This window comes from Candoia aspera, chromosome 3, assembly GCF_035149785.1.
Source record: "Candoia aspera isolate rCanAsp1 chromosome 3, rCanAsp1.hap2, whole genome shotgun sequence".
NCBI lineage: Eukaryota > Metazoa > Chordata > Lepidosauria > Squamata > Boidae > Candoia > Candoia aspera.
The window spans coordinates 97,342,154-97,404,971 of record NC_086155.1 but is presented as its reverse complement, the minus strand read 5'-3'; the positions used below and the strand labels follow the sequence as shown (position 1 = coordinate 97,404,971).

Genomic DNA, 62,818 nt, shown 5'->3' with positions numbered 1-62,818 from the left:
CATTTTACCGACTTCAGAAGGCTGAGTCGACCTAAGCCGGCTACCCAAGAATCCAGCTTCCGCTGGGATCGAACTTGGGTCATGGGGAGAGTTTTGGTTGCAGTACTGTCTCCTACCACTCTGCGCCACATGAGGCTATACCTAATTAGGGAATATTAAAACTTTCAGGAGAAAAACCAAGTGACAATGTCCCCCCAAAATCCCCCCCTTCACATGGCCTGCCCTGGTTGCTTTTGTCCTTTCTAAAATGTGCATTAAAAACCTGCAATACAGACCACAATTGCTGGCTTTTTAGTATTCCCTGTCATCTAGAAGTCTAGCCCTAGTCTGCTCACTTGTTCTGTTGACAAGTGATGACTGGTCCTTTCATATGTTACTGTCATGTTCTTTAATATTCCCCAACCCCCAACAACAGAAAGGAAAATGTGAAAAAAAAATAGGCAAAGGTCTACAACTATTATTACTATAGTTATGACATTTTTATAATATTTTTTTTATTTATTGTTAGTCACCCAGAGTCATGTATTTGAGATGGGTGGCTATATAAATTGAATGAATTAATGAATTAATTAATGGATCAACTATATTAGCTAATTAGGATCTGCAATAAAAACAACATCAAGATAAAAGCAAAGGAAGAGCTCTGCTGGATTAGAGACAAAGAGCTCTGCTGGTTAGGGACTCTGCATTCTGCAGCTACAGTGGCCAACCAGATGAATTCTGGATATTAACATATGGACAGAGTAGTGTTTGTTGGCCTATCTTCTATTAACTTGTTACATTTAGGAATGTACACCTTTCTTATCAGATAGTAGGAATTTTTCCCATTTGCTGGTTTCAGAGTTCTTGCTTGTCTAGCTTAAAATCTCCTATGGTGCCCATTAATATCATACATTAATGCAATCAGTATTCTTACAGAGTGAAGTATCCTGTGTTCACAGCCTATCAGAGCACAGCAAAAACCATAGTCATCATCATGATCCTCCTCCTCCTCTAACAGTGATCAGCAATTCCTACATTGTATGAAGGAGGAAGAACAGATTACTAAACAGGGAGAAAGAGGCTGAGGGAAGGAAGTATGCCTTACCACAAAGATATGGTTAATACATAACTTGTGGTGTCATAGTCACATGGAAAGCCTAAAGCCTGAAATGGCATCCAGTTATAATATATAATGTAACAGAAGAGAAAACATTAAATACGTGGGGAACAATCATTTTAATCCCTATTAATTATAAGTTAACTGTAATTAAATGTATAAGTAGATGTTAAAGCATATTTAGGTTATATTCTGGCTTAACCCATTTTTTTTCATTTGGACCCCACCTAGTTTGAGGTCATCCACACTCCATTAATCCAGACTGTTCCACATCCCTCCTTTAAAGGCTATCTCTCACCAACATCCTGGCTTGTAATGGTTGATTCCCAGAGTGATAAAGATTCAGGAGACTGTGGTGGAAACAGCCAGCAGCAAACTTCTATGTTATCAGAGAAAAGTCCCACCAGTTCACAGGAAAGCAGTTAGAAAGAATATATAGAGTCTCTACTCTAATGTATTTTGGGAGATACTTGCTTTAGATGGGAGATATTTCAGTTACTGGAATTCTTAACCCCATCTCTTTCTTCTCAAAAACTGTTGCTAAAAGGGCTCTGTGAGAATCATGCTTGGAAAATAATTGCTTTCTGTTCAGGAAACTGCTATTAACATTGGATGCTGAACACATTGGCCTTGTGAGGGCTCTCCCGCAAAGGGAGTGAAAAACTTTCTATGGAAAGTTGGAAGACCAATGTTATTTGCTCCTCATTCAAATTATATTGTTAAGGTGTTTCTGTAGACACACACACACACACACACACAAACACATATATATATATATATATATGTAGTAGTGATATGTATGTATGTATGTATGTAATAGTGTTTCAGAGAGGTCAGTAAATCATTTGCCCACTCCCTTTGAAAATATTCTCTTTGTCATAGGAGAAATACCAGGCTTTTTAAACAGTCTGCTGATTTTATGGATGCAGTTTCCTCTGTTGTATTTAAGTTTGCCATTATACGTCAAAATTAACACAGCACACATATCTCTATTTAAGTAATGTATATATACTGATCTATAACTGTAGAGTATCCCTCTCTCCCTTACACACACACACACACACACAGAGTTCATTTGGCCCAAAGAAAAAAATGTTCCATGTTAGGAATGTGCACATCAAGTCGCCAGAATTGGAGTTGCAATGCCCGCCTCACCCCTTTATGGTGCAGCTTCAGTGCACATATAAAATGCTTAAGGTTTACATTGTGATGCTGCTTCTGCTGCCTTTTTGACCCCCGCTCCACATCCACAGATATTGCTCAAGATCTCATTTGAATCATCATTAATTCAAGAAGTTGAGTCAATTCAATGTGAACCATCAGTTCATGATTGTCGGTTCAATTAACTGAGTCAGATTGCCCATTCAGATTGGATATACTGTGTGTTTGTGTGTGTGTGTGTGTGTGTGGCAAACTGTTTCAAGCACTCCTGGTCTGAATAAAAGATTCAGTTCAAAAATTGGATTCAAAGACAAGTTGATTGAATCAGCTTCATATAATATTGTCAGACTGAATATTCAAACAACCCTGGGTTCAAAGAGATTGGAAAGGAAGGGTGACTAAACAGTAGAACTAGAGCTAAACAAAATTTAGTGAACTAAAGAAGAAAAAAAGAGAAAATCAGTAGGAGAAAGGGCCATATGAAAAAGGAAAGGCACTGAAGGTGAGGAAACACTATTAATAGCAATGCACAAAAGGGAACAAATTAAACCAATGAGTCAGCATATATTCATTTTGTTTATACTTAGTAAGTCCTGCAAACTGCAATAACAAATTGTAATAAAGAATAAAGTTAGACCAGATATTTTGGTATATTTGGTATATTTCAGTTGTTACACACCCCAATTGCCTTTTTTTTTTTTTGCTATAGTATAATCTTGCAACTTCAGTCCTAAATTCATTAAATTGAACTGAACAGAACTTCTTAAAAAAAAATAAAAAAACAGTTTCGAACTTCTTTTGCCATAGTGTAGGCTTACTGGATCTGAGCTGCAAAAATCCAAAGGAGTACTAGATGCAAAAAGTGAGATAGTGAAAACTTCCTCACAGCCATGAATAAATTCTGCTGCCCTGAAGCCCAAGCCCCTTCTTCCTCAATGACAACTTGTGCTGTCCTTACAGTTTTAACATGGGACAATTTAAGGGTGGCACATGTAGCTTCCCCAGGTATGTTTCGTCATCCAACATCTCCTTCTGGCAAGAAAAAAACACCAGTCCTTGTCCTTAATGTATGATGGAATGGGCTTGGGCAACTGTGGGCAAATGCCTGGCACAGCACATAGACTTTAGCTACCGCACAAATTGCAGTTTTTCTGTACCAGTGACTTATCATTGGGCTATTTATGAACAAGGTCTATTATTCTTCTGGAATAATGCTGAATCTGTGTCTGAAAACAGCCCAGTCAGCAGGTCAGCAGAGCAGAGGAGGACTGCAGGGTGAGGTAGGGTGAAGCATTGGAAGTTCTCCCTCTTGTTTCATCCGGTGCCCTTCCTCTATTCACTGACCAATAAGCTGGTTATTTTGGGACACTTGTTTGAAAGTCTTCTAGAGGAGTGTTTCTCATCCTTGGCAACTTTAAGATGTGTGGACTTCAAGTTCCAGAATTCCCCAGCCGGCAATTCTGGGAGTTGAAATCTACACATCTTGAAAGTTGCCAAGGTTGAGAAACACTGTTCCAGATAGACCTGTGCTCAGAAATAGTCCACATGACCTGTCACCATAAATAGTCTGAAAAAGGGTGTAGTAGTAGGCAAAATGGTGTTGCTTCCCCGCTCCCCCTTTCCCAATAAAGTAGAACATATAATAATTGTTTATAAAAGTATCAGAGCATTTGTAATGCACTCATCTGTGCTAATAGTTGAAAATATTCACCTTTTGGCCTTGCCTTCAATTGGACCTCCATTTGAGGTGCCTGCTTGTCCTTTGCTCCTGGGTGAGCTTGTTTCCTGGCATACACTGTTGGCACTGGCAAGGAAAATCTGTTTTCAATCTACTGGAAATGGCTATTCTGTACTCAGTGTACAGCAAATCTTTTTTATTATTATTGAACAAGGTACAGTTCTTTTAATTTAGTCATCACACTATGTAAGGACAAACATCTCATTCTGAAAATAAATGGTCTTGACTACTCAAAAGTTCCCTGGTCACTCATAAGGTTCACAAAGTTCTCCAAACATAAATGCCAGATGTTCTGCTTTCATGAATACCATCACACAGCACAAAAACCAGTTTACGAAAATGTGGCCTCCTAGGGCAGTTGCCTCTGATCCTGCTTCAGAAGGCAGAATCTTGAAGAACAGCTAGAACCGTGGTAAGATCTCCACTAAAAGCTTGAAAGCTTATTGTTAAAGTTTTATAGCAAATATCAAACCATCATATGGATCCTCTAAATGAGGGGGTCTAAAATAGCTCAAAAACAGCTCTGGATTTGTCTGATCTCATAACGTTAGCTAGTTTGGGGAGCTGACTCAACTTATTTCTGGCTGCCCACAGATTTTTAAAAAAAAACAAAAAAACAAAGCTAGTTTTTGCCTTTGCAATGCCACAACACTGTAAAACTTGAGTGTGCCATTTTCCTGCTCCTGGACTTCTGTCCTCTCTGCCCCACTTCTGTCCTCTCTGCCCCATAGAGCTTGAACATCTTGTTCCTGTAATTTACTGTAGGGCTTCTAAACAATGTCCTTCTCCCTTCCATTTCTTATGCTATAGCAACATAGTCATGATTAAAGATATTAAAGAAAGTGCTTGGTTGTAAAAACGCTGAAATGCTATTATTTTATCCTCACAATTTGCAAGGGGCTTTTAAATCCAATAGAACAATGGTGCCTTTGCAGCCCGGAAGTTTCCTCTTATAGCAATGACTCAGAATTCTTTTGCATATGCCCAAATGTACACAGAATATACAGAAAACGTACAGTAAAGGAAATGCTAACTAATTTATTATGCTTTTTGTTGCTCCAGGATCTGCAGTAGCTCAGGCAGTAGCATACTGGATTTTTTTTTTACATATTTCTATTGGTTAGGTGGAGATAGTATTGATTCACTTGTGGTATAACGTAATTATCTTAGATCCTGTTTCACTGATGCTTTATGGCTCACAGAATATAGAGACTGTTCAGTCTAAGTTTTTGCATGCTGTTTTTCAGGTTCAGTGTTGTGCCTCAAACACACTGATCTTTGCTAAATAGGAATGGTTTTTGAGAAAAGAGCTCATATTTATCACCTGTCTTAGCTGGCTAAAACCCTTCTTCATCAAACATTTGCTGGCCCCATTACTCATTTCTGATTACTTCCCTTCACGATGGAAGATAAAAATTTTGGCTACCACACATTTCTGTGGTCTCCCTCTCTCTATCTGTTGCTTAGGTCTAGAGAGAACCAGAGCAGAAATTAGCCAACAAGTTTTTGATATTGCACAGCAAATGGACCAGGGGGCTAATGGTAATTCTTACTAAGGGTTCTTGATCAGAACCTGCTTGTACCCACTATTTGTACTTATTTAATCTCTCCTCTGCTATGTACCACAAAGCTTTTTACCTGGCCCACCTCAACATCTTCCCTACAGCAATATTGGAGGGTAGGTACTGGAAACACTCTTTTGTACAGAGTTTGTCCTTATGATTTGAATCCCTTGCCCATATTTCTTCCACTGTCCCTTCTATGATAGCATATACTCTATCCTTTAAGCACCCTTCATCAATCGAGGTAGATGCTACATGCCTTTTTGCAGGATCATATTTTAATTGTTATGAATAGAGTGGCTAAGTGTTTATCGGCTGCCATCTCAGTCAGAAGGAAAATACGGGTTTTACCCTGATCCAGTTGATATTTGTTACTAGCTCTTTGTTACTTTCTAGTTTTATCCTTTGTGAGTTCTCCCCCTTTGGGAGCTTTTATTTTTATTTATATATTAGTATTTCAATTGTTTCTAATCTTTTCTCTTGCAGGTCATAGAGCATATTTACTACTAAATAAAAAATAAAATAGTTGTGAGAGCAGCAGAATTAAAACATCATGGGATGATCAAACCATTTTTTGAGAGATTGGGGAGTAGAGATGGTGTGATGTGGATATGCCCTGCCAATCAGAACCAATGAAGCTGCATACCTATATTCCTAGGCAGTGCACAATAATTAGGCACCTGCCTGAGATAACAGAGTCCAGAAGAAAAATAATGCCCATGATTCTTTTGATTCAAATATATGCCCAATTCAGTCATCTGCCTAAATTTGATGCTAATTCCTTCCTATAAAGCTGAAATGTCTGAGGTTCTTACTTCATTTTATTCTAATTATAGCTGGCTGCATGCTGCAAGCAGATTTTTGTGCTATCACTTGCCAAATAGATTGTCCCACTGGGGGTGTATGTGTGAATAAACATCAGGATAGCTTTTAATCTCAAAAGTAGCTCTTATTTCAAAAAGAGAAAGAAAAAAAAAAGAAAATGTATAAATGGAGAGGAAAGGAGAAAGAATATACTGACTGGCATAAAACAAGCATGCACTGTTTTGTATGTATAGATCCAAATATAAGAATAATTATGTTAATTAAAATAAAAATATAATGCATCTTGTAATATTGGGGAAGACAGTGTGAAATGATGCATATGACAGTTCAGTTTGCTGTTTCATTGTTGATGGGAATTCACTATTCATGGGCCAATTCAAGTTAGTTGTTCTCTCTCATTAGGATTCTATATAAACTGGATTTGGACTAGAAAGTCCTTCAAACAAAGTATCTTCTCTGTAAAATTGCATACATGGATACCCAGTAGATTTGTGGTATAGCTTAGCATCTAAATTCCCACAACAAGATTGCCAGGATTCCTCCCAGTTTGGGAGGAAGAAGAAAGTTGATGGGTCAGCTTGCCTACAACATCAGAGTTATGAGAAGTTCAAAGATAGGATTTTTTTAATAGAACAGTGACAAAGAATATCTTATATATAGTATGTAGTGTGTGTGTGCATACACACACACACACACATACTACATATCTTATATATGTATATTAATTCTCTGAGTGCTGCTCCTTATATAGATAACTAGACAACCTATGACCTATTGTGTCATCCTTCTTTCCACATAGAATATAGGCTGGCACCATTTTCTCTCCCCTCATGTCCCTCAGCAGAGCCCCCGTGAAGCCACTGCCGCCGCTGCCTCCTCAGCTGACATGCAGAACTGCCTTCCACTTTGCTGGGGGCAAGGGGAAAAAAGGGAGCTGTGTGCTGCGAAGAAAACTGCATCCCCACTACCCATCCCAGTGTGTCTGCAAGGGCCCCTTCATCCAGGGAGGAAGAGGGCTCATCCATCGACTGCCGGTGCCCCCAGCCAGCCCTACTTCACCAGCAGGTATCCAAGTTGCTCCCTCATCCTTCCTTCACCACCTACCACCATTAAGAGATTTCACAGCCTCGGTTCCAAAGCAGCCAGTCGCCGCTCACCCATCGGACCTTGCCGCCAGCCAACTGGGCCAGGGGCCAGAGGGAGGTGGGAAAGAGGAAATAGATATGCCCTTCCCATCTTCCCTTATGCCACACAACCTACAAGTTTTCTGGGAAGTGTAGTTGGAAGATGCAGTGGCACTGAAGTGGCCACAACTGTGCCAAATTTCAATCCCATGGGAGTCATGTGTTGTGGATTTTGGACGCATTCTTTAAGTTAGCACATTTGAAGTATCTTGGTTCAAACATTGTTGCCATATGATGCACCGTTTCACCGAACTGACAAACAGGCAATAGTTTTAGTAGTATATAGATATCACCTCCGAAGTATAATTAGCAGGCTTTTAGAATGCTTCTAACAGTGCAACAAAATTCAGGTAGGAAAATTGTATCCAAAAGAGCTCAAAGAGGGTTAAGGATATTCAAGATGTTGAATATTCTGAAAGAAGACATACTTGACTGGTTCCTAAACAGGAGTATTCCATCCTGCAACATGAAGGAGAATTTTCCACTTGTCACTTGTTAGCATCTACACATCAAACCCATGTTAGACACTAGCTTCAGTGACATGATGAAAAGTTGACAATTCTGTCCCTTCATATAAAAAGCATGTTTATATGCTTTTCATGACACCAGTGTTGTCTTTTCTCTTTGTAATACATGCAGTAGCTTAAATACCAACAAGTATTTAAGGAGCTACCATGTGTTTAAATTCCAAACAGGGAATCTGCCCACAAATTAGAGATGGCTGCAAAACTAATTTATTTTATATAATAATATAAAATGTGTGTTTGTGGAAGAGGGAAGCTTTCTGAATGATTTTTTTACAATGAACAGAAGTCTCTTGCAATGGCATTTAAACTGCTTGATACATTAGGAGAGGTTTAATATTTGTGATGATATCATTTAATTTAAATAACATGCTTTTGATGGAAAGAAAAATGTTTTGCTCTATTGCACCAATATTATCAGCACTGAAATAATATTGACTCCTGTAGTTTTCTTGTTTTCCCTTGAGGCATTTCTGATTACCTTATCTTAGGCCTTATGACTGTAAATTTGTTTAATACATGGTTCTAAATCTGAATCTTATGTAAATACATACTATCTAGGTTCCAGACTGCAAAGAAAAATGGGACAAACTCATTCTGTAAATTATGATTCTCTAAAGGTTCAAGTTGCTTTGAATAAATATTTGCACACAAGTTATGGACATGCAGAGAATAGAAATATGCTTGAGTTTCTAAAAGGTAGTTATAGTAGGATCATTCCTGATTTGTGGCAACTGTAGTATCTGTCTGTCTGAAGTCTCTCTCTCTCACTTGTAACATTTAACAGCAAACCACACAGATGCACACTGACAAAAATGTATGCAACTTTCCTTTATCTCCTTCCTCCCTCCCTCCCTCCCTCCTTCCCTCCCTTCCTTCCTTTTTTCTCATGAATTATTTATTTTAAAAAGTTGCATTCTTTCATTTTGACACATTCCCAAAGAGACAAAATATTCTCAAACTTCCCATAGAAAAATAGCAGAAACAAAGTCAGGATGACAATAAAAAGTCATTTGATTGAAAGCAGAAAGGATGCAACCACAACACATGAGGAAGATGCAAGGTCTTCCCTTCTCCATTAGGAGGCACTTGCAGGGTGGGAGCGCATGGGAAGAAAAACCAGAAAGCAGATTAGTCTTTTCTCAAGACTAATCGTTCCTCCCTTATAAGTGTCCTTCTTCTCAGCTCTGCTTAATAAATCCCTCTCAAACTGAAAACCCATCAGGAAAGGAATGAAACAGCAAGGGTGGTGGTGGTATGAGGAGAGATGGACACAGGGAAAATATAAAACTCCTTTTTATATTACTAGTTTACCTACTTGCTTAATAAATGAAAACATGTAGATGATTTTCCAAACCAGTTCAAGCACTTAGAGATTGTATTCTCTATCCATCCCTATCATACACTAATACAGCAGTCTATTCCATCCATTCACACAGGAGTTAATAAGGAAATTGTGGGTACAATCTAAGAACAGGGAAGGAAAGCCATACACTGAGTACACTGACCTTTGCCCATGATATCTCTCACCCATCCTTAATTAACTTTTACTGACCACAGGCATCAGCCATACTCTTTCTTCATTGCACAAGGGCCCAACAAATATCTTTTGGCTGTGTCAAGACAACACAAGAAGAGTTCCAAGAAATGCAAGCGTCTTATTCATAGAACAACTGTGCTCACAGCCAAGCAATTGTTTAAAATCTGACCAAACTGGTGTTCTGAGTATTTTTTGAGAAGGCCAGACAGAGTTTGGCTGTTTATCACATTCCATTTTAAATGAGGCTGAGCCACAAAAGCCTAGAACATGATCTTGCTAGTAACAAAGACAAGGAGAAAAGTGAAGTTTGAGGATAGAAAACAGAAATATCTGGCCTTCAGCAGTTTTCCTGAATTAAAGTTTCCAATACATAAATAAATAAATGAATAAATAAATAAATTTCAGAGTTGAACTGTTGAGTTCTTGGTGTTCTCTGAACTTGGTTGTTTTCCTGCAGATGTTTCATTACCAGGATAGATATCACCCAATCTCATACAACATCAAGATGAATTCAAGATGAACTCAGATAAACGATGAATTCAGGATGTTCTCAGATGAACACACAACATGAATTCAACTTCCTGTGGGGTGAGCCATCAGATATGTTGAATGCAGCCAAATGTACATTTCCTTATATTCCTCTCTTATTCGTTTTTTTTTTTTTTTAATTTATGACATTTTTTAGCTTTAAGCTAATCATTGTACCAAATTCATATGAACAATTGTCTGAGTATTGTCTGACACAACAAGCTTTTGGATGCAGCTTTAAATCATGCCGGGTAAATACTTTCTGTTCTGTATCATTTTTATATGCTTTTATATATAGTTCAGTTCCATTCCACTGTGTTTGCTTTAATCTGCTTATGTTTTTTAAAATGTTTCATAATAGGTAGTTAAATATTTTGATATATCTTTCACTGGGGGCAGTGGGGAGGTAAAAAAATGTCCAGGTATTTAAGTGCACATTTTGATTCATATAAGTTGTCAGGTATTTTCAAACAGGAACTAATAAATTCCTTTCTAAGGCTTAATCCTTCCATCTCCAAACAAGTCCGGGCAAAAATATTGTTGGTGATAGGAAGAAAAAAAATGGTTTAATGGATATTTTTATTCTATTGCTAATTTTAGGATTGGGGAATCTAAAGCCGCAGAGTCACACTTGAGGACACAGGAGATAAATTTATTTTCCCTACTTGTTCAGCCTTGTTAAAAATTCCCACCATGTCCCTACATTCTACAATTAAATATTTTAAAATCTTATTCCAGATTTCCCCCACACAGTCACAATTACTGGCCTACTGACTTCAGTGGACAAACAAGGGGAGGAAAAAGTAAATATGAAGTATGTGGGGTGAAATGTTCAAATTATCATTCTGCCCCTGGATCTCCCAGATTATTAAAAAGGCTCTGGAGTGAGGTTGACAAGAATTGTTAATGTTTTTTTCCCCCCTCCTAGAGTTTTATTGGGGAGGAAGGCTTTAAAAAAAAAAAGTTTTACATTGCATTTATGCTTCATTACTGGCTCAAAATGATGGGAAACCATGGCACTAATTTTTGGCAGCCAGGGCTGGAGAAGCTTGGGGCAGCCTTTCTCAACTTTTTGATTCTGGAGGAACCCTTGAAATATTTTTCAGGCCTCAGAGAACCCCTGTACATTCAGGCTCAAATATAAGCCAGAAGTTATAACATTATTATATTTGTTTCATGTGGAGGCCTGTATATATGCATTAACAGTGTTCTTAAACTAAAAATAAAGAATGAAACTTACCTCTTTAATGTGAAGTTGCCTGAATTTGAAATATTTTTTTAAAGAAATTGTGATCTCCCAGGGAACCCCTAGTGACCTCTCACGGAATCCTAGGGTTTCATGAAACCCTGGTTGAGAAACCCTGGCTTAGGGGATGGATGTAGACCTTCATGCTGCCAATGTCTGATTTAAATGATTATACCCTTTGTAAGGGTATAATTATACCCTTTGCAGGGACGTGGTGGCGCTGTGGGTTAAACCGCTGAGCTGTCAATCGGAAGGTCGGCGGTTCGAAACCACGCGGCGGGGTGAGCTCCCGTTGCTCGTCCCAGCTCCTGCTCACCTAGCAGTTCGAAAACATGCAAATGTGAGTAGATCAATAGGTACCGCTTCGGCGGGAAGGTAACGGCGTTCCGTGTCGTCATGCTGGCCACATGACCCGGAAGTGTCCTATGGACAACGCCGGCTCCAAGGCTTAGAAACGGAGATGAGCACCGCCCCCTAGAGTCGGACTCGACTGGACTTTACGTCAAGGGAAACCTTTACCTTTACCTTACCCTTTGTAAACAAAACAAAACAAACAAATTTCCTCATTATTAAAATTGCTTCCATTCATCCACTATGAGTTCTTATAGTGAAACATGAATGGTTTTGGAACTATGCAACATCAACCCATTCACTCTATGATTTATCACTGGGGGGAGGGGGTCATCTATGTGTAATAAGAGGAAGAAAGATTTAACAGGAGGAAACATTGGCAAAGAATCAGCAGCAGTCCAGGAAGCAGTGACACAAGCTGGGGTTTATTAAAACATCTGCAAAACTTAAGTAGTTCGCAAGAAAAATCCCCACCTCATCAAATATTTAACCTTAATTAACTAAGTTTAAATTTTACTGCCTGCTTGCTTTCATGCTTTAAGTTTAAGTTACATTTGCCTCTTCAAGCACCCCCTCAAAAAAAAAAGCCAGGGTCACAAAAAGCCTTATAATCTAAATGGGAACACTAAGAACAATAATAATGGAACAACAAAGATAAAGCAACAGAAATCTAAAAAGTTGTTCCATCAGATATACAAAGCCTTGGAAAATAAAGTGTGTTGTATGCATACTATTTAGTGTTTTATGAAGATTATGTCTTTCTTAAGTTAAGCTCGTTTCCTGGTGATTTCATGGAATTAGGCCCAGAGAAAGCACTCTGGAGGTGTTGCATAATCATTTCAGCACAACTGGGTTCCCTTCCCAGTTGAAGCCCATCTGTGAATCCTACTTTACAGAGTACAATCTCTATTTGAAATGCTTTCCTTGAAGGCAGTCCTATTAAAAGGGCTTGTAATCCATGCCTGGTCTAGAAATACTGAATCAAAAGAAGGAATGCAGGAGTCTCAAAGATCCCTATCCACAATTGGTTCCTGGATAGCTGAATGAGAAGGTGCACAGATCACCTTGCCAAGGCTTTCCCCACTATTTATTTAGCTCCAGATTTATTTAAATTATCATTACCTACGTATTTCAATTGATGTTACATTTATAATTAACATATATACAATATTATGCAAATCTGTAACCCTTTCCTCTTCTTTTCTGCAATATGTAACCACCCAAAATGCACTTCATTTTATCTGATGGGGATTCCCAGGACAGAGACTTCAGTTATGATTGACATATCAAAGCAGGCAACATTCAGGTGTCTACATGCCCACACTACATAATGCAGGTGCATGCAAGTAAAAAATGTGCACAATAGTATCCTTTCATTCCAGTAGTGAAACAGACATGGCTACATTGAACTTCCCTTCTCCCCTATAGCTTTATGCCATGGGTAATAACATTTAGGGAAAGGAAATATATTTCTAAACTTCTCCTAACAGCCCCAACTAGCACCATAAGTAGTGAAGCATTCTGCAAATATCCAAAAGGCCATAGGTTGTCTATCCCTGAGACATACTGTATCCTGGAAACTCACAAGCAGGATGTGAGAGTCACAGCCCTCTTCCACTGTTGTTCTCTAGCAACTGATATTTAAGTAAACTATACATCAGATTCAGCCAAAACCTGGATTCCGAGATGCAGTGACTTAACTCAAAACAGATTTTCATTTACCCAAGTTGAAACCATGATTCTAAAACCTCTTTGTTCTAATCTTGGGCCACAATGATGGAAACACCTTGTATAAACTTCATTTCCTGATAACATTTTTGTTTCTCTGTCAATTTCATCCAATTCTGTTGAAAATAATAAATCAGTTACTTCCATTAGTTCATGTTAGATGATGGGAGAACAAAGCTCTGCCAATATGCTCCAGGCACTGAATCATCTTGTATTACCTACAGATTGGATTATTTCTAGGACTCCACTTTGAACCCTTCCAAGCATATGAGTTGTCTCTGCATATCTATATATTTATGGCATGCCAGTTTTATTCTGGAGGTATAATACAGTGATTGAGATTATCAGCCATTGATTACGACTTTATTAAATCCTCATTCCAACCACTGGAAGCCATCACCATATCTGATAGACAATTCCATATACAGGTAGTCCTTGCTTAACCACCACAGTTGGGACTGGAATTTTGGTCGCTAAGCAATGCTGTCATTAAGCAAATCCGACCTGATCTTACGACCTTTTTTGCAGCAATCATTAAGTGAATCACATGGTCATTAAGTGAACCATGTGGTCATTAAGAGAATCACATGGTTCCCTGTTGATTTTGCTTGCTGGAAGCCATCTGGGAAGGTCAAAAATGGTGATCACGTGACTGCAGGATGCTGCAATGGTCATAAATGTGAACTGGTTGCCAAGTGCCTGAATTGTGATCACCTGATTGTGGAGATGCTGAGATGGTCATAAGTGTGAGGACCAGTCATAAGTCAGTTTTTTAGTGCTGTTGTAAGTCCAAACCATCCCTAAATAAATGGTTGTTAAGTGAGGACTACCTGTAATTTGTACATTGTGTAAACTGTTGATTGGAGTGTGCCCAAGAATTGCTTTTAAAATCTGCAAATATAAGAATGCCACCAAAAGCATATTTTAATAATTGATCATGTGTTATGGCTATTTCATTGTGGAAAGAATGTGGCTGAGACCTATCTCTAGATCCTTATCACTTTGCAGATGAAGGTTTGCAGTTGAAGAAGAGAAGTGTCACTTGACAAGGGGCTGGAAAATTTTAGCCACAAAATGACAGCCTTATCTGTTGACACCAGTCATTTTTCATAACCTCTTCGAAAAGAATTAATGCAGCTTCAGTCAATCAGTAAAGATATCCTACAAGTGACAGAACAAACATCCTCTTATCAATGGATCTCTAAAGGCTGGTGGAACTTTTTTCCTTTTTTTTTTTTTAAAGAAAGAACTTCCCACTAACCACAAGCAAAGTTTGAATGTAAACATATGAAGACAGCAACACACAATGATCTCCCCAAAGTAGAAGGGAAACGCTTACTGCTTCCAGTAGAACCAAGAGGGACACATTAACACTACATATTGTTCTTTTCCAGAAGCAGATCCCCAATGCTGTATCCTCTGGAAGCAAAAGACTACTAACCACGGTCTGATTTTGGCATTCTTCTGATTCTAAACAAAAGCAAATAATTTCCTCAACCATCACAATAAGATCCTCCTCAAAAACTTGGAGGACGTTGTGGTAAGTATGCAACTAGCCTATTCTTGACTGCCAGGGAATTTTAAACAACAGCTACTGTTCAAGGTGTCTGAGCAGGCTTCTCTGCTCATTCTCCATATGAAATCTATTCCACGACAAAAGAGGAGCAGTCTAGCAGAGTAAGGGTAGCACCAGTTTCATAGGATCTCCTCAATTTGAAATATTTTACTGTTTCATATAGCACCACCTATTTGTGCTTCTAATAAAAACATCCAGAAACCTATTAACCCAATTCTGCAAAAGAGGTGAATTTCTGTAGCTTGTTATTAGGGGGAAGGGAAACTTACAAGTCTGAGTGGGTTGATGAGAGGTGGAAAGGATCGGAATACCATTAGTTCTAACTTTTGGGAAATCATTGCTGTTCAACTACTATTAAGGGTAATTAATTAATATCATTTGATTTCTTAATTCTTAGTTATTAACTCTGAATCAGTGGATATAAGCCATGCTTTGAAGGGTTTCTTCATACTCTTTCCCAGGTTAGAAGAAAACTGTGGCTGAGATACATATGGTTGCAATGAAATACCTGCAACTAAAATAGATACACTGTGTTTTATAAATTCTATAATGCAAACTTGGTAAACTAAAAAAAAAGATATTATAAATTGTAATATCTTACAATATTAAGATATTATATCTCTGAGACTAAAACATATAAGATAGCCCAACCCTGATTTTTTTTTTGGGCGGGGGGGGGGGGAATGTTAAAATCATGAGTCTTATTTGTGCCTATAATTGAAATGCCCTGTTGCTGAAACAATTTTGGACAACGAGCAGGTCTAAAATAAATTTAATTACAGCTTTATCCATTTGCTTTCCTTGTGAAAAAGTACCTATTTTTTAAAAGGAAATATGTATGTTCACACATAGCTAGTTATATACCTACTTATTACAACTCAAATAACATTTCAAAATAATTGGAAGAGTCATTGACAATGCTGAAAGACTCAGTAGGATTCACAAAGTTGTCTTCATGGGAAAAGTCATCCATCAGATCAAATCACCAACTAGCCATTAGAAGATCAGATTTAAAAAAAAAAAAAACGTTTTCATAGTTCAAATATGCAAAGGGAGATAATGGTGCTACATTCAGATCTCAACAGTATGTTTTAGTATGTTTTATATATTAATGGAGATGTCCATGTGAAAGGCAAAGGCAAAGATTATTGTTCCCTAGCAACCAGTAGGATTCAGAACATCCTGTGGGCTCAAACCTCAAACTGACAGAAAGGAAAAGAGATATATGTCTGCTTGTTGAGGATCCAGACTTTGAGGGAATGCCATCTACAGGCATCTTGACCTCAATTCCCCCACCTCTGGGACAGCATATTCCCATATATTCAGATGAGCCCTTCCCTATTACATTTTTTTAACAGCTGTGAAAACATGGCTGTACATTGAGGCATTTCGGGATGTTTGAAGACTCTGCTGTCTGAAAGGTGAAACATCAGAACCTTGATCATGTTACTGAGTTTTCACATTTCAATTTTGATGTTGCTATTTGTTAACCGCTCAGAATTTTTGGAAATGGTGCAGCATGTAAACCAAATAAATTAACATATATATGCATACTGCATTGTTCTGGCTGTGTCTTCTTCCAAGAAGAATGTAGGAAATAGTACTGTATTCCTTCCTGGGGTATGGTTCAAAGAAGATGCACCAATTACTTTCTTTCAGTGAAATCCATTTTACCGCATCTCTGCATGAATCAGCTACTCTGTATTTCTCTCTTTTCAGCTAGGAAGCAGGTCTGGTACTATAATTCATGAAAATGCAAAAAAGGAAAATAAGCTTCTCAGTGGGTGGATATTTTTGGTTTCCAAATGTATGCATTCTGAAAGTAAATCTTTTACAGAATGTAAGAATTCATAATGCAAGGAAGAGGTGTTTCAGTTTTAAGAAACACTTGAGTGCAAGTATAAGAGGTGTTGTTGTTGTTGGTTTTTTTGGCACTCCTTACTGACACTCAGGTTAAATCCTCAGTGCAGACTGAACTATAGTTGAATTAATCCAACCCTTATGGCAGGGATTTTCAAAATTTGAACCCTCAACACCTCCCCAGTGATAAATGAAATTGTGTAACACCCCTCCCCCATGAATAAAATTGATTATATTGGGGCTAGGAATGGGCAAGATATGAATATATTACTTACTAAAATATATGTAATATTCATACTTTCTTGACTTAAACTTATTTTATCAGCATTATTAGTAAATAGATCATCTTTAGCTTTTCTCTTACCACAGAAATGTTTCTGTTTTGGAAGTCTAGAAATTAAAAATAGTGGGTAAAAATACTGATCTTCACTAAAACACACACTTTGACAGACACTTCCAAAGACTACAGATAGAACACTGCATGCCATATCAGAATTCACCAGCTGTTGTGAGTGGTGGATGGCTTACACCCACCACTCAAGTGCACACATTTCACTCCCTACTCTACATGCAAGGTTTGCCCAGGGAAAACAGGAAGAAGTTCAGATAGTACTTCTTCCTTGTGTGCTCAAGCCTCATCAACATTTAAATCACACACACAATTGTGACTCCCCTCTAACTTGCTTTCAACCCCCCAGGGGTCATGACTCACAGTCTGAGGATTCCTGCCTTATGGAATTCTGAACAGTGATGCAAAAGCAGGTAAACTTCCTTAAAATGGTTTGAAAAAGAGCAAATGATTTTATTAAGAGCAGGGCATACTTTTCAAAAAAGCATGAAGCACTCCTTTGTTTAACAAACTCTAGATCCCTAGCTGTTTGCTTCACAATTTTATGAAGATTTGCGGCTCATTTTTGAGGAACTGAGAGGAAGGCTCCGATACCTTTATTAGAAGACTTCTCATCTTAACTTCAATGAAAGCTAGCCCCTAGTTTGCCAGATAAAAACAAACAAACAAACAAAACAAGCATGATTATAGAGTATGGCTAGAAGCCCTGAATGGTGCATTCCAGGGCTCTAGGCTTTCAGGAGAAATATTTTACCTATTTTCTTCCTTTTTGCTGGCAGTGAAGGAAAGACCACAGTATGGTAGTTAACCACTTCCCTGAAATCTGAAAAAGCCACTGAACTTGATGAGCCAATTACACTTTGCAGTCTGAGATCAAGTAACAAATGCTTCTATAACCAGCCAAGTCAAGAACCAGAGGACCTCAACACCAAGCAATTTATTTTGGTAGGAGGTAAACTATTCCACAGTCTCCTCTCCTTCTTCATGGCAGTAAATGCACAATAATAAGTTAAATAACTGAAAATTTGATGTCTTTGCTACCTGATGCAGTTATTCCATTGTAGCTAATGATAAAACCGGTCCTGCAATTAAGGCATTTTGGATATTCACTTTAAGGAGTACATTCCCAATAATCGAGACACCACAGATGTATACTCACAGATATATACCTAGTTGCAACTAAAGGGCCCCTCTTCCCAGGATAAATGACTATATTAGTTCTTCATACCTCTGCATAGATCCTCTGGGAGTATGTAGGAAACACTGTCAGAGGACATAGGAAAGCATTGTCAGAGGAGTCCACACAGGGGCAGCAAAGATGCTGCTTTCCTCTTGAATCGCTTCTCCACAAAGAGATAGAGAACAATTCTACTCATTTTACTTCCAAAAGTTCTGTTACATTTGGTACATCTTAACTACCAGAAACATAGGCACAGGAACGCACTATAATAAGAAAAGATACCAGGAGGAGGAGGAGGAGGAGGAGGAGGAGGAGGAGGAGAAGAAGATCAATATGCATGGTGCTCCATGATGCAGATACACTAAAAAGTGAACCAGCATCAGGGAGCTTACAGTCTAAAATTCAACTCAGGGAAAACAGAAGAAAAAGAGGGAAACTGAGGCATGATATAGGGACACGCTAGATCTAAAACTTAGGTGCAGTTAGATGTGGAATTTGAGACTTGAGGCTAAGGCTTAATGGAACCGATGGGTTATGAGGAACTTAGAAAAGGTTTAATTATACAGATATTCTGGGAAACTGCTCCCGGCCTATGGGGCAACAAGGGAGAAAGGGTATAATATTGCAAGGCTTGAAAGATAGCTAATAATCAGGATATTAGTTCAACTCATATGCAATGAGCTCAAGGTAAGCCCTGATAAGACCAGAAATGGTTTGTTTTGTCTGGAAGATGACCTAAAGTTTCATCAATACATAAGCATTACAATGCATAAATTTGTTTATGCATTATGGGCCTGCATCTTACCAATATCCCTTGAACAGAATGCTTAAATATATTTGTTTTCTTCATCCAGAATTATGAATCGCAGCATCTGTTGGCTTTGCAGTTTGTTCAGAGATGGCACAAATGGAGTCATTTCCAAGTAAGTACAAACCAATCAACAAGAGGCCTTATTTAGAGAACAAGGGGTAAAGGAGTAGACCAGGAATTTTCAATTTTCCAAGACTGAGCTTCACATGCTACTTGTCCTACCCATATTTATATAAAACTTTCGGAAGCAAATAACAATAGAAAAAGGAGGAGGAAACTTTGGACCAAATCCTATGTGGGGGTCCAGTTGAGATTTAGAGGGTGGTTTGGTGGTAAGTGGTTCCTTTTTGCTTTAAATAGAGAAATTTTAAACACAAATGCCATTGATAGAACAGAAAGCTTTCCTTGCAGAGAGCCAGTATGCAGTGGTGATTAGAACATCTAGAACAGAAGAGAGTTAGGACCAAATCTTGAGCCATGAAGGTCATTGTTGACCTTGAATATTTTCTCAGCCTAACCTAACCTTCACTGAAGAACATAAAAAGAAGATGTATATGTACAGTATAAGCATGTATAAAGCCTTAACTTTTTGAGAAAAGACAATCCAGAAATGGACAGACATGGGAAATCTCCAGTCTCCTAGTCAGATTGGCCTCTTAGGGGCTCTACTTTGGCTGCCAGATTTAGAGCTCATAGCTCTAATTAACTTATTGTTTATATCTTTTTCCACCCCAAACTATAAGCAAAATAGATCCACTGTCATTTAGGCTTGAAGCTATTGGATATTCTTCTTACAAGCTTCAGGAGTAAGCCCAGAGATTCCAGGTAAAAAGTAGTGGATAAAATTCGGCTGAGCTCATTTTATCATGGATTTGTTGTCTCATTCAGAGAATTCAGTGACATATGTTCAGCAGTTATGAAAGGGCTGCTGATATCCAAGTTGAATCCAGTTGTGTATGTCCACTGATAGAACAGCATCCCTCCATGAATTTTTCCACCCTGTCCCATTCATAACACTCCATGCTTTCACTTCAATCTGTTCTGAAGTGTTTGGGAATATAACAGGCTTGGGGAGTGTCTGGGTGTATAGGGAAGGAAAGTTGCATGGAGCAAATGGGGATCCATCTATACTACACACACACACACACACACACACACACAAAAGAGGGCAGTTTGATTGTACAGTTGTGACTGTCGTGCTTTCTTTCTTGAAGAAAGAAAGTGTGGTCAGTCTAAGTGGAATTTATAAAATGCAGACCTTTGTTACTCTCATTGGTATCGATCTATATTGGCCATTCAAGGATAAAGAAAGTAGTTATTCCCCCGCCAGCTGGGAAACACAAAGGCCACTTGTTGTTGTGTGTGTGTTTTTTTTTGGGGGGGGGGGGTTGTCATATGACAAATGTAGGAGCTCCTGTGACTTTGAACTGCAGATCACATGGCTTGAACCACTTGACCTAACAGTCTACACTTTCTTCCCTGCCTTTTCTTCCCTTTGGTTAAAGTTTTGCCTGATTATTTCTAGACAATTAAAAAGCTTGCACACCTTTTAATGCCATTTTGATTGGTCCTAAATAGAAGTTCTGGGTGTTAAACAAACATAACCCAGATTATGCTGTCTTCAAAGATTGCCTCATTTGATTGTTAACAAATGATTACAAGCCCAGGAGTGCTACTAGCATAACACATAGACATACACAAACAGACAGGCGGACATAGGTACATACATATCTATTCATGTATTCCAATGAAAATAATGAAGGCAGTTATAAACTAACAAGCCTATAATATCTTACAAACAGCTGGGCAGGGCTATAACCAGGCAGGTTTATGAATCTTTTATTTGGTTTCAACATCCGGAGGCCAATTTTACTTTTAATCAAGAATGGATTATAGCTAAACTTTAAAATAATGAAGTTGCTTTAGTGATTGTGTGGGAGGTGATATCAGGCCAAAGGAGCAGATGAAAACATGCCTCTAATTTGCTCCTTGAATCCCAGCACAAGGCAGTCTAGGAGAGCTAATCCCTTCCATTTCTTTAATGCCAGACATTCAGTTACTTCATTCCCCAATTATAAACAGTAGAAATCCATGATGACTTGTCCCTTTCAATAATTACGAGAATAAATTACTTCACAGTACTTTGTAACATAATGCAGCATAATTATAATTGTTATATTTTATTATTTTTGTACTACTGTTCCTTTCAGTAGTATCTTTCTAATGCAATTTCTAATGTAATGTCTGCAATCCTACTTAGCTACTGTAAGAGTAGGTCCCAATCAACTCCATGGGACTATTTTAAAGTACATGATGATTGGGTTGTTTACTGGAATATTTCCAAGTGCAGCTGTTGAGAAAGAATGAGTAAATATACAATTTAAAAATTCAGTATGATTTCCATTACAAAAAAAAAATGTAATTACATAGGAAAATTTGAAACAGGAATATTTCAAGAAGGAGGCTTAAGTAAAATAAGGCCTAATGCCACAATAGGTTCAAATGCACAATACTTCCTAGTAAGTATGTCCAGTGTTGACAGATGATGTCATTCATTCATTCATTTTACAGATGGACAGAATGCCTTTAAGAATAAAAACATCTTCAAGGCAACTTCCAAAACAAAATACAAATAACGTTCAGCCTCAGTATTAGAACTGGAGGGTCCATCATGTACACACACAGACATACAAAGTGCTTTCTTAGGGATTCCATCTCTGGGGAACAAAAAGGTTAAAGTTTTTTTCTATCTGCTTGTTGCTATCTAGTTTTTATCCAGATTTCTGAAGCTCAGATACACTGACCTATGCTTTCTTGATAGGCAGCCCCACATGTGGTAATATTGCAGCTGTTATAATTATTTTAGGTGAATTATTAGGTGAAATATAGATATGTTGTATGACATATAAAATATCCTTTAAAGATTGTTTTCCCCCTCCCCTTGGCTTGGTCTGAAATACCTAAGAATCAAATGTAGGGAGTCTTTGTGGATGCCCAAGGACAGATCTACAATATCCTTAGTCTCAGATTTTATAAAAGCTAGTTATGAAAAGATTGTTATTGGCTACTCTAACCTTGTGTTTTTTCTCCCTGCCCCTGCTTCTCAAAGAATAAGCCTGGAAGAAGTACTTCTGTGGTCTCAGTCTTTTGAAAAGCTAATGGCTACTAAATGTGAGTTAACATCATTACTGACCAGAACAGTAAGGTGGTATGGGAATGGGTAAAGGGTATCTTTGGCATAGGACATATTCAAATAGCCAATTTAGCATGCTGTCTTCCAGTCCATGATGCCAACATAAATTTGCTTCCTCTATATAGCTGATGTCAACTCTGTCCCATTAACAAGGTTGGTGAGTAGTGCTATCCTAGTAGTTTACTGCAGAGCAAATTAAAGTGCAACAATTGATGGATTTCACAGGCAGTGATCCACCAATCACTGTCCCTAAACTGGGGTGGGCTGGGCTGGGCTGGTAGAGGAGACAAGTTTTGAAAAATGACCAGAGTGGGGGGTTTAGCCATCTTTCCAAATCTGATTGGGAAGGTCTGCTTCTGAGCAGATTGGCTCATTTTCTTGCTTCCTTTGGCTTTCCCTGACTGATGCATTGTATCAGGTGCCAAGGTTTTTTTTTCCTCCCCTGCTGAAGTCAAAATGCCTATGGATGGATGTCACTGGTGAGCAGAAGGAGGGAGTATGCCTATAGGATCTAGGCTAATCCATCAACACCACAATTGCCACAAAAGCACCACAAATGTATCAAGGATTGAACCTGGAGAAAATGGACAACACTACCTTAACATCAGATCAGATAACAAAGTTAGGTGGCCTCAGTTATAGGTTGGGGATGAGATGAGGCTGCATGGATGTGTCCTTAAATCAGTGTTAGTGAAGCATCTTTAAGATTTATGAAGCATCTTTAAGAGTTATGAGGATGAGCCCTAAGGCAAAAGGGCCATGTCAGATTAACCTACTTCTGAGCAACCTAGACTGTTATCAGGACATTTTTCAGAGCTCTAGATCAGTGATTTCTGCATTATATTTCAAGGCATTTAGTACTAATAGTTTATGTTCCAGCTCTTCAACTGTGTGCCACTACAACTGGTGTTTATAAAAAAGATACAGTAAACCAGACTACTAAACTCATATGAGACATGACCACATGAGAAAATCTGTTTAGAAAGGGCCCCTCGGCTGTGAAATGCTCTTCCCAGAAAGGCTTATCTAATTCCCACCTGAATGTCCTTCAGCCACCAGATAAAACACTGTTTATTTTCCAAGTATTTTAAATAATGCTATGGTTTTATATTATTTTAATTCTACAAATTATTATTTCTTTCTCCTTCCAGGAAAAAAAAAAAATTTAATTCTACCAGACCCTTTTTTCCTTTTCTTTCTGCTCTAAAGTGATTTGATAAACATTTTATTTTATAGTGATAGTAGCTCAGTTACCCAGATATCTATCTATCTATCTATCTATCTATCTATCTATCTATCTATCTATCTATCTATCCATCCATCCATCCATCCATCCATCCATCCATCCATCCATCCATCTACAAGCCTAAAGCTTCTTATGAATAAATAACTCCATAAATAAATAACTTATGAATAACTTGTTATGAATAACTTGTTATGAATAAATTACTCCATCACAAGCAAATTTGGACAAAAGTAATTTATCTGGGCAGATGACACTTCCAGATGACCTTCCAACTTCATAAAATGGTAACTTGACATTCTTCTTTTATTTGCTAAAATTGGAGAAATAGAGAACAGGGTTTTATTTTTTCTCCAAAAAGTTTGTAGCAAAAATGTGAAGAACCACACCTCTGTACCAGAAAATAGCATGATAGTGGACAAGTACATGTAAGTGCAATGAGATGGAAGAATTGTCAGCTAAACTCTCAAGAATGAACACGTAAAAGCTAAACATTTGACCTGTAGTGGTACTATAGAAGTGCCCAAGAATTAGACTTTATGATGATGAATGTGCTGAGTTTTCCTTTTTCATTCACATTATTTATATAAATAGGGCCCCTGCAGATGGTGGACTTAGCTTCCATCAGCCTACCTACCACAGATGTGCATTGATGCATTTATCCCGAAGACCAGCTTGTCTCCATACAACCCCTCCATGTCCTTGAGAAAATATCCTGGGATAACCACTCAGTGTGCACCACCATCACAGTCCTCTGAGGCAGTACCTGGAGCACTCCCACAGACACAGAAAGAAAGGGAGACAATCTTATCAATTTGGTCCTCAACATAGAGTGTCTGGTGCTTGCCAGCTCCTGTGTTTCCAGAATATCCCACTTCTAACACTAATTTGTAATAGAATTGTTTAAGGGTACATTTGAATCAAAGACATTGGAACACAAATTGGTTTATGTGCTGGAGAGCACTGGAGGCAAAGATAGGCCTAAGCAGTCCCTCATTAGAGACATGTGATTGGATATAGCAGCCAGGTGTTTCATTGGATACAATACATAATATGCATCGTGAGGTCATTACAGTATAACTATGAAATAATGGAGCATAATAATAAAGACAATGGGATTTTGAAAGAAAAAGAGGTAGTATTTCATGAACAGAGTTTCTTTCTAGGGAGTTACTTTATTTTGCTTTCCCAGAGTTCTGTTTGCCTCCCAGTACCTTCTCCTACCTTGTCAGGATTCCTTGACCTTCTAAATGTTATATGGCTGCTAAGTTGACAGTGCAGTTTTCTTGGGAAAGTGTTTTTGTAATGAGGTAGTTGCCCAACTTCTTCAGCAAAGGATCGTTACCTTGTCATGGTGCTGGAGCTTGAGCACCTCAATGATGCCATGAGCTAAACCATGAAGGGCCACCCAAGACGGGAAGGTCATGACAGAGAGGTCAGACTAAATGCGATCCCTGGGGAAGGTAATGGCAACCCACCCCAGTATTCTTGCCGTGAAAACTAAATGGATCAGTACAACCAGAGATATGTCGGTATACCATCGGAAGATGAGACCCCCAGGTCGGAAGATGGTCAAAATGCTACTGGGGAGGAACAGAGGATGAGTTCAACTAGTCCCAGATGTGATGACGCAGCTAGCTCAAAGCCGAAAGGACGGCTAGCAGCCGACGGTGCTGGTGGTGAACGGCGAATCCGATGTTCTAAGGATCAACACACCATTGGAACCTGGAATGTAAGATCTATGAGCCAGGGCAAATTGGATGTGGTTATTGGTGAGATGTCAAGATTAAAGATAGACATTTTGGGCATCAGTGAACTGAAATGGACTGGAATGGGCCACTTCACATCAAATGACCACCAGATCTACTACTGTGGACAAGAGGACCACAGAAGAAATGGAGTAGCCTTCATAATTAATAGTAAAGTGGCTAAAGCAGTGCTTGGATACAATCCAAAAAACGACAGGATGATCTCAGTTTGAATTCAGGGCAAGCCATCTAACATCACAGTGATCCAAATATACGCCCCAACCACAAATACTGAAGAAGCTGAAGTAGAGCAGTTCTATGAGGATCTGCAGCACCTACTGGACAACACGCCTAAAAGAGATGCTATTTTCATCACAGGAGACTGGAATGCTAAGGTGGGCAGTCAAATGACACCTGGAATTACAGGTAAGTATGGCCTGGGAGAACAAAACGAAGCAGGACATAGGCTGATGGAATTTTGCCAAGACAATTCACTCTGCATAACAAACACTCTCTTCCAACAACCTAAGAGACGGCTTTATACATGGACTTCACCAGATGGACAACACCGAAATCAGATTGACTACATCCTTTGCAGCCAAAGGTGGCGGACATCTGTACAGTGAGTAAAAACAAGACCTGGAGCTGACTGTAGTTCAGATCACGAACTTCTTCTTGCACAATTTAGGATCAGACTAAAGAGATTAGGGAAGACCCACAGATCAGCTAGATATGAGCTCACTAATATTCCTAAGGAATATGCAGTGGAGATGAAGAATAGATTTAAGGGACTGGACTTAGTAGATAGGGTCCTGGAAGAACTATGGACAGAAGTTCGCAGCATTGTTCAGGAGGCAGCAACAAAATACATCCCAAAGAAAGAGAAAACCAAGAAGGCAAAATGGCTGTCTGCTGAGACACTAGAAGTAGCCCAAGAAAGAAGGAAAGCAAAAGGCAACAGTGATAGGGGGAGATATACCCCATTAAATGCAAAATTCCAGAGGTTAGCCAGAAGAGATAAGGAATTATTTTTAAACAAGCAATGTGCGGAAGTGGAAGAAGACAATAGAATAGGAAGGACAAGAGACCTCTTCCAGAAAATTAGAAACATTGGAGGTAAATTCCAGGCCAAAATGGGTATGATCAAAAACAAAGATGGCAAGGACCTAACAGAAGAAGAAGAGATCAAGGAAAGGTGGCAAGAATATACAGAAGACCTGTATAGGAAGGATAACAATATTGGGGATAGTTTTGACGGTGTGGTCAGTGAGCTAGAGCCAGACATCCTGAAGAGTGAGGTTGAGTGGGCCTTAAGAAGCATTGCTAATAACAAGGCAGCAGGAGACAACGGCATCCCAGCTGAACTGTTCAAAATCTTGCAAGATGATGCTGTCAAGGTAATGCATGCTGTATGCCAGCAAACTTGGAAAACACAAGAATGGCCATCAGATTGGAAAAAAATCAACTTATATCCCCATACCAAAAAAGGGGAACACTAAAGAATGTTCAAACTATCGAACAGTGGCACTCATTTCACATGCCAGTAAGGTAATGCTCAAGATCCTGCAAGGTAGACTTCAGCAGTTCATGGAGCAAGAATTGCCAGATGTACAAGCTGGGTTTATAAAAGGCAGAGGAACTAGAGACCAAATTGCCAATATCTGCTGGATAATGGAAAAAGCCAGGGAGTTTCAGAAAAACATCTATTTCTGTTTTATTGACTCTTCTAAAGCCTTTGACTGTGTGGAACATAACAAATTGTGGCAAGTTCTTAGTGGTATGGGAATACCAAGTCATCTTGTATGCCTCCTGAAGAATCTGTATAACGACCAAGTAGCAACAGTAAGAACAGACCACGGAACAATGGACTGGTTTAACATTGGGAAAGGAGTACGGCAGGGCTGTATACTCTCACCCTACCTATTCAACTTGTATGCAGAACACATCATGCGACAAGCTGGGCTTGAGGAATCCAAGGCTGGAGTTAAATCTCTGGAAGAAACATTAACAATCTCAGATATGCAGATGATACCACTTTGATGGCTGAAAGTGAAGAGGAACTGAGGAGCCTTATGATGAAGGTGAAAGAAGAAAGTGCAACAGCTGGCTTGCAGCTAAACCTCAGAAAAACCAAGATTATGGCAACCAGCTTGATTGATAACTGGCAAATAGAGGGAGAAAATGTATTAGCAGTGAAAGACTTTGTATTTCTAGGTGCGAAGATTACTGCAGATGCTGACTGCAGTCAGGAAATCAGAAGATGCTTAATCCTTGGGAGAAGAGCAATGACCAATCTCGATAAAATAGTTAAGAGCAGAGACATCACACTGACAACAAAGGCCCGCATAGTTAAAGTAATGGTGTTCCCCGTAGTAACATATGGCTGCGAGAGCTGGACCGTAAGGAAGGCTGAGAGAAGGAAGATAGATGCTTTTGAACTGTGGTGTTGGAGGAAAATTCTGAGAGTGCCTTGGACTGCAAGAAGATCCAACCAGTCCATCCTCCAGGAAATAAAGCCAGACTGCTCACTTGAGGGAATGATATTAAAGGCAAAACTGAAATACTTTGGCCACATAATGAGAAGACAGGACAGCCTGGAGAAGATGTTGATGCTAGGGAGAGTGGAAGGCAAAAGGAAGAGGGGCCTACCAAGGGCAAGATGGATGGATGATATTCTAGAGGTGACGGACTTGTCCCTGGGGGAGCTGGGGGTGTTGACGACCGACAGGAAGCTCTGGTGTGGGCTGGTCCATGAAGTCATGAAGAGTTGGAAGCGACTAAACAAATAAACAACAACAAGTTGCCCAACTTGACACCATTTAGCTGAACCAGTGTTCTCCCTAGGAAGATATATTTGGATTAAGGGCTTTTAGCTTGACACCCCAAAATCTCTTACGCTACCATGCTAATGGATAGAATAGTTGGGAGTTGTAGACTATAGGTCAGCGAATAAGAATGAGAATGAGAATGGTAGGAAAGATGAAAAACAAATATCTCATTGAATATTCCCTTAACTATGTATTATGGTAGATGGGAGGAGAAAAGTAATACAGTTATCTGCTGAGGTAACTTTCACATCCCGTTCTAATCTCAGAGCCTCAGAAAATGATCCCTCGTAGGACATCTCATACTGCAAGTAAAACATAACTGATATTATAATTACTTTTAATATGGTTTGCAAATCAATGTTTGATCCCCATATCATTTTCAGATGGGCCAATCATCTACAAGTCCTACCTGAAGAAAGAATATAGTGACGAGAACATGGAGTTCTGGCTGGCTTGTGAAAAGTATAAGAAGATTTTATCACAGAGGAAAAGAATTTCAGAGGCACAGAAACTTTTCAAGGAATATATCGAACCCCAGGCTCCAAAAGAGGTAAATTAATAAATCAGAGAGGAATACAATACAATTCCTCTTGTTTTGCAGAGAAATCTGTGGATGGTCTCACAGATGTTGTAAGTAAATAACCTTGTATTGCAGACTGAAACCTCACCAACAGCTCTGGTATAATGAATAAGATTTTTCTTTCTTTACTGAAGAAGAATACCTCATTACTTCCAAATATCTCAACATAAGGCTACACAAGCAGGCTGCTAGAAGAGAGGAGAGATGTCTCTAGAAGGGTACCTTTATAAATAAATGCATTATAAATAAATGTATAATGAATTAATGGTGCATTAAATATTATGGTCATTTCACATTTACTTAGGTGGCCTAATATTCAAATTTTAAAAAAAAACCATATATACTACGTGCACTTCTTCATATTTGTTATCCCCCTGATCCTTTTGCAACTTTCATTAGAATACTAATATTATTTGAACTATTGGAGAAGATAAAACAAGCCTGCTGGATCAGGCTAAGGGTCTCACTAATCCATCAATTGGTTTCCCAGAGAGGGCAATCAAATGCTGCCCAGGAAGTTCATGAGCAGGTTGGCATGTGAAAGGCATTTCCCACTGCATATTCAGAGACATAGTGCCTCTGTTCCTCTGTGGATTTGTCTAATTCTCTTTTAAAATTATCTAAGTTATTGGCCATCAACACATCTTGTGCTACCAAATGTCATGGCCTAACTCTTCATTGTGTTTAAATATAGACTTCAGATATGGGTCTCCATTATGGCACACCGAACAGCATCAAGTATATTGATGAATTTAATCAGGTGTGACTTTGTCATCTGTGACAGAACATTAACAGAATGAAATAGAGTTTCAGGTTAATGTGAAGAGAAAAGGATAATATTCAGTTATACATTTGTTTGCCTCTTATAGAAAAAGGTCTTCAAAAATAACAAAATTCAAATTATGAAAGAATGGAAATCATCTTTCCATATCATTTTATGTTTTGATACTTCCCTCTATTTTTTATAGAACTGGCTATTTGTTTATCAGATTTATATCCCACTATTCCTTCAAGAGCTCATGTCACCATACACAATACCTCCTCCTCCTATTTTATTCTTACAGCAACAGTCCTGTGAGGGAGGTTGGTCTGTGAATAGCTGGCTTGAGGTCACCCAGTGAGCTTCTGTGCATCTTAACCAGCATCTTAACCCCTATACCACACTGGCTCTAGTATCTGATGGCCTTTGGTAAAGCAGTGGGCCAGACCTTTAGGTCTGAGCCCATCCTGAAATGATTTTGAATTGGAATATGTTTTGTTTGGCTTCAGTTATTCTGTATTATGGTGTTTTGTTTGTTTTTCTATTTGCTTCTCTGTTTTTATGTTTTTAACCATATGTAAGCTACCCAGAGTGGTTATTTCATGTTGGGCAGCCATACCCAGATAGATAGATAGATAGATAGATAGATAGATAGATAGATAGATAGATAGATAGATAGATAGATAGATAGATAGATAAGGGTTGTGACCATTTCAAGATTTCTATCCTTCTTGATGACAATGTTTTGTTCATTCTTCAGCATCTTACTCTGTCCAGCTTCTTGCCTTCTGACTATTCTTGAAAAAGTAAAATAAAAACTATTTTCCTTTTTTTTTAGATTAATATTGACAGTCCAGTAAGAGAAGGTATTACCGTGAAGATTCAGGAACCAACTCAGTCTTGTTTTGATGAAGCCCAGAAAATAGTTTATCTACATATGGAAAGAGACTCATATCCCAGGTTTCTTAGCTCAGAAATCTACCAAAGCCTTATATTTACTCTTTCAGCCCAACAACAATCACTGGTATGTCTCAAAGAAAAAAAATGAGAGCTTTATTTTGAGCTTCAAAGATCAGATAAAAACAAGCATGGCACATTCATAATGCGCTACACTGCAATTCCCATCATTCGCAGCCAGCATGGTAACATCTTCCCCAGTTTAGTACCCTCTGAGTTGTAGTCCAATACATCTGGAAGGTCTCAGTTTGGGGAAGAATGAACTAAATGAAAGCACTTAGAAATTATAAATATTTTGACATAACCGTTATTTTCCTGTTTTAACTTGGCATGGGAAAGTTTATATGGAATGGAACTATACATTACGCATTTAGAAAGACCTCAGCCAAAGCTTTAGTATTATCTGGATAATGGAATCATCACAATATCAGAGGCTGATGTGGTTGACTTAACCAAGTTCTCTTACTCAGATCAGAACTTCTAAGACTTAGAAACTTCATGATCTAATGCTTCTTTGTGGCACTTCCTGCCTTCTGCAGGCTACAGCATCAACAGCCAGAAACTCTGTCAACATTCAACCAGCCATCCAGCCATTAAGCCATTTAACCTCCTTTAAACAATTCAAGGACGACTGCAGCTGTTGCTCGAGTTCACCCTGCATTGTGCAAAAGCCACACCAAGCAAGATAAAGTATGAGTAAATTCACAACAATATATTAAGGTTCAGCTGCATTTATAATATTATTGTTTAAAAACTATATGTATAATACTGGTATCACTATGTTTTAAAATTTACTGTTTTATTTTGAATAGTATGTTCTTAAAGTTTTGTTCACACCCCCTCCCCCAAGAGAACTGTAGTTATTGGTTGGTTTAGAAATATATCAAATTAAAATGTGTCAAAACTTAATTATGTAATTGTAATTAAACCCTAATTGTTTCAAAGCAGACAAGCAGACACTGAACACAAACACACTGAATGTTAACAGTGAAGCAAATACAGATATAAGTGAATAAGTGAATATATGAAGTCTGTGAATGTAAATGAAAGGGGGGAATTATTTGAAAGGTACTTGAATTATTTTTATCCTACAATATGTATATTTAATAGAGTACAAATGAATAATCCAATAAAAGTTGTATGTTATCAACATATTGATAATAAATTTTATTAATAGTAAAATTATTTTATTTACTATTTTATTTGAGGGACCACCTCTCCCCAGTTATATCTAACCATCCCAGTAGGTTTGGTAGGAGAGGCATGCTCCAGGTTCTGTCTACAGTATTAGGGAGTGCATTTAATCAAATTGCTATTAAAAAAAAATACAGTATTAGAGAGTGCCATCTGGTGTGGCCCAGGAAGAAATCCGGTCTGTCATGGTGCCCATCCTTTGAGCCAGTCTGGTCTAGTGGTTAAGGCAATGGGCTAGAAACCAGGAGATTGAGAGTTCTAGTCCCACCTGAGGCATGAAAGCCAGCTGGGTGACCTTGGGACAGTGTTTCACATTCGACGGGTAAGAGCTAGCAGGGAGGCGGGGATGTCATCATTTTCTATGTGCTGTAGCCTTAAAGGGACACTAAGACTGGCCACCCCATTTCTAAATCACTAAATTTGTGTCTGTGTGTATGTGTTTGTGTGTGTACACACACACACACACACATGTATGTATGCATGCATGCATGCATACCCTAAGAAAGGCTTTCTACAGGGAGGAGAAGCTGGCTCTTTTGGTGCTTATTGTTATTTTTGGGATTACTTTTTAAAAAAAAATCTTTTTTTAAGTTTTGGACTTCATTTTCCTTCCAAATATTAAGGAGGATTGAGAGTAAACAATTGTCTTCCTGTTATTATTTTATTATTTTTGTACTAAATTTGAAGATATTAGCATTTTCCAACACATTGAATCAGCTGATTTGAATTTTCAGCTTTCTGTTTCTACTTTCCCTTGGGAACTGTCTGCTTATCTCACTTTTGCTTGTGTAAACGCATTCCGGAACTTTTCTATCTCTTTGACTTTCTCTGGTTAAGCTCCCTGGGGGCTCCATAATCTACTGTATGAGACATGGAGGATTTTAAGCAGACCTTCTCTGACTTCTACCAAGATTTTAAACAGATTCTGATTCCTACCAAGTTTTTATGCAAAGTATTCAGGACATTGTGGAAAATATGAGGTCTAAAATGTGTCATCTGGTTGGGGATGTAGTGGATGAAACTGAGGAATTTAACAGTGACAGAAATGTCTCTTCTAAGAGTGAGATCGGGATTTCTATTGAGATGCTGGATGAAGACTGGATAGTGGAGTTGGAGAAATTTAAGGGAGAGAGAGATCTGCAAGCAACAAGTGAAATTGATTTTCTGGTGGAATCCCATGAAAAAGAAGGGGTTATTATGTATGGGAGGTTTTCTGAAGGGAAGTTGGAATTTTGAGGGGGGCAGTTGGGCTGTTCGATTTAAGAAAAAAGCTCTGTGCACATTGTGGGGATATATAAATGCTCTGGTTTATTTTGAAGTGGGATAAGGGTTAAAGAATGTTTATCTGGATCACTTTTAGGGTTTGACTGATGTAATTTGTTTTTAAGGATATGGATTAAGATTATTAGAGTATAATAATGTTTATTTGGATGGTTTTAAGAAATTGATTTAAGGTCATTGTTTCAAATTGCTTTTCTTTTTTGGGTTTCTTAAGATTATTAAAACTGTTGTATTGTTTAGTATAATGGCAGAGAATTTATGTGCTTTTTAGTTTGACTTTTATTATAGTAGACAGAAATGTATAGAATAGTAGTAGGAAGGGAATAATTAAATAAATGTTATCTTTTGGGGTGGGGAGTTGTTTAGGAGGTTTATATGATTTTTTTTTCTTTATTTTAATATAAGGGGAGGGAGTAACTATACTTAGTGATTTTTATAATGTGCCAAAGTGGAATGATTTATAGAAAGAATGTGGTTTTGGTTTAATATAGAGTGAGATTAATTACAGAAATTTTGTATATCCTTGCTGTTAAAAGTCGAAAGTCACATCTTTCTGTAATTTCAAATATATATATATATATATATATATATATATATATATATATATATATATATATATAGTGTTTTCACACCATTTTAGTTTTTTCTTATCTTTTTTGTAGGGGTTTTTTTTTTGTAGCTTTTATCTTTGTCTTGAAACTTAATAAAATTCTTATTAAAAAAAAGATCTTAAGCTTTCCATTGCCAGGTAACAGTGAAACAGTGAAACAGAACCTTTTATACTTTTTGCTAAGCTACAGTCAGATGTGTATCATGTCAGTTACTGCAAGAGGATTAAAATGCACTCTTGTTTCATTAAAAAAGAATAAAACAAACTGAGTTAAAATAACATAATATGTATGAAGCAAAGAGTATCCATCTGAAATATGAAATCACTGTAAAAGACCTGTGGGTAAAGTGATGGATGAATCAGTTTCTCCCCTGTAAATTAAAACATGCAACAAAAGTGCACAAAGCATTTTTCCCCAGAATGTTTTTAATGAAATGTTGTGTAAATACTTAACAACTCCTTACACTGTCAAAAGGCAATCAAGACAGTCAATTTAACATGGTTTGTTCCAGTCTGTGAGGCAGCATAAATTATGCCAGCCTAAATTTGCTCCATCTATAGAGCTGATCAGTAACATGATAACTTGTAAGACCAACAAATATTGTGGAAGAAATGAAGTGTCTGGTGGATTCCACCTGGCAGGAAAAACTGTCCCATACGTGGACCATGGCTGTTGCAAAAGGAAGTGTTTATGATGGCTTAAGCAAAGGATTCAGCCATCCATCAGAACTTTTAGAGTTTGCTTTTCAGAAATCCTGATCTACTGCTTTCTCTAGAGATCTCAGTGCTGCTATTGCTACAGCAGCAGACCATGATCCCTATATACAGTTAGAGAAAATGGTAGGCCAGTATCTCTTTAAGAACTCTGAGAAGTCCCTATCTATCATGTTCTCTAGTGATGTTGATGCTGTGGCTTTCTCCTGCTGTCAAGGTAGTCCTTGACAAATCAAAATGGCCATGGAGAGAAGTTGACAGTAACTGGAGAGGAAGCGATATGTGTGAAAGAGCCAAAAATAGCCAAGAGATGCTGGACAGTTATGAAAGCAGCACAAATTGTGCATATAGTGAGACTTGTGTTAGGAGAAGACATAGAATCAAAAAATTCCGAAGTCAGCTGGCCGTAGCTACAGGCTGGGGATGAGAAAATGACTGTAAGCTGAAGTTAGGAGAATGTGTAGATATATATCTTGTGTATGACTTTATCTTGAATCAAAGCTTCCCAACTCAAGAAGGAAAGCATTTGGTGATGCTCCCCAAAATTTGCTACTGAATGGTAAAGAGGAAATATGAAATGCATGGGAATCAGTAAATATTTAATTCATTTAATAAAAATCCCATGACATGTATACTTAAATGAAATGAAATCAAATTTAGTTTGTGCCCTGGCCTCATCCACTTCTTTGTCCTTGTCCAACATAATTTTATTGAGTGCATTCTAAGGGTTCCAGTCAATATTATGTGCCTCTGTTAAGTCCAACCATGAACTACCACAGGTCATCCATGTGGTTAAATAAGTTGTTTAATTTTTTTTTCATTTGCAGGTCTGGGGTGATGTTGATAGCATTTATAAATTATACATTTTACACTGAATTTCAAATTTCAGCTAAGAGTGCAGCATAAAAGCAGTGCTACCTTGCTAGCCAACATACTATGGCCTATATCCAACCAACCAGGAATGTATTGACAAATTGAGAACAGTCCAGGTGGAAAGAATGAGTGAACATCCAATCAATACATGAGTCACGTAAGAACATATGGATGTGTTCTATCACTGGGTACACAGTCTAAGATAACATTGCTAGCAGTAATTGTAATGCCACAAAACTAGTTCACATAAGGTCCCAAACCTGAGGATGAAATGTGAGAATAAGTCTGTGCATCTATTAAGCAGAAGAGTGCAGAGATGGTAGACAGAACTGCCTGTCTTCAACTGGATGCATCAAAACTGAATATTCCTTGCAGTCTGGGACTGGAATAATGTCTGAATGGTTTTGGAGCCAAAATAATGTAGCAACTTGTACTGGTTAACTTTTTCATTATTTAGATGATTTTGTCCATCTGTCTGTTGGTTGGTTTGGGACATAAATTGATTTTAGCCCCAGCTCCTGTATAATAACATAATGCTTCTCTTGAGAAAATTTGATGTTTTTGTTTCTCTTTAGGTGAAAGAGTTCTTTACAGAATTATTGGTGAGACTTAAGATATAAACAGTTGAGCGAGCGGCACTTTAAAAAAAATGTAAAGCAGTATTTGCATGTGGGATCCAAATATAAGTTATACCTACAGTTTGGAATGTGTTGATCTGAAAAGCAGAGTATTTTTTTTTACTCAGATCCTATAATACATTTTATGAGTGCCCAGCAAATGGACACATACAAGCCCTAAATTCACTGTCTCATCTCACCAAGCATTGCTAACAATATTGCCTGTCACTAGTGGGGAATGGCCCAGAGTAAATCTCAGATGCACAGATTGAATGAAGTTGTTCAGAATATTCAACAGCATCAGTTGTTCGTATAGGAGCATTAACAATAACATTGATATCCTGCACTCAGATGATTCTGCCAATGCTTCAGCATGAATGACATCAAATCACAGCTGCTTAGGCTATGAAGAATGGACGTAGAAGGAAGAGAGTTAAATTTCACTAAATTACAGGAAGCACCACCATTAGGTCTGAGTGTGAATCATAACATTCTTACTTGTGTTTATCTTACAGTATTTGATACACCCCAGTCCTAAGCATGTTTACTGGGAAGTAAGTCCTACTGTGTTAAATGGGGTTTACTTCCTAGCAAGTTTGTTTAGAAATGGAGCGCACAGCACCTGTTTTGCAATCTTTTAACCACAAGCTCTCTTTGCAGCTTGTTGAGTCTTACAGATTCGGTTCTCAGGAGATGGCTAAAGAGTTAAGAATGCTGTTGCTCATCTCAGATTATACAGTTATGACATTTGTAGTGGAAATATGAAGGTCTGATTCTTGCTGAATAGGATATCCTTTGCTTATTAGCAGATAAATGGCACTACCTTGTCCAGGTCACATTGTTCATCTTAAGAGATGTTCGTCACACCTATAGCAACAGGACCGCTGCCCCCTTGCACTGTCAGGAAAAGCACTTGAACACCAGGTTTAATTGCCCTTTCCATTGCGTCCAACCACCTCCCATTGAAGTGCTGCTATTAATTGTGACAGCTGAAAGAGCTATTAGAGAGGAATCCAGGCATGGGTTCAATAATATAAACCTGTAAAAGTGTAAATAGAGTGGCACACTTACATTCCAGGGAAATGGATTTTCCCACCCCCAATTTAAAAAGGGAAGCAGATCTGAACAGTTTTATCTAGTCTTTTCCCTTCAGAAAACTTATATGCTTATGATTCTCTAGAAGACATTGCCTGAGTTTACCTACTGATTGGCAAAGACCATGGAGTCTGTGAGACTTACAAGAGATACAAAAGAATAGGCCCTCTCCTGTGAGGACAGCAATCCTGATGCATTAATGAATCAGGAGTGACTGAATCATCCAATCACATTCATAATGCAGAAATATGGCAGAATTATCTGAACTGATTGGCTGATTCCGCTTACGGTAGAGCATTGGAGAGATAAAGTTGATGAAGGAATGCAAGTCATGTTAGCAGAACCTGTAAGGGATAATAAAAGAGTTTGTAAATGACAGTAGTGACAATATATTTCTGGGAATGAAGGGTGTACAAGAAAGAGACTCAAAATAACCCTGCTATCATGAGTACGGATGGTGAGCAGGAGGAGGCCCCTATCCAGGGGGGAAAACACATGCATAGTTTAGAGACTTTGAGCTGTCATTCAAAGAAACCCAGAACAGACCCACCTTGAGTTTTGGGGTTTATCTGTCTGGGTTTTCCCATGCTTCTTCAGTTTGGTAGGATTTTCTGTCCACAATAGCAGTTAAATAAAACACTCGTCCTCATCTCAGCATGGTCTTTACTTAGCCAGGACACCTGCTTTGATTCTCTTGGGTTTCAGAAAGAAACTCCGCAGGCTTTCAGGACTCCATTATTGTACCCTATAACAGTAGAGTTCCAGTAGTTCTTGTAATGTCCATTTTCCAACCTGGCCTAACTTGAAGGGTTGACACAATCTCTGGATAAGATTGGCCCCTGGATTCTTCTAGCCTGGAAGAATGTAAAGAGTAATATAACATGGTATATCCAAGTTCTGAGACGTTCCTGTATCTCTGATTATTCTTTGATCTTGACATCTGCCTTGTTTCTTGATCATCCTTTCTCTTGGAGCGGATCCTGTTATGTAACAAACCCTATAGGACCGAGCCAGCTTTGGCTAATCTCAAAAAAAAATTAAGCAGTATCAGACTAGTTGGTATTTGGATGGGAGATCACAGGAAAGCCCAGGACTGTATGCTAGACAGGGAAGTAGGAAAAAAAAAATGGAAGAAGGGAGCAGCAAACCACTTCTACATTAACCGCAAGGAAAACTGCATATCCATGGTTCATTCCAGCTTGAACTGAGGGAGTCTAATCTTTCAGTTTGTTCCAAAGCTGGTTTCCAGATCATCTCAAATGCTACCCATACTCCATTAATGTTTAGAAATAAGGCTAGAACAGTGACTAATTCAACTAATCTCTTTTCTGGATTAACATTTGAAGCTCACTCAAGGCTTTAAATTAAATCTCACCACAGGCAGACCATTCTCCTGCATTCTGCCAGCAGCCAATGAGGTTTAAAAAGAAGAACTATCAGCTTAAAAAACTGCTTAGGAAGTAATAAGCCTAAAGCCTAAGACCCTATATTTTGTCAGAGACTCTGTAGGAATTAAATTCAAACAGCAGTTTCCATACTACAGTAAATGCCTGTTAACTGTTGTTCTAATCCAGACCATAGCTTCAGAAAATAGCTTCAGCTATATACATTTGCTGAATATTGATATGCTTAACAAGGCACGTACAAGCATAGAGCAACAATACAAGTCACTTTATCAAAAGTATGTTGAGAAAATCTTATGGTCTAAGCAGGATGATACATTTCTTGTTATAAATGGAAATGGTCAGTGTCAAAAGACAGTACAGACTGGGAAAACTCTTTCAGTCAAGTGGCCAGATCAGGGATGGAGAATCCCCAATCAAGACTCAAAGAGTGCCCTATAACCCTGTCTAAAATATAACCCCACTGGACGGGTCCATTAGAGAGCCAGTTTGGTATAATGGTTAAGGCACCAGGATAGACACCAGGAGACCATGAGTTCTAGTCCCGCCTAAGGTACAAAGCCAGCTGGGTGTCCTTGGGAGAGTCACTCCCTCTCAGCCCTAGGAAGGAGGCAATGGAAAACCACTTCTGAAAAATCTTGCCAAGAAAACTGTGCGGACTAAGGAGTCAGCAATGACTCAAAGGCACCCCCCAAAAAAAAAACCCCACCAGGTCCATTAGTCCTTGATGTTTCTCATTTGCAGCCCCTTCCCCTCTGTTACACATGATCACACTGTGACACTGCATGATTAATTCAGCTCAATAAAGGGATATAAGTAAGCTGGTGCAAACACAGGAAAAATCAATTTCTCTTTCCAGAGGAACAAGGACATGTTGACCCAAAGAAAGCACAGAAAGTTGCACTTCCTACCTAGGTAACTGCCAGCATATTAGTAGAAAGAAAAAAAATGTAACACCCCAGGCATATTGTAAAGGTGCAAGTTAGTTTTTTTTAAAAAGAAGTTAGCAATGAATAAGATAAACAAAATGAGAACATTGCCTTTTGCTGAATAAAACATAAGTTAATGCGTATTATCATAAAATCTATATAAAATGAGAAGCCTATTCCCATTATAACCTAAGTAGAATAGACAAGCAACTGACTCCAAAGTACAGCTTTTACCACCAGAACATGGGGGTTTTGATCACAAGGCCTGCACACTTTAACTCTTAGCCTGTAGATCATCAACTACACAGGGAATGAAAATCAAAACTTTTACAGATCCTTAAATCCAAATAGTCAGAAAGAACAAACCTGAAAGTATAAGAGCTCATAATTTTATATACGAGCTGGAAGCATAAAGTAAGGAACTAATCATGCTGAGCAAGAAGAACAAAGGCCTCAACAGCGACGGAAGGCTAAGCTAAAAAATCAAATACAAAGAATGGCCACTGAGCTTTATCAAAGTGATCAGCAGCTAAGTCACCTGGAGACTGAGTATGTATTGTCTCAGTAGAAGAGGCCAAAGTTGAAACAAACAAATAAACATTATCAGCTTAACCAGATGGTACAAATAAATATAACACACAGTCACTGAAAAGGCAAATGATTAACTGTAAACATCCAGTGAGATGTTTCAGCACTAAAATCATCTGGATTTTATAGTTAACTAGAATAATTTCTTGGAATTTTAACAAATGGCAAGACAAGATCAGTGTAGCAGACTGGTATTTCTTTAGAGCTATAGTAAGACTGGGTACTTGATTCTTATCTCCCCTACTTGCCCATTCGTTAATAAAATGAAATAAATAGGCAGCAGAAGTGTTTTATGTTCTGCTTTTAACCATTGAAACTAAGTTTAGAAAGATGCACATGGAATTCCCTATTATTAGTAGAAAGTTAATATTGAACTAAGATGTATACCAATCCAATGTAGCATAATTGACAGGTGCAACAGTGGATTTGAGAGTGTTGATCACTGTATGTCTAAACAAGGTCAACAGTTTAGCGACAAAAACAATGAAGGAACCAACAAACCTGTGTGTGAAATGGTGCATGCCCAGTCCAGCACAAAACTTCATCCCACAGACTTATTATTTATGGCAAGCAATAGTAGAAATGGAAGTTCAGCTCCTCTGAAATTCCTATGATGACTCAATACAGCATCATTGCCTAGAATCTTCAAATAGGCACTATAAAAATATTTGTAAATTTGTATATATAAATAATTGATGTGTAAAGTACTACAATACAACCTATTGGTTTGGCCATTGTGTGCTACAGTATGAACACATTAATTGTATTTTGTTAATCTAGTGTTAGGTTTTATCATGTCCTGCGAACCCAGCACAGGGCCTGCAAAACATTTTCAACCTTCTGACAAGAACTCAAATAATTAATTCACTTTGTTCAGAGCATTCTTGAGTAATCTGAAATTACTCCTAGGCCCTAACTGACAAGCTTCTCAAGAAAAAGAATGTCTAAGCATATACTCATGGAGATACTTAGAACAGCATCCTCTGAACAGATAGGTTATTTCTCCAGGGCTGTATGATTCTACAGAAATATGGATATTAATCACCTCCAGTTCTAAAAATATTGCAGTTTCACTTAGCACTGAAGAGAGGTACATATTTAAAATAAAACAAACAAACAAACAATGAAAAATCTACATGACTGTACTATCTTCCTGCTCAATAGTCTAGATTACTGAAGTGGTTAAATTCAAACAGGCTTACCTTTATGGATTCTTCATTTTGTTCCAGCACTCCAAGCTATGTTGTTGCTAGGTTAGTAGCTACTGAATGAATTTTAGCTTAATTCCAATTATTTACCTTCATTAGACCTGTGGATTAGGGAACAAATAGCTTAATATTATGATGTGGCATTCACAATGCCCCTCATTGTTGGCCAAGTACATGAGTTATCGAATATCATATTAGCTTATGTAACCTACACAACTAAACTGTCAATATTTGCAACACATTATTGTGTACTAGAATACAAGGCACTACTTCACAGATACCATCTGTGAAGATCCTACACAAAGATATTTCCGTTCTGTTAAAAAAGGTGGAGCAGTATGATATTTTCATAAGATTCATTATCTTCATCTCCTCCCAAATGCCCAGCCAGATGGCAGCATCTACCTGTTCTTGCCTGACATCTAACCCAGTCTTGTAAAAAGCTATGCAGGGTCAGATATGATTAAGCTACTGGGAAGACCACAACCACAATAAAAAACCCCACAACCAAGGAAGGCAGTGGCAAACCATTTCAATATTTTTTACCAAGAAATATGTGGATATGTCTATGTAATCATCAATCTAACTCAATGCATGGGAATTATATCTTTTTTTGGAGATTAATCTGGTATATGCATGTAGGTAGGTACAAAAGCTTCTTTGTGTCCTCAGCGTAATATCTAAAGTATGTACTTTTATCTATTACTTGTATTGAAGCAGTAAAATGATGTGGACACAGTATCATTTCGGCCTACAGTTGGAGGGAAGGAAAAAACAAAGTCAACAAACCTTTAAACACACACACACAGGGGTGGGAGTGGGGAGAGAGAAGGAGGAGGAAGAGAAGGAGAAGGAGGAGGAGGAGAAAGTGTCTAGTTTTGATCTTTCTCTGGAATGTCACATGTCTATCTACAGAAAATTTGTGATCTCCAATTCTTTATCTTCTATTCTACTATCCCCTGGTATTGCCACATTAATTATCCACACTTTCTTCTTTTCAACCACAGTTAAATCTGGTGTGTTGTGAGCCAAGACTTCATCAGTTTGTATTTGAAAATTCCACAATATTTTAACCTGCTCCTTTTCGGCTACTTTTTCAACTACACGTTCCCACCTATTTTTCATTACTGGCACATGATAATTTTTACAGGTGTTCCAGTGAATCTTTTTGGCGATTGTGTTATGTCATTGTTTATAATCACTTGTTTGTGCAATCTTCTTGCAGAAGCTGAGTATATAATCTATTATTATAATCCAGAGCCCTTGGATAATGAAGAAGAAGAAGGAGGAGGAGGAGAAGAAGGAGAAGAAGTCCAACTCAGCAGAATGTGGAACAATGAAGGAATAAGAGACAATTTAGTTGATTATGTGCCATGAAGTCAGTGTCAACTCTTAGTGAGAACATAAATAGAGTTTCTCTAGGACAATCTGTCTTAATTGTGGTCCTTCAGGTTTTCCAGTGGTGTACTCATTGAAAATTTAGTTAATATTAATGAATTCAGGTCTCCAGGGCCAAATGCATTAGATCACAGGATGCTGAAGTAACTAGCAGAGGTGATTGCAGGATCATTCTTGGTAATCTTTGAGAAGTCCTGGAGGACTGGTAGGGTCTCAGAAAACTGGAGTAGAGCAAATATTACCCCCATCTTCAGAAAATGGAAGAACAAGAACCTGGAAAGCTACAGATATGTCAGCTTGAGATCTATACTGGGCAAGGTCTTCAAATCAACTATCAAGCAGCATTTTTTCTGTACAATTTGGATTGGCATGCTACAATTAACAAAACCCAGCATGGGTCTGTCACAAACAAATTCTGCCAGAATAATCTCACTTCTTTTGATATAGTAATTAGCCCTAGTAGAACAAGGTGATGATGATGCACCTGGAACTTAGCAAAGCATCAACGGAGTTCTAGTCTTCTTTATGAAATGGCAAATTTGGGCTAGATGATACCACTGTTAGATGGACTCACATTTGGTTAAATGACTGTACCCAAAGAGTGCTCATTAATAAGTCCACTTTAGCTTAAAGGGAAGTTATTAAGTCAAGTGCCACAAGACTGTGTCCTGGGCCCTGTGCTGTTCAAAATTTTTATCAATGATTTGGATGAGGGATATGGAGGCTGCTTATAAAAGTTGCAAATGACAAAATGTAGGAGAGGTTCCTAATTCTTTAGGTGGAAGACAGAAAATTCAAAAAGATCTAGACAAGCTTGAGCGATGAGCTGAAATGAATAGATGGAATTTAACAAGGAAAAAAGTAAAGTTTTGAAACTAGATTGGAAAAATTGTAAGGCCTAAGTATGAAATGGGGGAGACCTGGCTTGGCAATAATACATATGAAATGGATCTGGATGTCCTTGTTGACCAAAGTTAAACACGAACCAACATGTGATGCAGCAACCAAAAAGGCAAATGCCATCTTAGGGTGCATTAAGAGGAGTACAGATCATAGGAAGTTCCACTCTGCTATCATCAGATTCAGTTTGAAGCATTGTGTCCAGTTCAAGGAGAGTGATAAATTGGAGCAAGCTCAGAGGAAGGTGACCAAGATGGTGAAATATCTGGAAACAAAACTGTATGAGGAACAATTAATTGATCTTGGTATGTTTACCTTACAGAAAAGATGATTCAGGAAAGATATGATAGCAGTCTTTCAGTATCTGAAGGTTGTCACACAAAAGAAAGAATGGACCAGAACTGGATTAATACTACAAAGAAGGAGATTCAAGCAAGATATTTCTTGCAGTGGAGAAATTTCTGGACTGCATGGGCTATCAGCTAGTAGAACAGGCTGCCACATGATATGGTGTGTTTCCTTTGCTGAAGGTCTTCAATCAGAGATGTTTGGTACATCCTGCACTGAACAGGGGGCTGGACTCCATGACTTTTATGGTTTCTTACAGCTCTATGACTCAATGGAAAGAGGCTCAGGATTCTGTCCACCTTTCGGTGCATCAGCAGGATAATTCCAAAAACCCAACAGAATAGCATCAATTTTGAGATTGGAAGTGGGTGAAACCAAAGATCAAGTTTGAAAATGCACTGGGTCTGGCTTGGGGTTATAGAGGAAAACACTCAGACAAAGCAGCCATCAACAGACACATAGAGGTAAACAACATTTACATACCATTCAAAAGAGACAATAGAAAAGCCAAAAGACCAGAACACCTCCTCGCCAGCAATCAACACCCAGATATGCAAAGATTAACACTAGGATTAACACCAGAGGAACCATCAAACAGCACAATATACCCTAATCAAGGAACTATTAACTCAGTCAATCAACCAAGCAGCAAACAACAGCCCAATCAAGGAACCCCCAAAAAGAGAACAACACCTCCACCAACACAAGCAGGGCAAGCCACAGTATATAAACTGAGAGCAAGGCCCACTTCCTCTTCGCACTGAAGATGTTGCCTAGCTTGGCAATGAAATGTCTGCAAGAAAACAACAAGGCTCAGAGAGCACCAAGGACTCCACAGAGGAAAACAGTTCAGAAAAAAAAAAAAATCCTCAAAGCATATCTATGGGACAACTAGTAGGACAGTGGCTCAGATTGCTGCTACTGCTCCATTCTATGGCCCCTTCCTCTTCCTTGCTGGTCACATGTCCCAAAATGAAACATATGTAGGCCACCTTAGGTTTCCCAGTGTGCACATACACACAAATGTAACATGAGGAGAAAGATGAAACACATACACACTAATAGACACAGCACATTACTTCATTGCAGAGAAGAAAATAGAGAGGTTGCTTCTGGCCACTGCTGGTAAAGGAGCTAGAACAAATTAAAGATGCCATTCCCTGCATGCTATCCCTAAACAGGAAGAATTTAAAGAAGGTATGCTTGTGGTCAGGTAAAGGTTAATGTTAGTTGAGCTCTATAGGACAGTCTTAATTTCATCATTGCTGGGAAATGCTGAGGATGCAGTGGAATATAAAAGGAAAAGCAGGGAGGGAAATTCAAGGACTGACAAGTAAGAAGAAAATATGGAGGTAGACTTGTCCTTTTCTAAAACCCAACATGGCCATGACTGAAATGAGGGAAAATGAGAAGCTTTTCTCCTTAAAGCTACAGTAGCAAAAATAAAATGTGACAAAATATAATAGAGTAAAATATGTAGACATATGAAATTTCCATAACATTTTATTATCTTTAAAAAAAAAAAAAACAATCTTTTAGCCACACTGGTTCAGCATTCTGGGCAATGCAATTGCATCACCTTTGGGGGATGCTAGACTGGCCAGGCTGCTATGTCAGGTAAGCACCTGTCCACCCTTCACACTTGAGGATGAATAGAAGATACAATAGGGTACAGTTGTTAAGATGAAAGACTTGGACTAGGGAGAGCAAGGATGAAATCCTTACTCAACCACAGCAGTCATTGGTGATCTTGTCTCTCTCTCTCTCTCTCTCATTCTCTTTGACAGCCCAAATTACTCACAGGGATAAAATCAGTAGGAGTGCATAGTGCTTCAGAAACACTTGGAAGAGAGAGTTCAGAACACACAGAAGCATGAGCATAACACCTCTCTGCAAGTCATAAAGACATCTTTTCCCGGGATCCTGTGGAAAAAGTCATGTTGGTTTAATCATCCACAGACAGAGTGGTGGGTTCATGCTCCAGTATGTTCCAAAGCACCTCTTCCAAAGCATTGCACAACCATAAAAAAATTAGCCTCCCTCTGAGATTCTGAGATACAATTGCATCTATCCACTTCTTAGGTTTTCAGGGAAAGAAATCTATACATGTAGGCTTTCTCTCAGAGGCAAACCCTGACATCTTGTACAAGACAATCACAAGACAGTGCATCCTGCCTAATCTGACATTTGGTCAAACAGTGAAATACAACAAGCAAATTAACTATCCAGGCAGTAGGAAGAGACCCAGTATAAACACAGCACACCAACATTTGGCCACTAACGGGTCTGCCTGTTTTGATGGATTGCCATCTAGTTATAGATCAGGTGGTTATAATGAAAAAACACATTACTCAAATTAGCTCATTTTTTCCCCAAGGTAAGATAAACATGCACATTAGTGTTTTGGTTGGTTCATTCTGGTTTGTGTAAGTCAGTTCAGCTGATAACAGCACTTCTACCAGCTCTTAACATCACATGACTCAGTCCCATGAGGGCAGATGTTCCCCTCCTGAGAACCTGTTTACATTAGATATTTATCATGGTGGAATGCAATCTGAGGCATCTGAAATTGTCACTTATCTTTCAGCACCATTCAATTGCTCTGACAGCAACATAGCATCTTTTCCAGGGCAGTAGGACTTAGCGGTGCCACCCAGTCAATGTTCACAATCCAAATAGGACAGGTTTTCCCACTTTAGCTTATCATGCTGCTAAAAGTGTTGTGGTGGGACTCCTATGTACTTTTGTCCAATTCTGCACAGACATAAAGGTTTATGCTTCTTCCAGATGCTTTGCATTTTGCACAATTGAGGAGATCCATTGAGACTGTATAGCTTTCATACAGAACTGCGTGGAGAGTTTAAAGAAATGGAGAGGAAACTGGCAAGCATGAAGCGTGGAAGCAGACTAAAATCTTAAAGTTACCTTAGTTACGCTGCAGAGATTAGTAGTGTGGTGTCTGCTGATATAACAAGATTACTGCATTCTCATGCAAAATCATGTGAGTTTGGTAATATTATAAGAGATCCTCAACATCTCAATTAGGAACATTCTGAGATTTTAGCCATTTCCAAAAAATTAAGCACCCAGCAACTGAAAAGGTGGCATTGCATCTGGTTCTTCATCCAGTATGTGGTTAGTTTTACCCACACAGCACTTCTGCAAGATAAATTAGACTGACAGATGGAAGAGCACTGGCTGAGCTGAGCAGAGAATCTGATCGTTACCTCTCTGCCAAGATCAATATTCTATTCATTGCAGCAATTATATGGACTTTCATGGGTTGGGAATGGGAAACCTGCAAAGGTATCCTTCACGCTGGGCAGCCTGGGAAGTCCAAACTAGCCTTACTTTTCTGGGTGATCTCCACTAATCTTCAGCCTGATGGGTCAGCAGCTTGAGAGACATACCCAAAAAAGAGTGACTTCATTTTCTGCTTGCTGTGAATAAGCAACAGAATGAGTCTCAAGTGAACATTTCACTAGTAAGTAGTGTTTCCTTTTAAAAATATGGAATAATCCATTTGCATCGTGCATTCCTTAATTTTATTTATTTATTTATTTGCATCACACCTTTATTATCCTTAGAAATAACTCAAAGCAGCGAACATACCTAATACTCCTTCCTCCTCCTATTTTCCCCACAACAATAACCCTGTGAGGTAGGTTGCCCATGGTCACCCAGCCTGCTTTCATGCCTAAGGCAGGACTACAACTCACAGTCTCCTGGTTTCTAGCCCAGCACCTTAACCACTAGAATGCCTATGGGAGCAGGCATTAACTTGTGAAGCTAACATGTTGTAAAAATAGACACTTCTTTAAAGGGCAACTGTTTGCCTTGGGTTTCAGAACAGAAATAATTTTTGAAGAGCATGTGAAAGACACAAGCCTCAATCACTTCCTCTTTTCAGTGCCTAATATGAAGTCAAATTCTAATTTATTCATAAACGTCCCTAATTCTCAGGACAGCAAACATACTAGCAAAAAAAAAAAGTCATTCTGCTGTGGTGTGGAGCAGAGAAGCATGTCTCAACCTCCACCAAGCCAAAAATGAATTGTGCAGCTAGACACCCACCAACCTAGACAGCTCATCTCCTGGTTGTCGTGTATAAGCAGTAGAATGAGTCACTGGATATTCCTTCTGGTAAATCTTTAAAAAGTCATTGCTCATGCTTCCAATGAATACATGATTTGGAGAGGGGGGGAAATGCTTACAGATTTAGAATTCCTTTAGAAAGTTTTCCCCCAACTCTGAAAAAATAGTCACATACTTCTCATCACTATTTCAGTATTATAAAGAACCAATCTGAGTTACTGGTTTTTCCCTCAAAGGACTTCCTCTCACTTTGAAATAAGGCTATAATGGGAACATTGTCAATTCTCTGGGTTTACATTTTGCATCTGGATGTCATTTGCTGGAATAGGAATATCTGGAGTTTTCTTGAGTAATTGTTTTGATAAAACAAGATGGTTATTTTGCAGTAGAGAGTGAGAAACTGCATTTGGCTGTCTACTCATGAAAATAAGACACCAATAAGACATGGAAAGGGGAGATAATTTTGTTTTGTTTGATTTCCAGAATAAGATTACTTTGAAATCTGACAATTTTTTTTAAACATAAGTGCAGGAGAATGGTGTGCGCTTTTGACACCTATTACCTGAGTTTATAAAACTTTATGAAGTTGACAAACTTTACACACATTTCAGGTGAAATTTGTTTTATTGTACAGGTTTCAGAATTAATTGGAGATTAGCAAAGATAAATGATTTTGTGGTGTTTTGTGGCTGTGCAAACTTTGTCAATAAATTATTCAAATAAAACTCTGTTTCAACATTCTTTCACTAGATTGCATCCCCAGAAACATGTTGTTCAGTCGTGTTCGACTTTTCGTGATCCCATGGACCATAGCACGCCAGGCCTTCCTGTCCTCCACTGACTCCTGGAGTTTACTCAAATTCATGTTCATTGCATCGGTGATACTATCTAACCAGCTCATTCTCAGCCATCCCCTTCTCCTTTTGCCTTCAGAAACATAGCTCTAGCTTAAAAAGGACCATCTTCTTTCTTTATTGATCTATTCTGAATCAAATATCATGCATTCCCTTTCTTCAGCATTCTTCAGTATTTTGCAGAATATCTGGCAGATGTATTATTCTGAATATGAATAACTTATCTTCCTAAGTTTCCTGCCAAGCCAATAAACATCCTTCTTGGAAAGTGGGCCAAAACTCCACTTAAGGAGAATGCAGTGCAACAAATATTTTGCTGTTTCAGAGTTACTCCGCTTCTGGAATCATATACATGGAACTTACCTAGTCTATATAGGATTTAAATACAGTATCCATGGCAGATGTGCTTAAACATCTCTCATGAGGGAGAAGATCTGTTTCATTAAGATATTTCCCCAGATGTTTTACTGAACTCCATTTCCTTACTATTTCCAGCTCTTGAACTAGTCCTGCCTTTAGGAACAACAGGTACTGTGTTTGTTTCATCTTTGGCATGACAGTCTAGAGCAGCCTTTCTCAACTTTTTTTGATCCTGGAGGAACCCTTGAAATATTTTTCAGGCCCTAGGGAACCTCTGCACATTCAGGCTCAAATATAGGCCAGAAGATACAAAATTATATTCGTTTCACATGTAGGCTTGTATATATAAATTCACAGTGTTCTTAAACTAAAAATAAAGAATGAAACTTACCTCTTTAATGTGAAGTTGCCTGAATTAGAAATATATATATTTTTTAAAAAAATTGTGATCTCCCAGGGGACCCCTACTGACATCTCACGGAACCCTAGGGTTCCATGAAACCCTGGGTGAGAAACCCTGGTCTAGAGTTTAGACCTCTTTTCTCTAAGCTAAACATACCAAGCTCTTTTAGTCATTCCTCAAAGGACTGAGTTTTTGTTTTTGTTTTCCTCTCATCCTTCTCTGGATGTACCCCAATTTGTCTCTGGCCTATTTGAAATGTAACACTTAGAAGCCAATGCACGTGTCACAACAGAAAGATGGCAAGGCAAGGCAGTATTTTGAATGAACCTTGCTCAAAAAAAAAAAAAAAATTGGATGTACAACTTTGGTTGCACTGATGAAAGGCCACAATCCATAAAAAAAGATGGGGCTATGGAAAAAATATAAATTTAATATTTATTAAATTTAATATTTATTAAAACTTTAACTTATTTCCTCCCTTCCTTCAAAATTCATCAAAACATTGCATTCAAATTGTAATTATTAGGAAATAAAATTATTAAGTGTCTGAGGCATAATCATATACATTTACTTTTTTATTACATTTAAATATAAATTTAATTTAATCTTTATTTTTTTTTGTCCTGGTTTCACCTTATTCTTTCAAATGGAGCCCTGGAATGCAGCTGAAGGGCCAGTATGATTCTCAGGCATATAATATTGCAACTATCAATAAAACAAAAAATACATGAAAAGCATCTTGTGTAGTGTTGGGGAAAATCTGTCAGCTGTTCTCAAGAGTTCAGTTCACAGGCCCTGGAGAAATGAGTAACTTTTTGAGGACATAAAAACAGGGTATTCTGTTTTTATAGTTTTTCATTCCTTTACCCCTCTTCTTCATGAAACTGAAAGGGGTTGCATCTGCATCTCATTCAAATGAATAGCAACAACAACAACAAAAAATCTCAGTAGAAAAATGTGCTTAAGCTTTGAGAAGTACAGAGTGGAACCCCACAAATAGAATTCCTCAAGTCAAAGGGAGCATAGGAGGATTGGGCACTTCTGAAAAATAAGATATTGGAAATACAACCACACACAATGCCAGTGAGAAGAAAAAGTTGGAGAGTGCTTAGAAGATCACTGTGGATGCATACAAAGATCTTAACTTATAGAAAATGGAAGGTGGGTGTAATCACCAAGATGTACCAGCAAGTAGTTAATATTTGCAAAAACAAAGTCAAAAAAGCAAGTAAGCAAAGTGAACTTAAACTCACAAAGGATGCTAATGGCAACAAAAGGTGATTTGGGGGCTGGGTCAGCAGTAAGAGGAAGAAAAAGGCAATCCAGTGCTTGGAGGATGATAGCAAGTGACAGGGGAAGGGCAGAGCTTTTCAACTTCTTCTTGGTTTCAGTCTTCTCCCAAATGGAGAACTGTGTCCAAATGGACCTATACAGAACCACTGAGAAAAAAGAGGGAATGACAACCCCAAATAGGTTAGGAGATAACTAGGGAGCACTAGCCACCAGGAACCAGTTTCACTTTCCAGGTCTAGACCAATTAGAGCTGAGATTCTTGAAAGAGCTTGTGGATGGAACCTTTTCTGTGATCTTTGAGAAATCATACAGTATTTCTCTAGAAAACTAGAAAAGATTAGAGAAAGGAAAATATTGTTTCTATCTTTAAAAGGGGGGAGAGGAAAAGAGGAGGAAAAACCTAGGACCCAGGTAATATACCCAGCAGATGTATGTCATTGACTCCACATCAAGCTGAAGGTGTTCAGTGCCATATTGCATGGCTCCATTCTAGGCCCTGTGAAAAGGTAGCAAATATGTTTATCAAATTTGTGGGCAACATGAAAAAATAGAGGGAGATAGGAAACAACATATAGGAACCTTATAGGATTCAGGAGAATATGACAGGCTAGAAAAATGGGCAGAAGCAAATAAAATGAATTTGAGCAGTAACAAGTGCAAGTCTTTCGTCTGAGTAGGAAAAATCAAAGAAACCAGTATAGGAGGAAGGAAGCCATACTGGGCACTATAAAAGAACCTGGGTGTCTTGATGGATCTCAATAGTCAACAACATGATGCAGCTGCAAAACTTAGAATGAAATACTTAAATTCTTAGTTGTAGCTTTGGCTTTATTTTGTTGTAACCTTTTTATATCTAATACTTCTTTTATTACCTTATTTTATAACTTCACTATTTTATTGTTTTATTGTTAGTTTATTGTACTGTATTGCATTTCTATGTTCTGACCTGTGGTTACAACAATAAACCTATTTACTTACAACAGTTACAAAATAAGTAAAAGCAACCCTAGGCTAGATCTGTGTGTACATTCTATCATGATTGCAAAAATAAAAGCTTGTTTGGGCTTGATAGCATCCTAAGTCCAACCTATAGCAAACCCCATATATAGTGATCATGATCATACACGTGCACCATACACACACATGCCATAGATATTATTTATAGTTATTCAACATGTATACCATGCCATACAATTGATTTAAAATCACTTCAGGTAGAGTAACTGGGGGAAAATGAAAGATAGTATATCCAGGGCAGGTATGGTGGTGGGGAAGTGCTGAATGATCTCATTTTGTAGAATCCCTCACTTGATAATATTATATGCTACAACTATGGTTGATGTAGCAGATAAAAAACTATTTTAATAAACATGCTTTATTCCACAGGGAACTTTTCATATGAAGAGAAAATATTTAAGTGAACAGGAGTCTCTGTACAAATTAAACTTGAAGGTCATTATAGAACTCAGATACTAGCCTTTTCAAGCCTGAGATCTTCAGATGTGTTGGCTGAATTACACTTTCCATCATATTTACACACAAGGAATTAAAAGCATGCTTTTAATATTTAGCTGTTGCATTGTGTCTTTAGTATTGTAAGTTCAGAATTAGTTTCCCTAGATAAGAGGAAATTGCAGCAATTCCAGAAACCTTATTCTTTAACTGTATTTCAGCTGAAATTCTAAAGCAGAACAATGTTTAGATGCAGTTTCTAAATTAGCTGACTATGGAATGAGTAACATATCCTAACGGAAGTAGACCGCTTACAATTTCACCAGTATGATCAATGTATTGCAACAGTCTATCAACCATTTTATATAGGCTTAGGGAAAGATGCTTGGAAGGTGCAATGTACTCTATGCACAGATACACATTCCTCTCTGTTAATGTGCTTCAAATCACCGAAGAACATAACTTTGCATGGAAGTGTAATATTTTATGTTCCCTGAGAAAATTGACTAGAAGTATTTTGTTTATATGGAACAAAACCAACCAATTTATCATTGGGGTAAGAGATAAAGCTGCTTTATGATACAAGCTATGATGTAAGCTATGATACAGAAAGTGGAAACTTGCAGTCCATCAGATGTAGCTGAAGTAGAAATCCAAGAAGCCACAGCCAACAGTGAGGGATGCTGGAAATTGTAGTTCAGCAACATCTGGAAGGTCACAGAATGCTGCAAGCTGGAATGTTCCATCCCATTTTTTCTGTCAGCCGTGCCTTCTTCCACATGCCCCATTACCCACATGCAAACACACAACTTTCCACTGTTTGCATGTTTCCAAACTTGCAGCCATGCTTCCTGCTTTCAGGTTATTTATGAAATGGTACTCACAGCATGAATGTAAGAAAAATAGAGAACAATACACTACCTTTAACTTAATACGTTGGTACAACATTTCCATCCCTTTCTTCTCTTTCCATATAACGTCACTGAATGTTTCTTTGTTATGATTTAAGCAATTATCTGTGTATTCTATTCTTTGTTTATCTGAAAATAACACATGTTTTATATAACCCATTTTTAAGGAATGAAAAAAAAAAATGCTTTGCTGGATCAGGCCGCAATCCATCTGGCCCAACAGTCTGCTTCTAACAGCAGCCAGCCAGTGGCCTGGGAGAAACTCACCAGTCAGATGTAGAAGCTTAATTTCCTGACTCTCCAAGTGCCATTGTAATTGCCATTTAGGCATGCTCGACTTGATCCAGGAAGATAACTGGATCTAGATTGCTGTTTTTCATCCTAGTGACAGATTGCTGGACCCAATGCAACTGCTTTGAGTAGCAGAAGCAGCAGAAGCAACACTGCTAGTTCAATCCACAGTGGTTTTATAAAGAGGTGATGTTGAGAGCCAGAGCTCCAGACTAGCAGACAGAGTCAAATAAATAGAATAAAAATGATGGCTATGATCGTGAGCATACAGCAGTCACATAATTGGCAGCATATACATTATATTGTTTTCTAGTAGCTATGACCTACTGATCTTTACAAAACAGTGTAAAACCAAAGAATCCGTAAAATATCAATGCTGAATTGAAACAGACCTATCATTAACATTTGAAACACACTGGTTTCCACCAAAACTGCATAGATGCTGGTAGATACTTAGAGACATTTACAGCAATATATTTCTGGCCCTTTGTAGTATAAATAAAATAAAATAAAATTCCCGGAAAATATTTAAGCAATGGGTGAATAATGCTTTTGCTCAGAGATTAAAACTAAGCACAAAGAGGACATGGTCTGTTTACTCTTCAGCTGAGTTAGCACAACATACTATACCTGCTTCCCGAATGAACACTGAGTTTATACAAAACGCTGAATCATAACTGACCCCGTAGTGTGAGTTCACAACACAGTAAAGGCCTTTCTCTTGAAGAGCTAAGCAGGGCCAGGTCTGAGTAGGTTGTAAGCTAATAACTAACAAGCATGCCCCAACAACCTCTTTGTTCTGCAGTTTTGACATGCTGCTGCCTCTGTTCCTCAACCCATACCTGAGGCAACCAACTGTTCTGACGTTAAAATAGTGATTTCCCTATAATGCAGGGGGCTTCAGTGAAGTTGGGGAAAGGGATGAAACTAGTGTAAACTGGTAGGGCTTTGCCATGAGAAGCAAGGAACTAACTTAGCTGGTAGGGAATAACTTGAGTATCCAGGATCCTTAAATTATTGGGATGTAGGAAAGAGCCCTCAGTTATAAAGGTAAACAGTACAGAAATAAGATGCTGTAGTTAGAGCAGAAGATGAGTGATTCTTAGTGGATGAAATGGAGCCTGCAAGGAAATTAGAATTGGGGACCTTCCAAGAGGAGGGAAGAATTCACCCTGAAGAGGTGGGAGAAAGAAGCAAAACATAGGAGTTTGGAAAAGGTATAAAAGGCATGAAGCTGTGGGTGCAAACATGCAGACTGAGAGGCAAGAAAACCACAGAGCAGGGGGCAAGAATAGACCCAGGGGCTCTGCTTGATGCAGATAGGCTTGATCCAGAGACACAAAGCTTGGAAGAAATGGCAAGGAGAAAGGGGAAAAAAAAGGAAATGGTTAACTTAGGAAAGCAACCTAAAAGGATAGGGAGAGTCAGAAATAATTCTTAAAAGTAAGGGAAGAAAGAGACAAACTTTAAGGTGAGTCTAAAGACTCACTCAGCTAAAGAAAAGAGGGAGATAAGAAACAAAGTGTTCCAGTTAGGGGAGGAAGTAACCCAAATACTAGAAAGATTTTCCCTTCCTTGAAAGGCCCTCTCTGGATCCAGACGTGTTATTGCCTGGTCTCCAACCTTCCCTAAAAAGAGAAGGTTGTTGAGATGGTGGTGAGGAGTGAAGAATATAGGACCCTAGAAGAAGTAGATTATCTGGACCCTCTTCAGTCAGGGTTCAGGCCTGGACATAGGACAGAGATGACAATTTAGGTCCCTTTCTTGGGACTTAAATGGAAGCGGTGAGCCCATCCTGGCCCTTTCAGACTTCTCAGCAGCTTTCAGTACACTAACTATGTTATGCTTCTGGATTGCCTGTGGAGATTAGGGCTGGAGGCAGTGTATTGCAGTGGTTTAGCTTCTTCCTTAATGGTTGGTTCCAGGCAGTGGTAGCGGAACAGTAAAGCTCAGCCTGCTGGCTACTCCCTTGTAGTCTGCTGCAAGGGTCAGTCCTCTCCCCACTCTTACTTAACATCTACATGAAGCCACTGCAAGAGGCACCATGGGGTTTGAGGTTCAGCATCATCAGTGTGCTGAGGATACTCAGCTTTACATCACTACCCCAGGCCAGAGTAGCGATGCCATTAAGGTCCTGTCCCAGTGCCTGGAGGCTGTGAAAGTCTGGACGGGAGAGAACATTAAACTGAATCCTAGTAAGAAGGAGTTACCGTTTGTCCATTGGGTTCCCTATCTGCTACAAGGGTTTCTCTTGTTAGGGTGTTGTTGCCCCTGAAGGAGGACTATAGCTTGGGGTCCTCCTGGACTCATAGTTCCTGCTGCAACAGCAGGTGGAGGCTGCAGTCTGGGAAGCCTTCTCCAGTTTTGGCTGGTGTGCCAGTTGCAGCCCTACCTGAGGTAGGAGGATCTTGCTACAGTGGTTCATGCCCTCATCACTGCCTGCTTAGACCTTTGCAATGCACTCTGCATGGGGCTGCCTTTAAAGACCAATTGGAGGCTGCTGTTGGTTCATAACATAGTAGCACATATGCTAACTGCTATTTCTTGATAGGAACACATTACATCAGTGCTGTGGGATCTGTGTTGGTTATCAGTGGGCTTTCAGGTACAATTTAAAGTGTTGGTGCTGACCTATAAAGCCCTACATGGCTTGTCCCCAAGTTATCTGCAGGACCGCATTCTCCCATTGCTTTTTGGCCTAACCAGTTCAATCTAGCTGAGAGAAGGAGCTACTTGTGGGCTGGTGGGGAGGGAGCGGAGGCTTTTCAATGGTAGCGCTAGTCCTTTGGAACGGCCTCCCACTTTGACAGCTTTCTGGAAGGAGATCAAACCGAGGGTGTTTGGGCTGTGACATCATCTTGTCTGGGTTTACAAACTGGTTGTTTACGTAATTTGTATTTTATGCTTATTTATTTGGATTGTTGTGTATTACTTGTATTGTGCAGGTTTTTTATGTATTGTTTGGGGTATTTTACCCTTATGAAGGGTATTTTACTGCTAGGAATCCTTGGGCATTGTGGCAGTCTATCAAAGTAACAAACATTACTCATGAGTAAGAGGTAACTGGAAAAAGCACTCCGTTCTTCTCTCTGCTATGCCTTCCTGCAGCTTGGGTTAATGGAGGTGGATTGGAAGGGAATCAATCCAATATGTCAGTTGGAAAGAGGACTGATGCCAGCTGAGGAGTGCTTAGTGTGTGATGGCTGGGGGAGAGGACCAAAGAATTGACAGGGGGTAACTGGACCTAGTTGTAAATCTATAGGGTTATTGTTAGCCAAGTAGACCTATCCTATTTGGTCCGGAATGCGGAAAAGTGACAGTGTGTTCTGTTTCATAACTGGAAATGTCCTGGATCTTATTAGATCTCTGGAGGGAGGGGGAATGCCCTTTGGAGCTCCCTCGCTGGCTGTAAAGTTAGCAGGAGGCTTGGCTGACCAGTTTGGGGTAACAAAATAGACAAAAAAACCAACAGGGACCCAATAATGTTGTGTGCATTTAAACATTCTGGTTTAGAGCTGTTTTAACTGTTCCGTATGAATGCTGTAAAGGAGGCATCCAACTTTGCTTGGCGAGAAGCCTCTTTTATACTTGTAACCTTAAGTTAACTTAGGTAATTTGGGCAAAGTAAAGGTTAATGGCAAGTTTTCTCCTACTTTCCCACTATTTAGAGGAAATAGACAAGGATGTCCACTTTCACCCTTGCTTTTTCATATCTTTGTGGAACCCTTGGCTTGTGCTGTTAGACAATGTAGGGAGAACTATGGAGTAGTACACAACTCAGTTGAACACAAATTGGTTTTATCTGCAGATGACATTCTGTTGTTTATTTCTAAACCTCATACTACTATTATAGTGTTGATACAAGTGATAGATGCTGTTAGTAAAATAGCAGGATACTCTATTAACTGGTCCAAATTGGAATTGATGCCAATAGGTGAAAAATTGGTTACCCCTCCATTTAAGGAATATCAGTTCTGTATTTGTACTGAATCCATTAAATATCTAAGTATGTGTATACCAAAAGATATAACTCAGTAACATGCAATATAAATAAAATATAAAGAGAAGTTTCTTCAGATATCAATAGATGGGAGTCATTAAAACTCACCTTTTGGGGAAAAATGAACGATCTCAAAAAGAATATTTTTTCCCAGATTAATTTATATTCTGAAAGGAATCCCAGTTTATATATCTGGAAAATATTTTTTTAAAAAAAATTGTTTAGAAAATTTCGGGTTCTTTGATTCCAAGAATATCTTTACAGAAAATGCAATTATGAATTAATGAGGGAGGATTTGGTTTTCTGGATCTGGAGCTATATCATCATACTTACCTACTGTCAAGTATTAAATACCGGAGTTCAACAATTGGTATTAATTTTCTGATTTGGACAACTTTGGAATATACATATATAGAACCTTTGATTGGATCGACAGTACTAGGATCTAAATATACTAAAATTCTAGTGTCTCTGGAAACAATTACGTCAGTCAGAAAGTTATGGAATGGAATGTCTAATTAAAAAAAAAAGATTTCACCCTTTTTCTCATGCTAAATTGACTTTATAGGGAAACCCAACTTTAAAAATTGGGAAAAAGATGGTGATACGGAAAAAATGAATGGAAGTGGAGATATTGACTTTGGACCAACTGATAGAAAATAAAGATGACTTTTTAACATGCTCTGTGTTAAAAGATAAATATTATCTATCAGATGTAACCCAATGGCAATATTTACAGTTACAGCATTTGTTAACAACATTGTTTGGACCAGCAGCATTTTCAGCTTCTGAGATACTAGAACAACTTGTTAAATCCTTTAAAACTAAAAAAAAACTATTATTAGTTTTTATAGATATTTGTTATCAATAAATCAGTTTGATAAGTAGATGATAAGAAATGAGTGGAATAAAGAATTGGAGGTTCCTATATTGCCGAGACAATAGGAGAGTGACTTAACTTCTATAGGAAGAGTGTCAATGGACTTCAAATTACAACTTACAGAACAAAAGAATAATATGTAGTATTTTTTGGACTCCATAACATTTGTATAGAAAAGGACTGTCAAAACAGCATTCTGTTGGAGAGGTACTGTAATAAGGATAATATTTCTTTAAAACATACATTTTTACAATGTCCTATACCTACTATGTTTGGGGAGAAAGTGATAGATTATATAAATATGATTGTGTGACAAAAGCTAAAATTTTCAGAGGATAATATTATCTTGAACTACATACCGAATACATGGAATTTGACAATCAGACAATGTAAATGGATTCTCCACTACTATGGCCAAAAGACTGATATTGCAGCATTGGAAAGATAAATCTATGGCTCCATTTCCTCAATGGATTGAAGACCTGATTGCACTTGCTACCTATGAGCAGATTGTCTATAGACATAGACTTTGTATAAACAAATATAATGACATACGGGACTTATTTATATAAACTACAGTAGATTAAAAAAAAGAGAGTTATATAAGTGTATTAGAAATATATACGTACCTGGATCATATTTGCATTAGATAAGTATATACAGAATTGTACCTGTTTACTGTTATAAGGGTATATCATGCCATGTGTTTTGTTTTTTTCCTTTGTTGTATTTTTTGCACTTTTTTCTTAAAGCACTTTTTATGTGTGTGTGTGTGTTTTTTTCTTTGACAACATATGCATTACCATCATAATTACCTTTGGGTTTTGTTTCTTTTCACTTTATTTTGTTGTTATTTTAAAAGCAATAAAAATTAATAAATAACTTAGGTAGTTTGGGCAGTTTCGTATACTGAGACCAAACCCACTCATATAAATGGTGCTTCTTCTTACCCCTTGTCCTTTGAGCAAGTAGTTCTACATTGTTTATTTCAGAAAAGACTAGATGTCCATGCAAATCTTGAATACCTATGGTATTGTTTGAATTTTGTTAAGCAAAATAGTCATTTTCCATCTTTGCTGCACCATCTAGGATAGCAAATCAGTATTTTGGCAATTATTTCCTTATAAATAAATGATCAGAAGGCCAGTGCACGTCCTCCTAGTTAAGAAAATAAGAATATGCTGCCAGTTGCTATATTAAAAAAAATCTCCTTGAGCTGAATTCAGTTCCAAGTGATTTCAGGGATACATGTTTTCTTGGCAATAACATGGAAGGTTTTGCCATTGGCTTTTTCCTAGATGTATTTTCGACTACCCCGTCTAGCCTACAGTCTCAATTCAAGCACTAACCAGAACCATTCCTGCTTAGTTTCCAAGCCTAAACAATCCTGGCCAGGTGCTGCCATGCCAATGAATTTAGCTGGAAAAACTGTCATGAGCAAAATGATGTCAAAAGCAAACATCATTGTCCTGTGTTCTTTAGATTGAGAATTTGCATGAGAAATTATGGACCTTGTTACTGATTACTCAGACATGAATGTGTGAACAGACTCCACTGGAAATAATTCCTTCTTGTTTCCTTTGGAATGGAGGATGTATTTGTGATACCTGTTTAGTGATGTCTCATTCATCCAAACAAGTGAATTGCAGCCATAAAGTGTTTATGAAAGATCTACTCCAATGAAGTGAGTGTTGTGCAATGCATTTTCCCACAATCCATTCATAGATTCAAAGAGTTAGGAATGACTTTAAAGATTAATCTACTGCTGATTCAGGAAATCAACTGTTCTAGCATCCTAAATAGGTGGTCATTCATCCATTTGGTCACAAGCATTCTCTTCCTGGTAGACCTTGCATGACACATGGGTGCTTTTCATTGATCAGAATGACCCAAGTATACCGCTTGTTTTATGATGCAGAGTTAGAAAGAAAACTTAGATGCATAGTATGTTCTCCAATGTCCCAAATCAAAGAGGTGCCAGGGTGGCACACTCAAAGAAAAAGCACTGGAGATTCCTAATGTCTTTGGAATATGCAAAGTCTACACATTACATCTATACAGATGAATACAAAGCCAAAAGAGCCAGTGTAATCTTGGCCTGCATCAACAGAGGTACCATGGTAAGATCACAGGAAGTTATAGTTCTGCTCTGCACTGCAGTAGTCAAACCACACAGGAAGGCACCATGTTCAGTTCTGGTTGCCACAATACAAGAAGAATGCTTAGGAACTAGAAAGAGTGCAAAGAAGAGCAACAAAGTAGACATTCTTCTCACAATTGCAGATATGTATACCCAGGGATGGTGGTGTGGAAAAAACAGATGGCATAAAGGATTGCATAAATGTCAACAAGTAACAATTTAAATGATTGTAAGAGAAGGTAACTTATGATTAAAAGCTGCTGTAGCAATGTTATCCAAATGGCCTAGGAATCTGTAGCATTCTGCCAACTTGGGAGCTTATTGTTCCAGGTAATCAAACAGGACACTTTTGTTGTTGGATTAGGCTATACGACATATGGTTGTTGTTAGGGATGGGATAGTGAAATGGTCATGACCAGCAGGGGGAGATATAGTGGGCATCTAGGGGTCTTATAAATCTTTGTGAAGTCATTCTATAACACATTAAGTTGCTGTAGAGCAAATAAGATAAAACCTGCAGAATCTAAGAAAGCTTGGGCAGGTAACTTACAGTTTCAGGCTGTTGGTGGGAATCTACATATCTGAATTATCCCTGAGCAGCTGTAGTGATTTCTTTGTGGTTTCTCACCTAGAGACAACCAGATCCTTTTACACATATTATGGTACATTCTATGATATCATTTGATTCTTCTGATTGTCAGATTCATGTTAAGAATTTCAGCTTGACTCGGTTCATTGGTTCAGAAAGGAAAGGTTTATTGTACGTGTTTGCAAAGGCGGGTTCCCTCCTGAGAGAGAGAACCCCGAACAACCAAAACTTTAAGCTTATATACCCTATCTGTCCTCCCCCTCCTCCGAGGGCTCAGCTCACAATCTTCCTGTTTTCCCAAACATTTTGCATTGTCCTATACATTTTTGAACTAGTTACTAGATTTATGGGTCTGTGGGATGATTTCTGCAGACCCTTTCCCATCCTTGTTTCAAGGTTTCTTTATTCAAACATACATACATACATACATACATACATACATACATATATATATATAGGCGCCAGCCATCCTACACACAATCAGCTATAAATTCTTGGCCTAACTAATTTTATCTGACATCCATATCCTTAGTCTCAGGTGTTCAGGGTTCAGGGTCCGTTCACCCATCTGTGGCTAACTTCCCCTTTAGCCATGAGTTTGAGGCACGTGTACGCTTTTCACTTCTTTCTGGGGCTTTTCTACTGCCTCTACTTCTCACATGATTGTACAAATTATCCTTGGCCACACTGATTCCAGAGGAAGAGCCCTGCCCAAGCTGGCCTCCTCTAGATGTAATTGCACTATAATTTGCAGAACTCCCAACCTGTTCTAACCCATCTGAAGGAGGGCCTAGCTGGGGAAATATTGCATGGGGTTCAAGCAAACACAACTTTCATCACAATGTACCCATTACCTGTTTAAAAAATATTGTTTACATATAACAAATAAACAACAAAAATCTATTTCTAATGGTGATATTGTAAACCATGACAGAGATGTTGATCTGTGAAACCACTATGAAATCCAGTTGGGTTCAGCCCCAAATAAGAATTAAATCTCACTTGTAATGGATAACAGTAAACTTTGCACAGTGCTTGGCAGTTACAGGGAAAGAAATTATCCTTGATCTGGCAATTGTTTGCATCTGGATTACTAAGGTAAAACCATGAAATCACAAACAGGAAGTATTTCATCCCAGACAGATTAAATCTGCCCTTTGACTCATTATTTGGCCATGTTTAATGCATCATGATCAAATGCAGTTTCCAAAACCAGAAACAGCGTAAGTTCAATTAGGTTCAGAATTAACCCAATTTAAAACAAAAACGTCAATTTGACACAATCACACGTAGGTCTAGCTCACACATTAAGGCTGAACCCATGTAGTTTACATTATGCATGATCCCAATAACTATGGTTTAAACCAATCCAGTTTAAAAAATCCTGGCTTTGTGTAATATGTGAATGCAGCCCTAAAATAGGTAAGACAATGGAATCTTTTCCTTGATTACTATCCAACATAAGGTTCTATTCAGTATTTATAATAGATCACATGTGTTTTGAAGATGTATTACCCTGGGTATCTAACTTTCCTTACGTATTGAAGCATACGCGGGACTTAGAAAAATCAATTATGCAACACTCCAAACATTTTATACCTCCAAAATTAGTTTTCCCTAATTCAAACATAATGTCATATGTAAGGAATTTCTCAAGGTAGTGCTAGGATGTATCATTTGCTTTAGAACAATAAAAAACACTGGAAAGTAATAATGGTATCTATGTATTAGTTATGCACAGGAACCAATCAAAATTCAAATAAAAAAAGAATTGTTATTCAAAACCATTTTAATCCACTGCAGTTTCTTCAAGAAATCCTT

General features: G+C 38.3%; 1 protein-coding gene across 1 annotated transcript; it reads left to right on the top strand.

The window, feature by feature from the left end:
- Nucleotides 1-14,833: 14,833 nt before the first annotated feature.
- On the top strand, nt 14,834-31,618 carry RGS13 (regulator of G protein signaling 13). The gene is made up of 5 exons (XM_063300163.1): nt 14,834-15,026; nt 19,306-19,374; nt 22,372-22,433; nt 28,658-28,824; nt 30,453-31,618. Exons 2-5 carry the CDS (start codon nt 19,310-19,312, stop codon nt 30,660-30,662), a joined length of 504 nt encoding a protein of 167 aa, XP_063156233.1. The 5' UTR covers nt 14,834-15,026; nt 19,306-19,309; the 3' UTR covers nt 30,663-31,618.
- The last annotated feature ends 31,200 nt before the right edge of the window (nt 31,619-62,818 follow it).

Excerpts from the sequence above, each read along its gene's own strand:
- RGS13 (XM_063300163.1), top strand. The coding sequence starts at position 19,310 with ATGAATCGCAGCATCTGTTGGCTTTGCAGTTTGTTCAGAGATGGCACA. Across the intron at positions 19,375-22,371 it reads ACAAATGGAGTCATTTCCAA|AATAAGCCTGGAAGAAGTAC; the intron begins GTAAGTACAAAC and ends TGCTTCTCAAAG. Across the intron at positions 22,434-28,657 it reads AAAGCTAATGGCTACTAAAT|ATGGGCCAATCATCTACAAG; the intron begins GTGAGTTAACAT and ends TATCATTTTCAG.